The following is a 52,500-nucleotide window of genomic DNA, read 5'->3' as shown; positions in this document are numbered from 1 at the left end:
ACCGTACTTCGACTATTCCTTCCTCCACTCGTCCACCTCAGCTATTCCTTCTTTCACTCACCGTACTTCGACTATTGCTTCCTCCACTCGTCCACCTCGGCTATTCGTTCTTTCACTCACCGTACTACGACTATTCCTTCTTTCACTCACCGTACTTCGACTATTCCTTCCTCCACGCGTCCACCTCAGCTATTCCTTCTTTCACTCACCGTACTTCGACTATTCCTTCTTTCACTCACCGTACTTCGACTATTCCTTCCTCCACTCGTCCACCTCAGCTATTCCTTCTTTCACTCACCGTACTTCGACTATTCCTTCTTTCACTCACCGTACTACGACTATTCCTTCCTCCACTCGTCCACCTCAGCTATTCCTTCTTTCACTCACCGTACTTCGACTATTCCTTCCTCCACTCGTCCACCTCAGCTATTCCTTCTTTCACTCACCGTACTACGACTATTCCTTCCTCTACTCGTCCACCTCAGCTATTCCTTCCTTCACAAACCGTACTTCGGCTATTCCTTCCTTCACTCGTCCACCTCAGCTATTCCTTCCTTCACTCACCCAACCACGAACTAGTACTACGACTATTCGTCCTTCTTCCACCCGTCCAACCTCATTTTTTCCTTCCTTCACTCGCTGTCTTCGGTTTATTCCTTTAGTCACTGTTATACATCTTACTCCTTCACTCGCTGTTCTACGACTTACTCCTTCCTTCACTCGCTGGTCTATGACTTACTCCTTCCTTCACTCGCTGGTCTACGACTTACTCCTTCCTTCACTCGCTGGTCTACGACTTACTCCTTCCTTCACTCGCTGTTCTACGGTTTATTCATTCAGTCACTGTTATACATCTTACTCCTTCACTCGCTGTTCTACGACTTACTCCTTCCTTCACTCGCTGGTCTATGACTTACTCCTTCCTTCACTCGCTGGTCTACGACTTACTCCTTCCTTCACTCGCTGGTCTACGACTTACTCCTTCCTTCACTCGCTGGTCTACGACTTACTCCTTCCTTCACTCGCTGTTCTACGGTTTATTCATTCAGTCACTGTTATACATCTTACTCCTTCATTCACTGTTCTGCGTCTTACTTTCATTCAGTGTGCTGCGACTTACTCTTTCATTCACTGTGCTGCGACTTACTCTTTCATTCACTGTGCTGCGACTTACTCTTTCATTCACTGTTCTGCGACTTACTTTCATTCACTGTGCTGCGACTTACTCTTTCATTCACTGTGCTACGAATTACTCTTTCATTCACTGTTCTACGACTTATTCTTTCCTTCACTGTGCTACGAATTACTCTTTCATTCACTGTTCTGCGACTTACTCTTTCATTCACTGTGCTGCGACTTACTCTTTCATTCACTGTGCTGCGACTTACTCTTTCATTCACTGTGCTACGACTTACTCTTTCATTCACTGTTCTACGACTTATTCTTTCCTTCACTGTTATACGACTTATTCTTTCATTCACTGTTATACGACTTACTCTTTCATTCACTGTTCTTCGACTTGCGTCTTCCTTCAGTGTTCTTTACGCTTTCATTCACTATTCTATGACTTACTCCTTCTTCGCTGTTTTTATTTTTTTGTATACTGAATCGAGGCTCGTGAAAGAGCTAAAATCTACGGTTTATTCCTTCATTCACTGTTCTCAGACTTATTCTTTCATTCACTGTTATACGACTTACTCTTTCATGCACTGTTATACGGCTTACTCTATCATTCACTGTTCTACGACTTGCGTCTTCCTTCAGTGTTCTATATGACTTATTCTTTCATTTGCTGTTCTACGACCTATTCTTTCATTCACTGTTCCATGACTTACACTTTCATTCACTGTTCTACGACTTGCGTCTTCCTTCAATGTTCTTTACGCTTTCATTCACTGTTCTACGACTTACTCTTTCATTCACTGTTCTACGACTTAGTCTTTCATTCACTGTTCTTCGACTTGCGTCTTCCTTCAGTGTTCTTTACGCTTTCATTCACTGTTCTACGACTTACTCCTTCGCTGTTCTATGGTTTATTCCTTCATTCACTGTTCTACGACTTATTCTTTCATTCACTGTTATACGACTTGTATCTTCCTTCACTGTTCTATATGAGTTACTCTTTCATTCACTCGCCCTACAATGAGTATTCGTCCTTCTTCCACTTGTCCTACTTCAACAATTCCTTCCTTCACTCGCTGTGATACGACTGCCTCCTTCCTTCACTCGCTGTTCTTCGACTTACTTCTTCCTTCATTCGTTTCACGACTCATTTCGTGCGCTTCCTTCTCTACCTCGATATCTTCTTCTTCCTTATATTATGGGTTTAATGGCGTTTTTAGAGATGCTAGGATCTATATACGCCACTCACCAGAACTTTAACGTGATACCCAAGGAACCATTAGGTTTTCCCATAATTTCACAGTAACCTCGAGGAGTCCATGGTGACAACCTATTCTACAAAAGTAGGCATTTAGGTGACGGTCTCCAAGTCTCAACCTACAGACAGTACCACACCTGGATGCACCTTGAAACAAAATCTTCCCTTCGTGCTGGTGTCACACAGAGCCATTTTTCAGAGTACGCTAGTACTCCTCTCCATGTAAGGATGGCGTGGAACAAAATGTCGCTCCCATCTGCTACATACAAAACTAAAGTTGGATTATCTTCTTCAAAAACTCGCTTAAGCTACATATGAGAGCCTACCTGGTCTGTTCAGCTCATTGTCGAGGCAGGGATCACTTTTCAGTTCTCCAAACCAAGGCAAAAGCGAAAAAACGAGATCGCTCAAACCCGGGAATTCATCTTCTTCTTCATAATAATAATAATCTTCTTCAGACGGCATATTTCCGAGCTACCTCTGTCAATGGCAATGATTCTGCTACCATCCGACAGTTTTACTTCCTGCAACATCCTTTGGTATTGTAATTCTAATAGCTTGAAAGGAATCCACGAAAAGTACGTAAAACTACATTCCTACGTAAAAGAATAGGACCAGGGTAGGCATGGCTATGACTGTCAATCAGCTTGATGGGGGGCAGAGCCGCTAGACACATTTGCCTCAGTCGGCGTTATGCGTGATAATGTTGTGGCATCAAATAACGTGACTGACGTCTTTCTGATGATTTATAGTGACTATAGTGTATTATAGATTTATTTAGTGTATTTGTCTGGCGAGAATGTACTCCACTATTCCAGAAGTCTTCTCATTTCTCAGAACCAGGATTTGGATACTAGAGATAAATACTTATATCTTGTTTTGAAAAAAAGATCTTCATTGAAGTTAATTTTACAAAACTATCAGAGTGCGTTGGCACTCTCAACTCTACGAACTAATGTCGGGATGACGTGGATAAAAAATGTCGGCCCCACCCACTGATACAAAACGAAAGTTAAAGTATCTTTTCGTACTCTCATGGTAGTTTATCGATGACTCTTGGATATCGAGTGAATAATATGTTTTATTGACACTTCAAGTAAGTAAAACAGTAAAAACCACGAGTGTCTTTCACATCCGGCCGTGCATAAATTCCTCCTGAGAGGCTCCGCCCCTCCCCTCGGTCCCCACCCTATTGGTTGGAAGGAAACCTTCAAACCACACCAGTTACATTCAAGGAGCGAACGGATGTTATCCGGTCTCTCAAAGGGAAAGAACCACGACAGCATCTACCTCCAATATGCCTTCTCTTCAGCAAAATAAAATCTCAAAATAGAAAATATTATGGAAATAACAGATGATTTTATCACGGGCAAGTGACAAGTACCTCGATGAAAGTGAGGAGAAAAAGGCCGTCTCTAAAGCGAGCTATGCAGTGGGCTCTTTAAAACGCAAAGATACTTTCAATAAATACAACAGTGCTGACAGAGACGAGCTCAAAGCTGCTTTTAAAAGAAACGACATTGCTCACAGCAATATAATAAAAGCTGTTCGTCATGTGTACTACAGTACTCACAGACAAAGAACTAGCTGCTCGTCGTGCACACTATCTAAAGAAGGCCAAGTCTACTCTAAAGTGTGCTCAGACATGTCACACGAAGAACAGAGCCCAGTGTTGTGCAAACATGAGGCGGAGGTATGAACGAGCTGAACCTAAGCCTTATGCAAAGCATCAGTATGTTCTTGAGGTGAGCAAGAAGCTACTCTGCAATGCTGAAGCTTGAATCAAAGCTTTCAAAAAGAAGCACCCAAATATATCCAAAACAATGACTGGTTACTCTTGTAAGAAAGCTGTCATCTCTAGCAGCTAAGAGATTGGTTTCCACAATATTAGAGTTCAAGTCTGACTTTGAGAAACCCATGCATGAGGTACGAAACATTTTACACACTTGTGATGATAACTGCCCTAATAATCATTACACTAAAGTTGTCCTTGAGTCAGACGAGAACTTTCAAATGGTGCATCATAAGTCTGTTGAACTTAAGGGGCACAGCTTGCTTTGTTATCCTCGTAGTGAGTGCAAAAGTCGGCTTCGAATCCTGAGATCAGCATCAACCCATTTTCCCATCTTGCGTGCTGTCTTTGCTGCAATTAGAAGCCACAAATGTACAGCCAGCCATGATGAAGCACTCAATAGTGGAGACTTCAATCATGTCATGAAAGCATGTGAGGTAGACAGTTACAATTCTATATTAAGCAACGAGCTACAATGAACACACGAGTTCTGCACGAACAAAGTTGTTGCACTAAATATGCCAGATTTAGAATTCCAGCTTCAGCTTACTCATGCGAAGCTAATATTACAATATGAAAGGGCTATACAAGACGTTCCTCGGAATCCCTGCTGTAACTGCCAACGTTTGCATTAGCCAAAGAGTGTTTCTCGGATCCAGGTTTCAGATAAGCAAGGTACTGAAAGTATGGCAAGAATTAAAGAAATTTATTACAAAAAATGACAAACTGAAGGTAAAACGTTCTTTCTGTGCAACTTTTGCAAATCAGCCATAAAGAGAAACAAAATACCACGGCGCTGTGTGCTCAATGGTTTGGAAATCGTTCCAATACCCACAGAGCTGTCGAAGCTAGACTGCTTGAGCAGACGGTTCATTCAGCATGCTAAGGCATACCAAACTGTTGTTAGGTTAGGTACGTACACAAAAAAGTACCGACCTACAACTCGTTAAAGGCATGCAAAGGCACCATGTTCTTTCTTCCACTGCCTTTAAACAAAACACTTCAGACACTGGATGAGGTGGGTGAGCCTCCTGTACATCTAGGCAATCCAGAAGTGTACATCATTGTCAACAGGAAGCCAACAAAGAACAAAGTCGTTTGGCGTAACTTGGTACAAGTCAACGACATCAAAGCAGCCGTGAAAAAACTCAAGGAAATAAACTGGCTGTATTTTATTTTTTATATATATTTTTTGTATACGAGGTCGAGGCTCGTGTAAGAGCCAACATTGATCACAAAAAAGACAAACTGACACATAAAACAGATGATAAAGGGAGCGGGAGATGGAGAGCAGGGAGATCGGTGGGAGGGAGCGGGCTTGGGGGTGAAGAGGCATGGGAAGGGGGTGGGGGAGGGGGGGTGGGAGAGGTAAAAACAAAAAAAAAACACGGAGACACTGCTCGGACTTCCAGGAAAGTCGGTATTTCAAAAAAGTGGATCTGGGGCGAATTAACAGGGGTAGAAAAGATCAAGGTTTTGGATGGGGAAAGATAAGAGATGATGGTGGACAGCCGTTTTAACGACCTGGAGGGAGGAGTGGTATTGAAGAGAGTGAGAGAGTTTGTTCCAGAGGGGAGAGAAAAGAGGTATGAAAGAGTGAAGGTGAATAGAGAGTCTTGATTTTGGCAGTTTAACCATAAGAGGGTTGCTGGCAGATCTGTTGCAACCTGGAGGAATATATGTGGGACAGAGCACAGAGAGCTGGGGTGGGGGGGGGGGCAAGGCCGGAGAGGAGTCGGTATAAGACAGAAAGACCACCAACCTGCCTGCAGTGAGTGAGTGAAAGGCCCTCAAGGTTGGCTTCATCACGGGAGATTCCAATGATTCTGAAAGCTTTTGTTTCAACAGCGTGAAGCCGAGCTTGGTGTGAGGCAGGAGCACCGGCCCAAAGGGGGGAACAGTATTCCATTGAGCTGCGGATGAAAGCCTTGTATGTGGAGAGGAGCTCAGGTGTTCCAAGGAAGGACTTCGCATGACAGAGGATGCCCAGTCGGCAACTGGCTTTGGAGGCCAGCCTGGAAATGTGGTTTTCCCAGGAAAGATCATGGCAGATAGTGAGACCCAAAAGCTTGAGTGACAGAACTTCTTGAAGAGGCTTGTTGAGAAAGTAGATAGGAGAGTTGTCCAGTCGGTCTTTTCGAAGAGACTGAGTGTGAGAGATTTGTCAGGATTGAAAGACATGTTCCACTTGTTTGACCAGTCTGTGATTTTGTCCAGGTCTGCAGAGAGTGAGGGGGCTGCAGACTGCCGATCTGAGGGATGGGGCATGGAGCGGCAGAGAGTGGAGTCATCAGCAAAGAGATAGAGAGGATTTTCCAGAGAGTCGGAGAGATCATTGATGAAGACCAGAAAAAGCACAGGGCCCTGAACACTGCCTTGGGGAACTCCAAACTGAACAGGAAGGAGAGATTAGAGAAATCCATTCAGGGCCACACGTTGACTACGACCAGAGAGGAAGTCCGCAAGCCATGCATGGAGATTTCCATGGATACCACAAGAGGAGAGTTTGGTGAGCAGGGCGGGGTGCCAGACTGTATTGAAGGCACATGATATGTCAAGGGAGACCGCTCTGATTTCCTGTTTGGCATTCAGGACCTCCATCCATTGTTGAGACAGCAAAAGCAGCATGTTCAGAGTAGGATGACCTGGTCTGAATCCAAATTGATGATCCGAGATCAAGCCATTGGAGAAAAAGAAGAATTTGATGTCAGAAGCGATGATTGATTCCATGACCTTGCTTATTTATTGGGAGCAGGCTGATTGGTCTGTAGTTGCAAGGATCTGTTTTTGCACGTTTTTTATGTAAAGCGGTAATGTTGGCTGATTTCCACACAGATGGCAGACGACCTTGAGCAAAAGAGAGGGTGACGAGAACAGAGAGAGGGTGACGAGAACAGAGAGAGGGTGAGATAGAGCGGCAGAGCAGGATTTTAGGACCCGTGGGTTGATGCCGTCTGGTGCAGTTGCAGAATCAGAGTCGAGGATTGAGAGAGACTTCTCCACCTTGTCAGGAGAGAAGGACACGGAGTCGAGGAGCAGCTGGGCACGACTGTGTACGGTGGGGACAGAGAGAGACAGGTTTGGGACACAGGATTTTGAGGCAAACACAGAGTTGAGGCGTTCAGCTTTTTCACATGCAGAGTCAGCTGTGCAGCCGTTTGAGGTAAGGGAGGGGATGGAGGGGGAACAAACACCAGAAACAGATTTGACCAGACGCCACCAGGATTTGGAGGAGGGAGACAGGTTTGAGAGTTCCGTTTTGAGAGCAGAGATATTGTTTCCGGGCTCTCCTGAGGGTAGATACACACTTGTTCCGAGCTTTGTGAAAGGAACTGAGATTGCCTTCAGTTGGATTAGCCTTCCAAGAGGTGAAGGCCTCTACTGTTCTCCCCTATGGGCTGGTGCTCCTGCCTCACACCTGGCTTGGCTTCACGCTGTTGAATCCAAAGCTTTCAGAATCATTGGAATCTCCCGCGATGAAGCTATCTCTGAGGGCCTTTCACTCACTCACCGCAGGCAGGTAGGTGGTCTTTCTGTCTTCTACCAACTCCTCTCCAGCCTTGCTCCCCCAGCTCTCTCTGTGCTCTGTCCCCCAAATATTCCTACAGGTCGCACAAGATCTGCCAGCCACCCTCTGATGGTTAAACTGCCGAAATCTCGGCTCTCTGCTCACCTTCACTCTTTCATTCCTCTTTACTCCCGCCTCTGGAACAAACTCCCACACTCACTTCAATCACACTCCTCCCTCTAGGTCTTCAAAACAGCTGTTCACCACCATCTCTTATCTTCCCCCATCCAAAACCTTGATCTTTTCTACCCCCACTAATTCACCCCAGATCCACCTTGTTTGAAATTCCAACTTCTTTCCTGGAAGTCTTGGCAGTGTCCATATGTTTTATACCTCTCCCACCCCCCCCCCCCCTTCCCATGCCTCCCCCGCAAAGCCCTCTCCCTCCCACAGTTCTCTCGATGTCTCCATGTCTCTCGGTCCCTGCTCTCAAATGTTGTGTTTGTGTCCTTCCCCCTCTCTCCCCATCTTGTCTACCGCTTGATGTTATTTGTTTTGTGTGTCTGTTTGTCTTTCTGTGTGATTAATGTTCGCTCTTTCACGAGCCTCGATCTTGTATACAAAAAAAAAAGAAAAAAAAAAAGGCAAGTTGCTTCATGGCAACTGCCTCACCACAAGCTTCAGTGTACCATGGTTAGGAGGAAGGGTACGACAACTGAAGACGAGATGGGATAAATCTGTGCATGAGAGAGAGCAATTTACTTTGGAAGAATTCCCAGGATGAGTTGATGTCAGAGGCGGTAGAGATGGGAGACCAGTCCAGATGATTGATGGCTGCTTGAAGACCGTGCCAGTTGGCCTGAGTGAAATGCCAGACTCATCGACGCTGAGGAGGCTCTCTGAGAATGGCCAGTGATATCCACTTTAACAAGAGATATCCACTTCAACAACAACAAAAAAAAATCATATGGTCAGATGAACCGATTGGAGCAGAAGAAGAGCAGCAGACATTTGCAGGGAAGTTTGTCAAAACCAAGTCCAGAAGAGAAGATGCTCTGTTGACTGAGATCTGGGTCGGGAAATTGACAGATTGTGTCAGTCCCAGTTGGTCGCAGAAGTCCTTTGCTGAGGAGCCATGGCTGGTGAGAGGTACCCACACCCAGCCAGCTGGCATGATGACAGTTGAAATCACCACATATGAGGAAGAGAGAGTTGGGATGAGTGGATAGAAGTTGGTCCATGTTATCAGACAGTGAGTTGTAGATGGAGTCATCACTGTTTGGTGGACAGTACAACACACATATGAACAAAAGGTGGGAGCAAAGGGGAAGCCGTAACCAGAGGTACTCCTGAGGGTGAGGTGGAGAGAGGGCAGTGCAGGGAGAGTGAGGAAGAGAGTTTTTTTTATTTTAAAGATAGCAACCCCACCTCCAAGACGAGGATCAGGTCTATCATACCGGAGGAGGGAGTAACCAGGGAGAGATATTAAGGAATCAGAGACATCTTGAAGAAGGAAAGTTTATGTTAAGCAGATCAAGTCTGGTTTGTCAGAAGCAACCTGTATGGAGAGATGAGTCAGGTTTGAGCGAAGGCCCCGGATGTTTGAGGTCCATATCGTTAAGGAAGAGGAAGAGGGAGCATCGGATACAGGACAGGGGAGGGGTAGGGTAAGACGAGGAAGAGGAGGCGGAGGAGGAGGAGAAGGTAGGGAGAGCTGTTGATAGTGTGCCAGAGATTTCAGAAGAGCTATGAGAAAGGGAAGGATGAGGAGGACAAAAGGTTTGATGGTGATTGGGTGAGGCACAGTGAGGCACAGTGTTGTTTGAGGGGCGCAGAGTGAGGAAGAAGGTTGGAGGAGATGGAGATGAGAGTTGAAAGGGAGAGGAAGTGGGGAGGACGCTTTGAGGAGGGGTGAGAGGGGAGAATTGGAGAAAAAAAAAATTTGAAGGGGAGGAGGGAGGGGGAGTTTCGAAGGGGAGGGGTGAGGGGGAATTTAGGAGGGGGGGGGGTGAGGGGGAATTTAGGAGGGGTGGGGTGAGGGGGGAGCTTGGGAGGGGAGGGGTGAGGGGTGAGTTTAGGAGGGGAGGGGTGAGGGGAGAGGGGGGAGTTTATGAGGGGAGGGGTGAGTTTGGATTTTAGAAAGTGTTGGACGATTAATGGAACTTGAACATTTATTGCAAAATGTGTGATTTTTGAATCAGAGATATGTTTGAAAACATATTCCATCCCAAAGGATGGGTGGAATGCAGGTGAGTTTGGGGAATGTGGGAAGGTGGAACTGTAAGAGATTGAATTATTTTAAATGAAGAGATTTGGTGAGCAAATCGAAAACAACCTTTTAAAGAAGAAAAGTATGTTATAATATACAACAGAATACAACACTTCAGGGGAAAGTTTAAACATTTTAAAACGAAACTTTGAAAACTATCCGAGGAAATTCCCTAAGTGAGGGCATAAAGGCTTCCGAAGGGGGATTAATGATTACAGCACAGGTTCAGAAGCAGGAACAGAAGAATATGATTTGACAGCCAGGAGAGCAGAGAATGAAGGAACAGGGAGGTATATAAGCAAATATGTCAGTACAGGAGGAGAGGCCCACTTATTAAATTCTTGGTTAATGTTTTTTTGAAGGTTAGGTGGATCAGAAGAAGAAGGAGAAAGTTGGAGTATGGTGAAAAATAGAATTGGAAAAGTGTATTTTGGCTGGAGAGGATCGAGTTATGAAGGAAGGAGGGGAAAAAACAAACAACAACAAAAAAAAAAATGGGTGGGGTGAAACACGTGGTCGAAAATGAACCAACACGAACAAAGAAGGATTTTTTTGTTGTTGTGTTTTTTTTGGGAATCAAGACTAAACAAAGGGTAAGATGTTCAGGGAAGTATGGAGTGAAAAGAAAGACTGGAAAATAAAACAGTGAGAGAACGAAAGTAAATGGACCACAAACGACCGCCGAGAGAAGACAACAAAGCCTCGAGGCTTTGCCTTCTTAAAGGCCGAAAAAACGCGGCAGGAAACAACCGACGATTATATTCAGGCATGCACGATCCACACCGAGATCTTCCCAGAAACACACAGTGGGCACACACACACCGTAAAATAAAAATACAGTTTTGACAAAAATACAAAGGGGAACAAATACTCAACTTTGATAGCGTGGAGAGCTTGGAAAACACAGCCTCCCTGGCAAAACCGGCAGCAGAAAGTTGAATGATTAACTCAATTGCCTGTCATTGCCATATTGAACACAATGCGGCCATGGACACTCAATTGCCATATTGAACAATCAATATGTAAGATTGATTAACTTCCATCTTCTCTTCGGCCTTTCGATTGGTCTCTTTCTTTCGGCATCCATCTCTCCACCTTTCTGGCTATCACACAACTCGGTTACTCGCTGAATCCGGTGGATCCCAATAATTATTCACAAAAAGGGAGAAGGGAGGCCGGGGGGGGGGGGGGGGGGGGTGGAGGAGTGAATAAATAATTAACTTCTATATACAGACTTGGCATTTATATATGGAATTTTTTTTTCTTCTTGACTTGGGTTTACTTTCTTAACTCAGTACATCAATCTGGTGAGTTTCCTTTACACTTTGGTGATTTATTTGTTAAAAGAACCATGTCACTGATTGTCTGTCGCAGCAAGAAGTCAACAACAGGATTATATCACAGGTGGCGTGGCAAAATGTACGGACAGGTGCATTTGATGATTGGCTTCACAGTCGGGTATACAAGGGTTGTTGCGTTCTGTATTAGTGGAAAACAACTGCTGCACATCTCCAAAAGTTATTGCCGCTTCCTCTGGAGATGGTCCGTCAACTCGACAATGCTGTTTGTCATGGAGTGGTGGCTTTACGAAATTACGGCATGAAACAGCGTGCTATTGCTCGGCAGTATGGCATCACTCAAGGTCAGGTGTCAAAGATCCTTACCTGAAACGAAATGCTCAGAGGGGTGTCGCTACTCCAATACCGAGGCCAGGACGTCCCCACAGAACCACAAGGAGGGATGATCGCCAGCTGCACCGGTTAGTCCGCAATGGCCGTACCAAGTCAGCTAATCGGCTTAGCTGAGTGGCAGCAACTGACAAATGTGCCTGTATCCAGAAGGCTAGTCAACCAATGACTGGTTCAAGCAGGCTATCGTGCCAGGCATCCCCTGAGAAAGCCACGCCTGACCAGACAACACCGCCAGCGCCGATTGCAGTGGGCCAGAGAGCACCGCCAATGGCAGCCAGGACACTGGAGTCACGTGATCTTCAGTGACGATTCTAGATTTCTGGTCTATCGTCAAGATGGCCACGTCCGAGTGCGCAGACAAGTGCATGAAGCCTACAACAAAGATTGTATAGTGCCAAGAGTCCAAGCTGGAGGTGGTGGGGTGACCGTTTGGGCTGCTTTTCATGCAGGGGGAAAAACTGACCTGGTTGTTCTGCATGGAAACCTGAACCAGTTCAAGTAGAGGGCCATTCTGGAAGAAACATTGCTTCCATTTGCTCGTGCAGCCTTTCGAGGAAACTTTGTCTTCCAAGATGACAATGCACGGCCTCATCGTGCTCGTATGATCCAACACTTTCTTGCTGACCGTGGTGTAGAGCATATGGAGTGGCCTGCCATGTACCCGGATATGAATCCGATAGAGAACTTGTGGGCAGAATTAACGCGTCAATTCGACCACGTGGACCAGCAGCCGACCTCTGCGCGTGAATTGCAGCAGGCTATTGTCACTGCATGGCAAGCGATTCCTGTCCAAACCTTGGCAAATCTCGTGAACAGCATGCCTCAACATGTACGTGCTCTCCTGAATGCTCGTGGGGGTTACACGAAGTACTGAACTGTAATTTTACTGTCCGTAATCCCAGTCGTAATTTAACTTTTGTTTTTGTTAAAAAAATTTTTAGGCTAATGTGCAAAATAAAGAGATACTTCTGGAAAACGTACAGAAGTTTAACACAGTACTGTCCATGAATTGAGTTCGATATCAGTTTACATCACTTTCAAGGATCAATTTATTTGTTTCGAAATGTCAAATGTGGTTTTTGTTTCTTTTAAAGGTCACATTAACAAAATCTAGAATAATTTCAACATAATTCCAATGAACTTTTTGTGCTAAGTCATCTTGAAAAGTAAGTTCACCCCCACAAAAAAAATATTCCATATTAAATGCCAAGTCTGTATATATATGACGAAAGCAAATAAAATAACAGGAAGATTTATCTCCAAGTGATACTTCCTTGAGAGCTAAACAAAAACATTAATGAAAAAGCGCTTTGTCTGGCAGGATGGCCTGGGGGTACGCACACTCACCTCCAAGCTGTCTAGTCTGTTGGAATCCAGACCCAGATATAAACTGTCATCCCGGTGTTTCACAGGCAGGGTGATTCAATGTTTGTGCCGCTCCTCGGATGGACGTTAAACTGAGTGTCCCATATGCCGGCATTAGTTGGTGGACATTAAAGATCACACGGTGTGCTTCATGAGCAGTAGGGCAAGCCATCGCCGGCATCCTGAACAAGTTACAAATTGCTGCCCCCGACTTCCTGAGTTGGAGTGGTGACCTTACCAGGATTGTGGCCTCGTTACTTAGGCAGCAGCAGCACCAACACCACGACAATGAAGATTATGACAAAAATGGTGACAAAAGCCTTTTTTTTAAAAGATGTTTAATCGCTAAAAGCTTTAATTTCTAACGAAAATCTCTCCTTGTTTGATAGTACATTTGAAAGAGTGGCTGCAGCTCAAACATAATAGACCAAAATGGAATTTTCAGATTGCAATTAATTACACAAAGAAGAAGGATGAGTGAAGAAGAATGTACTCAAAGAAATAACTTACAAAATGAAAACGCAGCTTTCCAAGGACCTTCATGGAGAGGTCAAGCCACAAGAGACACCTTATCTTCAACAAGAGAAAATTGGTGATTTTTAACGATCACTTTGTCAAAGTTCGTTTTAAGTTCATTTTCACTTAAAGTCGGTTTTCCAGAAGCGTGTACCTGATACTGTGCAATCACCTGCAAAAACGGACGAGAAAAACCACAGCAAGGCAGACAGTGACCAAACTGGAGGATCCAAAAATCAAGGAAAACCATTTCTTTATAGTCATCCATTTCAATGCCATCGATTCTTACGAATACAAAAACTCACTTTCTTCCTCAACTTCTTCGCAGACATTTGGTTGCCCTTGGCCTCCTGCAGAATCGATTTTATTGCATGTTTCCAGTTGAACTTTTCTCCTGGCATAAACAAAAGGAGAAAGAAATATGACATTTCTCAGTTTTACTTCATCCAATGGCAAGTCGACATCGAACCTCAAATGTAAAAGCACTCAAAACCAGCATTACATCCACGTGACTGCAGATGGGCTACTTCCTCGAAAACCAAAAACACATTAGCAAAAAAGCGCTTTGCCTGGCAGAATGGCCAAGAGGTACGCACACCTACCTCTATAAGCTGTTCAATCTGGGATTGAATCCTGACCGAGCTATAAACTAAGCGTCCCGTCTACCTCTATTAGTTGGTGGATTTTAAAGACCCCACGGTCTCCGTGAAGAGAACCTTGATCTTTTCTACCCCCACTAATTCACCCCAGATCCACCTTGTTTGAAATTCCAACTTCTTTCCTGGAAGTCCTGGCAGTGTCCATATGTTTTATACCTCTCCCACCCCCCCCCCCCCCCTTCCCATGCCTCCCCCCCCCAAAGCCCTCTCCCTCCCACAGATCTCTCGATGTCTCCATGTCTCTCGGTCCCTGCTCTCAAATGTTGTGTTTGTGTCCTTCCCCCTCTCTCCCCATCTTGTCTACCGTTCCCGATGTTATATGTTTTATGTGTCGGTTTGTCTTTCTGTGTGATTAATGTTAGCTCTTTCACGAGCCTCGATCTTGTATACAAAAAAAAAAAAAAAAGGATGGAGAGATACTGCCGGCACCCTAAACAAATGACCATTTCCTACCATAATTAGTGCTGTGAAGCAATGGCAAACCACCCAGCACAACCCTTGCTAAGAAACTGCTTTGGCTGCAACGTCGCTCTCCAGCACACTTTAGTCCATTACAAACAAAACAACAACCACCTTTAGAGGCCATTTTTCCCCGCAAAGCGGGGGTTGGCCTTTTTCGGGAACCGTGGTTGTTGTTGTTTTTTGGTCCCCTTTTTGAAGCAATGTTTTACGGCCGGATGCCCTTCCTGACGCCAACCCTTTTTGCCACCTTTAACGACAAACAGGACTTTAGTCCATTAGAATCACAATAACTCTTCGGCAGATTTCCAACACTTTCTGTTGTTGGGTGATCTGTTCTACCTGATGATATCATGTACATATTGGGTTGTTATTGTTAATTATTTTAAACATCACATTTTAGATATACCATGAAAGCATTTCCAATACAAACTCTTCAAATTGGACCAGTAAAGTAGTGCAGCACACTTCCCTCTAATAGTATACACAGTATAAAATTCTCGTTTTTTTAACCATTATGGGTGTGGCAATCCCATAAAATAAATAAATTCCCCCAATTCCAGGGCTTCTTGAAAAGCGCGATATAAAATAAATGTATTATTATTATTATTAATGGTCAACTTTCACTATGCCATTCTTTGCAGTTTTCAGAAAGAAACTTTGAAAGTTTATATAAAAAAGCCTCAATCACATTTCTCATCTCTAATTAGGATAGAAAACAATTGACATCCCTACCTTTAACCTCAGCATCCACATCTTCACTTCCACCTTTCAATTGAGCAGATCCTTTTTTCTCTTTGTCCATAGAAAAGGGTGAGAATGGATATGATCAGCATTATGTCCACAAAGCAGATTGTACTCTTATTTTGGGGCGATCAATTGCCCAGGGGCAGGAAAGTCAGAAACCAGCTCGACCACCTCAAGATGAGAACACAGAGTCCTCGTTTAACAGTAAAATGGTATTGCGTCGCTGGTCTATTAGACTTTTGAGAACATACCTGTTTAAAGTCATATAACGTTCTGTTATGAAGTGCACAGTAGATAAATACCACACGCTCAGCTGTATCAAAATGCATTAAAACTAATGGGTTTCCTGGTTTTAATAAAGCTACAGTACAAACCGTACCATAATTACCGGTGTACAAACCGTACCATAATTACCGGTGTACAAGCCCACCCAGAGTGCGTACAGCATAAACCTTGTATACACCGGGATTTACAGTATTTGTGCCGCGCAGATCAAAAGGGATTTATGAGGATCGGCATCGGGAACACAGCTGCTAAGTGACTGGTGAGTTCGCATAAAATTAGGGAGCATAGCAATCATCAAATCATCATATAGGGCACACAGCAATCATCAAATCATCATATAGGGCACCCAGCAATCATCAAATCATCAGATAGGGAACACAGCAATTATCAAATCATCAGATAGGGAACACAGCAATTATCAAATCATCAGATAGGGCGCACAGCAATTATCAAATCATCAGATAGGGAACACAGCAATAATCAAATCATCAGATAGGGAACACAGCAATTATCAAATCATCAGATAGGGCACACAGCAATTATCAAATCATCAGATAGGGAGCACAGCAATTATCAAATCATCAGATAGGGAACACAGCAATTATCAAATCATCAGATAGGGCACACAGCAATTATCAAATCATCAGATAGGGAACACAGCAATTATCAAATCATCAGATAGGGAGCACAGCAATTATCAAATCATCAGATAGGGAACACAGCAATTATCAAATCATCAGATAGGGCGCACAGCAATTATCAAATCATCAGATAGGGTGCACAGCAATTATCAAATCATCAGATAGGGAACACAGCAATCATCAAATCATCAGATAGGGAACACAGCAATCATCAAATTGCTTGGTTAAAATTATTTAAAACTTGTCTTGAATATGTATGTACTCTAGCGGGGAAAACGGCCTTAAAACGATCATTCATTCATTTTTTTGTACTGTCTTTCGTCTGGAAATAAAATGTCTCCCTCAAACCTAAGGTCAAATCGCTGTGCCCCTTATTTTCACTTCTCACAATAAGTTAGGGATATTGGCAGGTTCTTCGGTGTGGTTGATTTTGTGTATTCATTATGTTGAAAAAAGCTGTTGGTCCTAATTTTATGGTAATTAATGTGTGAAAAAACACAGCATTCTTGATTTCAATACCCTAACCCCTATAAAAAAAAATAAAAAAAAACACTCCCACAATATCCCTAACTTATTGTGAGTAGTGTATATGGGGAAATTTGATTCGCTTAAAGTCGCACTTTTTAGGATTGAAACAACAACGTCAAACATGGCCTTCCTTTACCTGAAAACGACAATATTAACTTTAAGCACTTAGCAATCTCACCTTCCTTTTTATTCTTCTTCTTCTTCTTCTTCTTCTGCTTGCCATTTTCCACTCCACAATTCATATCCTCTTCACAATTTTCAGAATCTTTGTCCTTTCTTTTCTTCTTCTTCTTACCAGTTGAAGGGTTCTCATTGTTTAATTCGCCATCAGCATCGGTTGTTTCTTCAGATTTTTGCTTCTTCTTTTTTGACCCCTTTTCTTCTTGCTCACGTACCTCACCATTTTCAGCCTCTTCCTCCTTCTTCCTTCTCTTCCTTTCCCGCTTTTTATTATTGTCGAGTTTCGCTGCACCATCCATTTCTTCATTCACGCCCTCGTTCCTTTCCAAAGTACAGTCCAGGGTTACTGCTCCAGACTTTTCCATTAGCTTTGGATTCTGTGCACTCTAAACAACAACAGAGGCGGCAAGCCAAGAACAGTGATCAATGCAAAGTCAGACGAAGGAGTTTAACTGCATCAAAATTTGCATATATCACAAGTTCAATCTGCACACCCGATTCCATGTCCAAAAGGAGCACAAGTGAAGTACTGTATATAGGGTTGCAAATGCAGTTACAGACCAGGAAGCAACTACTTGGGCAAGAGAGCAAACTCTACACTTAGCCTAAACAGGATACTTGGAATTCCGCCAGGATACTGGTCCAAGCCTGGTGTTGGGCTAGCGGCTAGGGTGCCAGCTTAGGATCCTAGGATCCTGGGTTCGAATCCCGGTCGATCGCTGAATTAACGCCAGGGGGGTTGACTCAGCCTGTCATCCTTCCGAGGTCGGCAAATTGAGTACCAGTTCACTGGTAATTCCCCGTTTGTCGTAAAAAGGCGACAAAAAGGGTCGGCGGCAGGAAGGGCATCCGGCCGTAAAACATTGCTTCAAAAAGGGGACCAAAAAACAACAACCACGGTCCCCGAAAAAGGCCAACCCCCGCTTGCGGGGAAAAATGGCCTCTGAAGGTGTTTTTAAAAAGTTTTTTTTATACTGGTCCAAGTATGGACTAACGTTCGACCAAGACAAAGCAATCACACAAATTCCAACCAAACAATGAAGCACTTCACTGTTTGTTCATTCATCATAAAACACTCGCAAACCAAAATAAGGATGTCATTCGATCTGCTGTAAAAGCCAAATATGAGGATGAAAAATGCAAACCAATTGCTGCAGAACACCTCCAGTAACCCCACCCAGGTGAAACTCCCCAAATCCTATCTTTCTATACTTTGTGGAACTACCTTCCTGAGGTTGTTAACTTCTACTCTTCCCTCCAGGGCTTCAAAAGCAGGTGGTGCAACAATCCACCCCTACCCACAATTTGTGTTCCCCCATTAACCCTCCCCAAACGCAAACTTCATATTCACAGGTTAATATGCATTTCCTCCACTCTTTTTCCTGCCCCGTCAGTCTGTCGCCCTTTTACTCTATTATCTCATGCAAGCCTCAATTTATATATTAGAAAAACAAGTAAATGAAAAGTCATCTCACCGAGTTTTCAACTGAGATGATATTCCAGATCTCGTCCATGACGTCACAGTCAGTAACCTTCATAGAGTTCTGCAAATAATTCTTCAGAGCAGACAGATGACAAGGTCATTGCTACCACTATATTGTACATAAAAACAAAACAATTATACAGTTATACAGCTAAGTAAAGTTAATTATACAGTCACCTGAACAATTAACTGAGGTAAACTAGCAACGGTACCCGCCCTATGGGTGGGGCTTCAATTGGGAGGCCCAAATGAAAAGGAAAAAATGTAAGAAATTGAAGGCTTTTTTATTTTAAACGATTCATATAAACATCCGTTAAATCATATCACACGCAAATCATCAAATCACAGTGATGTGTTTTTTTTTATTGAAATTCTAAAAATACTGTTTAGATTTTGATGATTTGCGTGTGATATTTAACGGATATAAAATATAATATAACCACCTTTAGAGGCCATTTTTCCCCGCAAAGCGGGGGTTGGCCTTTTTCGGGGACCGTGGTTGTTGTTGTTTTTCGGTCCCCTATTTGAAGCAATGTTTTAACGGATGTTTATATAAATCGCGCCTCCCAATTGAAGCCCCGCCCATAGGGAGGGTACCGTTGCTATTTATAGTAAAATTAGACAGATAGTATCATCCTTGTCTTTCAAACAATAATACAGTTGCTTGAGTCTTGCATTATAGATAACACGATGGGAGAGGATGTGCACACAAGCATTTCCATGTAGTAAATGCATGACATCACGAGGAGGTGTGCAGCACAGAAAAGGTGTGTGGGGCCATGAAATGTTCCTAAAGAAAACAGGCACTTACTGTAATTGAAGGAATAGTGGAAAGTCACCACCTGCAACCTATTAAGAACTTGTAACAAATGTTTGAGTTTGGGTCAAAGCTGCGATTTGGATACGGAGAGGCCTTAGGTATATACTAAAATGGATGTACACCAACTTACAATCTCTCCAACTCTCCAACTTACAATCCCACGAGATATGCGGAAAGGACGACCCAAAACCAATATAAACGTCATTAAACATAATTCGTACAAGTGGTTGTAATAGTGGTTGTAACAGTGGTTGTAATAGTGGTTGTAATAGTGGTAGTAATAGTGGTTGTAATATTTATAGTAATAGTGGTAGTAATATTTATAGTAATAGTGGTAGTAATATTTATAGTAATAGTGGTAGTAATATTTATAGTAACTAGGGCATGCCCGTACTATATCTATATCTAAAATTATATCCCCCCTCTATTTACATGAAATGGTTTGGTCCATGAAATGTTTTGGTTCATTCGCAACGCCAAAGCGAACGGCGAACGCTTTACATGAAATGGTTTGGTTCATGAAATGTTTTGGTCCATTCGCAACGCCAAAGCGAACGGCGAACGGCTTGCGAGTACAGTGACAATCCCCCCGGGGTTTTAATTAGTTTTAAAACATCGTTTAACGCCAACATAGCGCCAACATAGTTTGCCGACGGGAAATAAATGAATACGCTCTCAAATGTGCCATCCGAGGCAGAGTGTGTTCGCCACGTTCGGCACACGCGATAGCTCGCTGCTCTCTGATTGGTTGAATCGTTTTTTGGACATAGCTCGGTAAGTAATTGTCCGATTAATATGAAACCTTGAAAAGGCACATCCTCGGGTCCCCAGCAATATACCTGGCAAGTTTAAAGTATATCGGACCCGTGGTTGTCGAGAAACAGCGGTCACAGACAAACAAACGTACAAACGTACAAACAAACAAACACACAGAGATTACTGGAATTATAGATAGATAGTCGTCGTAATAGTGGTAGTAATATTGGAGTACTACTTATAGTAATAGTGGTAGTAATATTGGAGTACTACTTATAGTAATAGTGGTAGTAATAGTGGTAGTAATATTGGAGTACTACTTATAGTAATAGTGGTAGTAATAGTGGTAGTAATATTGGAGTACTACTTATAGTAATAGTGGTAGTAATATTTATAGTAATATTTATTGCAATAGTGGAAGTAATATTTATAGTAATAGTGGAAGTAATATTTACAGTAATAGTGGTAGTAATATTTAGAGTAAAAGTGGTCCTGATAGTGATAGTAATAGTGATAGTAGTAGTGGTTGTAATCGTGGTTGTAATATTTAAAGTAATAGTGGTCGTAATATTTAGAGTAAAAGTGGTCCTGATAGTGATAGTAATAGTGATAGTAGTAGTGGTTGTAATCGTGGTTGTAATATTTATAGTAATGGAGGTAGTAATATTTATAGTAATAGTGGTAGTAATATTTAAAGTAATAGTGGTAGTAATATTTATAGTAATAGTGGTAGTAATATCCAAAGTAATAGTGGTCCTAATAGTGATAGTAATCGTGATAGTAGTGGTGGTTGTAATAGTGGTAGTAATATTTATAGTAATAGTGGCAGTTGTAGTGGTTGTAATAGTGGTTGTAATAGTGGTTGTAATAGTGGTTGTAATAGTGGTTGTAATAGTGGTTGTAATAGTGGTTGTAATAGTGGTTGTAATAGTGGTTGTAATAGTGGTTGTAATAGTGGTTGTAATAGTGGTTGTAATAGTGGTTGTAATAGTGGTTGTAATAGTGGTTGTAATAGTGGTTGTAATAGTGGTTGTAATAGTGGTTGTAATAGTGGTTGTAATAGTGGTTGTAATAGTGGTTGTAATAGTGGTTGTAATAGTGGTTGTAATAGTGGTTGTAATAGTGGTTGTAATAGTGGTTGTAATAGTGGTTGTAATAGTGGTTGTAATAGTGGTTGTAATAGTGGTTGTAATAGTGGTTGTAATAGTGGTTGTAATAGTGGTTGTAATAGTGGCTGTAATAGTGGTGGTAATATTTATTGTAATAGTGGTAGTAATATTTATAGTAATAGTGGTAGTAATATTTATCGTAATAGTGGTTGTAATATTTAAAGTAATAGTGGTACTAATATTTAGAGTAAAAGTGGTCCTGATAGTGATAGTAATAGTGATAGTAGTGGTGGTTGCAATAATGGTAGTAATATTTATAGTAATAGTGGCAGTTGTAGTGGTTGTAATAGTGGTTGTAATAGTGGTTGTAATAGTGGTTGTAATATTTATAGTAATGGAGGTAGTAATATTTATAGTAATAGTGGTAGTAATATCTAAAGTAATAGTGGTCCTAATAGTGATAGTAATAGTGATAGTAGTGGTGGTTGTAATATTTATAGTAATAGTGGCAGTTGTAGTGGTTGTAATAGTGGTTGTAATAGTGGTTGTTATAGTGGTTGTAATAGTGGTTGTAATAGTGGTTGTAATAGTGGTTGTAATAGTGGTTGTAATAGTGGTTGTAATAGTGGTTGTAATAGTGGTAGTAATATTTATAGTAATAGTGGTAGTAATAGTAATAGTGATAGTAATAGTGATAGTAATAGTGATAGTAAGTGGTAGTAATAGTGGTAGTAATAGTGGTAGTAATAGTGATAGTAATAATAATAGTGGTTGTGATAGTGGTTGTGATAGTGGTCATAATGGTGGTCATAATAGTGGTCATAATAGTGATAGTAATAGTGGTAGTAATAGTGATAGTAATAATGATAGTAATAGTGATAGTGGTAGTAATAGTGGTAGTAATAGTGGTAGTAATAGTGGTAGTAGTCATAGTAGTAGTAGAAGATTTATAAATTAATTTTAAAAAACAAAAAAATAAAACTCAATTTCCAATTAAACTGCAATCGTACATCATATTTCTTCCTCTTTAATGGAATGCTCTGCAACTGAAGCAAGCACTGCAATATGGGAAGAGCCTTGGTGCTGACACGGCACGATTCAATCGCTTGCTTGACTTGCTGTTAAAAGCACAAACAGAAGAAAATTAAACAAAATTTCAAAATTTGTTCCTGGAAATAGACTAGTCCCAATGCAAACTAAAAGTTAAATAAATAAGTAATATAAAAACTACCCACATGCTTATAATCCCTAAGAAAAAGAAAAGAAGCAAAACTAGAGTTGGTGGAACATAGTGTCCCATCTATGGGTTGAGAAAATCAACCGTTGCTCCAAAGGTCTTTGACCCTCATGGATGGTCAAACGGTCTTAACAACGGATGCTGCGAGGGAACAGGTTCGTGCACATATTCACACTATAAAACCAGGACAATGCTAATTGAATGTTCCACAAAGGCAGGTCAAACACATTCCATAGCTGGCGGTTGGTTAGAATCCAGAAGCAGATCCAGAATTTTTTTTTTTTAAGCTAGGAGAAGGTGGTAGGTTCACTTGAGATCAAGACATTCACAGATCACGGCCTTATTTGACATGCACCACCAAAGCCTTATTCGAGTCAATGTATTCGTATTTTATTTTTCACTCTGACAATATTTAGCTCAGAGCGACAATGGCCTTAATAGTGATGGGTGGAAGCTTGTGCCGGTCCATTGAGTGGGGACAGTTTCATATTTTGCCATTGTTAGCCCTTGTAGTCCACTAGCTCAACGTAAGGATGTCCAGAAGCTCAATTCTCTGTGGATTTCGCATTGTCGGGTCATCAACGATGCCATTCATATCTAAGTCCACACAATAGTGAATGTGTTAATAGCAGTCCATTCATCCAATCTTCACACATTGTTGTGCACATGCAAGTCTTAAGACGTCTCAGTCCGCTAATGGACGCTCACACTCGCATGATGTTTCGCGCATAGTGCAGAAGAGACGTATCAGGGCAGTGGATGTTAGACAACAATTTATCTGTCTGTTTGAAGGTTTTTGCTGCTGTGTTTGGGACCTCTGATACCAATTTGCCTTTCCACTTTATCTGCCAGCTGTGCTCCTCTATTTCAACTGTTTTTTTTTTGTTGTTTTTTTGTATACAGAATCGAGGCTCGTGAAAGAGCTAACATTTATTTCACAAACAAAATATATAAAAAGAGGGAGCGGAAGACAAGATGGGGAGAGAAGGGGAAGCACACAAACACAACATTTGAGAGTGGGGAGATGTGTGGGAGGGAGAGGGCTTGGGGGGAGGCGGCGTGGGAAGGGGAGGGGGGGGGCGGGAGAGGTATAAAACACAAGGACACCAAGGACTTCCAGGACAGAAGTTGGTATTTCAAAAAAGTGGATTTGGGGTGAAATTAGCGGGGGTAGAAAAGATCAAGGTTTTGGATGGGCGAAGATAAGAGATGGTGGTGAACAGCTGTTTTAAAGACCTGGAGGGTGGAGTGGGATTGAAGAGAGTGAGGGAGTTTGTTCCAGAGGCGGGAGAAAAGAGGAATGAAGGAGTGAAGGTGAGCAGAGAGTCTTGATTTTGGCAGTTTAACCATAAGAGGGTTGCAGGCAGATATTGTGCGACCTGTAGGAATATTTGGGGGACAGAGCCCAGAGAGAGCTGGGGGGGCAAGGCCAGAGAGGAGTCGGTAGAAGACAGAGAGACCACCAACCTGCCTGCGGTGAGTGAGTGAAAGGCCCTTGGAGTTAGCTTCATCACGGGAGATTCCAATGATTCTGAACGCTTTGGTTTCAACAGCGTGAAGAGTGAAGACGATCCAGGTGTAAGGCAGGAGCAGTATTCCATTGAGCTGCGGATGAAAGCCTTGTATGTGGTGAGGAGCTCAGGTGTGCCAAGGAAGGACTTCGCACGACGGAGGATGCCCAGTTGGCGACTGGCTTTGGAGGCCAGATTTGAAATGTGGTTTTCCCAGGAAAGATCATGGCATATAGTGAGACCCAAAAGCTTGAGTGACAGAACTTCTTGGAGAGGATTGTTCAGAAAGTGGATGGGAGGGTTGTCCAGTCGGTCTTTTCGGAGAGACATCGTAAGAGTGTGAGATTTGTCAGGATTGAAAGACATGTTCCACTTGTTTGCCCAGTCGGTGATTTTGTCCAGGTCTGCAGAGAGTGAGGAGGCTGCAGACTGCCGATCTGAGGGATGAGGAATGGAGTGACAGAGAGTAGAGTCATCAGCAAAGAGATAGAGAGGATTTTCAACTGTTATTGATGATGGCAGGTCATCTTGCTCCAAGTCCACCAGTTCAATGACGATTTCTGTCTACTGTCCCAAAGGACCAGATCACAGATGGGATGAGGTGCAGTGCCTGCATGGTCCACCTTATGTGCTCAGTGAAGTGGGTCTGTAGCTCTATGAGCATGTGGTTGACTAGTGGAATGGTCAGTTTGTGTTTGTAGTATTCTTCTGCTGTCTGTGCTGGGGTGTTAGTATGGCACTGCAACCATCCGGCATTATGAGGCATAGTCAGCAACACTCTCTCATCTTCGGCCAGTTTGCTTGCCTCTGTGAACTTCTCGTCACTGAAGGTTCTGTCATCCTGAAGACTCTTTGTGACAAAGTCAATCTGCCAATATGGCTTGACCACGGCAACACCTCTACCCTGCAAACCGACTGACAACGCCTTGCTGTAGGCCATGATGTGATGGGTTGTTACCAATGAAACTACGAACTGGGATTGTGTCAATCCCAAAGGGTAAAATCTTGCATCTTTCAGGGTCTCGGTTCCAGTTTTGAGTGTCGTCTTCACAGATGTCCTTCAGGCGTCGCACCACTGGGATGTGCAGCACAGAAAATACCTGTGTCATGACGTTCAACCCACCGTGTCTGATACATCCCTTTCAACATCACTTGACTCGGACTGGCATTTGAGTTTGGCGACTGCTCAACTATCACTTTCTTCAGTGCAACATGTCACTTTGGAGGGTTATTAAAGAATCTCGCAACACCATCCACCAAGTCCATAATGTTTTGCATGATCTGAATGTTGAGGCGTGCACAGATTCAGGATGTGCGAGGCACAATGCTTTTTATTTAGTCATGTGGAGCATGTGGAGGGACTATTGACAAATGTGCCGAGTTGATCACAATTTGTGGCAAAGAGGATGCAGTGCATGCACAGGCCACCTTGCAACGACGGGGAATAGACAAGGCTGTTATACTTATACTTAGGCAGTGAAGACCGAAAAATAGGGCGTATCGTTCATTTTTTCAGGAAAGCACCAAATTTGGCACAGATGGAGTATGGACCTATACAATTGTTTTCCTGAGGGGCGCCCAAAAATTCAGAACCCCTGGTGGCCGCCATATTGAATTTCAACATGACCGCCCTTTTTTTCCATTTTCCTTGAATCTCTCATAGCATTTTAGGTAAAATTTCAATTCCAAGTGATACACATTGTTTTATTGGTCTCTGATAACAATGGAATGGTATTAATTAATCAAAGTTACACACAGTTGCAGTTTTAACTTAAAATATTGTGGGTACTTGAAAGGTGGAGGCTCTCGCACAGACGCGTCGTACTACAAGCACTGTCCATCGCAGTCACACAATGATGTGCAGGGCAGATTTGCCCTGGAGCATTTACAGTTGCCTTTACAGGCCGACTTACAATGGCAGCTTGTAAGCTCTGAACATGCCTCCTGTGTCAGTGGTATTGTGGTCCAAATTGATGTCCAAGAAGTCCCTGTTTTCATCCAACCCCAATCAGCTGGTGATGGAAGTTCTGGGTAGGGCACAAGTGCCTGACTCCATACGTGTCCAGGCTGAAAACATGCACGTTTTAGGTGTTGTTCGAAGGCGTCTGCTGTTGGGGGAATGTGATCAATTGTTCTTGCCTTCTTCGTGAACAAGTGTCGGCGCATGTCATTCACTGTCTTCATCTCGGTAGTCCGGTCATAGAGGATGGCAACATATCTTTCTATGCTCTGTAGTTCCATAGTAATAGCGTCCACAGATGGCCTATAAGCGAGAGCATGAAAGGTCTGCGTGATGCTGGGGTATGCCTCCCAAGCCTTCCAGGCTGTCTTTTTCCCAATTTGGGCAAAAAATGACACTGTGTCGCAGCCAGTGAAGGCATGAAATAATGGCAAAGACTCGGACTTCCTGCGGCCAAGGCCGGTGGCAATTTCATGGATGGCAAGGTAGCGGTAGCTTTTACCAGTGCCAATGGCAATCCAGAGTTCCTCCACACCGTGTGACTGGTAGGTAAAGTAGTGTGCTATTGCCAAGACCACAATATCAGAATCTACAGTTCGAATCAATACCCGTTTTCTCCCCTTTTTCACGGTGCCCCTCAGGATTTAATTTTAATTTCAAAATTTCTGAATTTTTGGGCGCCCCTCAGGAAAACAATTGTATAGGTCCCATACTACATCTGTGCCAAATTTGGTGCTTTCCTGAAAAAATGAACGATGCTTCCTCTTAACTGCCTAACTATTTGGTTACCAGGTTGCTCAAAATGATAGGTTCTTATTGCACATTTTCATCTTCGGGAGGTTGCAGTCGCTACTGGGGGATGAATCGCTCTGTCAGTAAATTGTACTTCAGGTCACCCGTGAGGCTCTCAGTGTCCTTGTATTACTTTCCTAAGTCAATGGCCAAAGCCAGCATTGGCAGTCCAACATGGTAGCTGGCCAGCAATATGTAGAAATCAATGCAGCTCTTACTCTGAGGAAGAAACTTTTGTTTGTTGTTGCACTTTTCAGCACATCAAGTGGAAACCCTGCTTTTGTTTTGGATAGGTGATTTGTACATGATAGATCCAAGGATGTTATGATTATTTACGTTTGTTAAAGAAAATATCTGCAAGAGGGTCAAACACAGGCTCACAAAACAATAGGAATTGCAAATGAGTCAAGGAAAAACTGGTTAATTTATCGGGAGTTAGTCGTGTCCTGTCATAAACTGACTTTCTCCCCAGGAAAATCGAGCTATTCGCCAAAAAGGACTCAGGCCTGTCACTAACTGGGTCTAAAGAAAAGCTGAAGATTTCGGAATCTTCGGGACGGATCTTCACAACAACGATGTATATACACAAAATGTTTCCAATATAGCTCAACAAAAAACATCGAATAGACATGCACAAAATGCGACAAAAAGGAGCACCAAACCTAAACTCAGCATTACGGATAATCAGATCATCATAATAACTGACTGAATGTTTGGCTTTCCTGGTGAAGTAATTCAGGATTGTACTGCGCTTTGCTGTAAGACGATCCAGAAAGTGTTGCCTTTCGCTTTGGAGTCATATCTCAATACTACGTCTCAGGAATTAACAGAGCTAGCGGCGAAAAGTACAGTGGCTCAGCTAAATGGCTGCATGAAAGCAAAAGACGCGCACGATTGCCCAATGATATGTCACACAACAATCACATGACAAAAAATGGTAAGGGGGGAAGGAGTGGGGGAAGGGTCATTCACATTCACATGGCGAAACCACCTGTGGATCTGACACATTGTTATATTGCATTCCTGATTCCTGAATCTGTGTTCTTGCTCTTCCATGAGCCTCGACTAAATTTAAAAAAAATTAACGATGAGAACGGCACTCAATGGAGAGCAAACCTCCGCCTGGTTGGCCATATCACTCAATGGTGAAGAATCGCTGAAACAATTATAGTAGCTGGATCCGGATCTTCACCAAAATTGAAGCGATTCTTCCTTGTCACACACACACACAACCTGTTCAACAAGTTTCATCCAAATCCATCCATAACTTTGAGATATCCTGCTATGTATCGTTTTTGGCCCTATTTCCCAAAGGTGAAGAATCTCACAAAAAAAAAAAATCCTCATATCCGAATCCATATTCAGATATTCACCAAAATCGAATCGAATCGTCCATGTCAGACACCCAACCGATCCACTAAGCTTCGTCCAAATATACCCACAACATTTTGAGATATCCTGCTATGTATCGTTTTTGCCCTATCTCCCAATGGTGAAGAATCACTTTTAAAAATTCTCGTAGCCGGATCCGAATCCGGATCTTCACCAAAATCTAATATTTTCATCCTTGTCACATACGCTACATCTCTGACAAATTTCGGCCGAATCCGTCCACAACATTTTGAGATATTTTTCTCACAAACGGAGAAACAAACAAACAAGAAATATGTCTTGCATAGCACGATACTTGTGAAATCCCTAAAATAAGTTGTTGGCCTGTGATGACCTCAAAATTACTTGGTGGTTGAATTCAGTAACCTGGTAAGCAAATCCACTTCAAATTTCAAGTTAATTAGATGAAAATTGAGAATTAGAAATTTGGCCTATGTTGACCTTTTGGCCTTAGTTGACCTTATGGGTATTTTGACCTAACAAATACTTTGTGGTTGAATTCAGTGACTTGGTAGGCAAATACTCTTAAAAGTTCAAGTCAATCAGATGAATGAATGAATGAACGAACGTTTTAAGGCCATTTTCCCCGCTAGAGCGGGGTTGGCCTTGCGGGCCCCATGACAATCATGGATCCCTGTTTGAGGCAATGTTTTTATGGCCTGATGCCCTTCCTGGCGCCAACCCTTGTTCACGCTCTTACGATGCGCAGGGATACAGTGTACCTAGTCTAAACCGGGGTACACACCGGGATCATTCATCCCAGCAAGCTGGTACTCAATTTGCCGACCTCGGAAGGATGACAGGCTGAGTCAACCCCCCTGGCGTTAATTCAGCGATCAACCAGGATTCGAACCCAGGATCTGAGGATCCCAAGGATGCATCAACAGCATCTGAGGATCTCTCAACGATACTCCACACATCCGGCACCCTGACCGCTAAGCCAACACCAGGCTACAAGTCAATCAGATAAAAATTGATTTTAGAAATTAGGTCTATGTTGAGCATTTGGCCAATGTTGACCTCAAAAATAGTTGGGGGTTGAATTCAGTGACCTGGTATGCAAATCCTCTTAAACTTTCAAGTCAATCGGATGAAAATTGAGCATTTTAGAAGCTTGACAAAGTTGGTGACCTTTGTCCTATGTTGACCTATTGACCTTTTGACCCCAAAAACGACAGGCTTCTTGCTTATGACCAACTCTACCATTTGCTGAAGTTTCGTGAAGATCGGTTGAAAATTGTGACCTGTAGGTGACTGACATAGACCAACAAACAGACAAAAAACAAACAGCCAGAGACAGACAGACAGACAGACAGACAAGTGCACAAGACCAATCGATAAACTTGAAAAATCTTTGATTTTCGCAAGGAACAAACAGACAGGAGGGAAAACATAACCTCCATCCACCTTTGGTGGCGGAGGTAAAAAGAGTGTCGGTTTCATATACATCAAGTATTTTGTCAATCTGGAAAAAAGGCAAACAAGCACACGGTGTGGTGGGAACACGCTCTAAACAGCGTCGTATCCAGTAAAGTTTGAAATCTCCCTTCTTACTTTTAATATGCAAACAGAGGAAATTTGTGTTAAAAAGAACACCAATTATTGAGGCCCACTACTGCGTAGAGGCAAACCCTTTGCTCAGATACAAGGCAGCCATTGATTCCTGTGCAAATACAAACAAGTGCAATATAACCTGCGTCAAAGTGAATGCACAAATACAACAACACACAACATGCATTTTAAGGCCATTTTCCCTGCTAGAGCGGGGGTTACCCTTGCGGTCCCCATGACAATCTTCTCCATCTTGCCATATTTTCTACATCTCTCCTTGTTAACCCCCTTGCCCGCATTTCTTCTTCCACCATCTTTGGCCAAGTCTTTCTCGGTCTTCCCCGTCCTCTACTTCCTTCTACATTCATTTCCATCACTCTTCTCAACCAGTCACTTTCATCCTTCCTCAACCCATGACCAAACCATCTCAACCTGTTCCTCTTCACAACATCAATCACAGGCTCTATTCCCATCATTTTTCGCAATTCATCATTTGTCTTCCTCTCTCTCAACGATACTCCACACATCCATCGAACCATTCGCATTTCCACTCTTTCCCATGTCTCGCTCCCATAAATCATAACACTTCTCACACGTGCAGCATACACCTTTCCCTTCAGCTTCAGCGACACTCTCCTCCTCATCAGCATGCCACTCAGTTCCCGAAACGTCTTCCATGCACATCTCACTCTAGCAACCGTTGCCGAGTCTGATCCACCTTCTCCATTCAGCATGTCTCCGAGGTAGCAAAATGTTTTCACACCTTCCAGCTTCACGCCGTCTCCAAGATCCAACTCAACATTTCCTCCATCTGCAGCTCCCTCTGTGCACACCTTACATTTGAATGTAGCTGCCACACTGGTTAATGACCCTCTCAGACCACTAAATTTTGGATGAACCCACTCAGCGCACATTGTACATTGAATGGAGTTCACTCCAACACCCTGCCTGCACACAGCACAGGGCCACTTCCCAGTTCTTTCCACCTCACCACATGCTTTACCACTTGCCATCACCTTCGTCTTTCCGATATTCACCTTCAGACCTTTTGTCTCCATACATTCCTTCCACTTGTTCATCTTTTCCTTCAGTCCATCCATACTTTCCGCAATCAACACCAGATCATCTGCATACAACAACTCCCACGGTAAACCCTCCTTTACGTTCTGAGCCAGCACCTCCATCACAGCTACAAATAGTAGTGGACTTAGTACCGACCCCTGATGCACTCCCACCTTCACCTCAAACTCACCACTGTTCCTGTCCTTCGCCCTTACAGCTGTGCGCGCTCTTTTGTACATTGCCATCACTACTCTGATCAACCATTCCTCCACTCATAACTGCCTCATTGCCCATGTCAATACTTTGCGTGGAACCCTATCGAATTCTTTCTCCAGATCAACAAACCCAAGAAACAACTTCGTCCTCTTCTCCATGTACTTCTCCTGCAACTGCCTCACAATAAAAAGCGCGTCTGTCGTTCCTCTTCCTGGCATAAATCCAAACTGCATTTCGTCGATCTTCACTTTCTTCCTTATCCTCCTCTCCAACACCCTTTCCAATACCTTCATTCCATGCTCCAATAACTTTATCGCTCGGTACGAGCCACACTCCAGAGGGTCACCTTTCCCCTTGTATAGAGGGACGAGGGTACTCAGTTCCCAATCCACTGGAATGTGGCCTTCTTTCACCACCAGATTACAGATCTCTGTCATTCTCTTCACACCCCAACTTCCTGCTGCCTTCAACATATCTCGCACAACTCCCGTCGGCCCTCCCGCTTTTCTACACTTCATCGCTTTTATCGCTTCCTCAACTTCCTTCTCAGTTATCTTCTCTGTCGGTCCTAAAACTGGGTTACTCTCTATGTTGCCAGGCCATTCATTCTCTGTATTCAACAGCATTTCCATATATCTTTTCCATCTTCCTTTAATTCCATCTGGGTCCACAACGATTTGTCCCACTTCATCCTTCAAGCAACTCACCCCCATCACATCACACCTCTCTTTCCCTATCCGCTTTGCAATCCTGAATACTGCTCTCTGACCCTCTTCCGAATCCAAGCGTTCTCCGAACATTTTCCTCCATGCCTCCTGCGCCTTTGCTACCTCTTTCTTTGCAGCCTTCTTGGCTGCCTTATAACTTTCATGCTCTGCTGTTTCTGCTCCCGTACCCTTCGCCTTCTGCCACTCCTTGAACTTCTTCCTCTTCTCGTCAATCCTCTTTCCAACTTCATCATCCCACCACCATGTTTCCGAGTGCCTCTGTGGTCCTTTTGTCCATCCACATACCTCACCAACGGCTCCCAACAGACTAGCTTTCATTGACATCCAACCACTTTCAAGCTCAACCACATCATCCTCTACCCTACTCAGCCTCTCTTTTAATGCCTCCCTTACTGTCACATCTTTCAACCTCCACACCTTCATTCTCGGTTGGTACTTCACCCGCCGAGCTCTCCTCGCACCTTTCACCCTTATGTCGCAGACAACCAAGTGGTGCTGTGAAACAGCCTCCTCCCCCGGGATCACCTTTGTGTCCCAGAGGTGCCCCCTATCTCGCCTACGCACCATCAGGTAGTCAACGGTTGTCGTCGACCCACCTGACGTGTATGTAACAAGCTTATTATCCTCTTTCTGGAACTGAGTATTACAAATCAACAAATCAGCTCCATCAGCAAACTCCAAAATCCTTTCACCTTCTCCATTTCTCACACCATATCCATAACCCCCATGAACTCCCTCAAAACCGCTCATACTCCTTCCCACATGTCCATTAAGGTCTCCTCCTACCACAACAACTTCCTCATCTTTCACGTTTTCCATCAGCTTCTCTATCGCACACCAGAACTTGTCCTTCTCTTCATCGTTCCGACCAACCTGCGGAGCATATCTCGAGATGACGTTCACCAAGAGCTTTCCAATCATCATTTTCACCATCATCAACCTATCACTCACTCTCGTCACACTCACCACACTGTCTACAAACTCCTCAGAAAACAGGACACCAACACCATTCACGCCCGCCAGGCACCCTTGCCACACAAACTTGTATTTCTGTCCCTGCCTACCCTTCACCATTCTCACACCACTTCCCTTCCATCTCGTCTCTTGCACACAACATATGTGCACTCTTCTTCTGACCAATGCTTCCACCACTTCTCCTGATCTCCCTGTCATTGTCCCTACATTCCATGTCCCAAACCTCAGAAACCAATCTCCACTTCGGGCTAAAGTGAATGCACAAATAACCAATCAAAATGCTTACCTCGTTAGACCGACTTTGCTTTGCGTTTCCTTTGACCTGATTCGCATCATAGTCCTTACCGCCATACTTTTCCTTCTCTGTGATGCATTTCAGATGCATCTGATACTCTTCACCCCTGAAAATAAATAAATAAACCAGAAGACGTCATGCAGAGCACGATACTTGCAAAATTCACCCCCGATCTCCCCCCCCCCCCCAACCCCACCCCACAAAAAAGGTTGCCATTGATCCATCAAATTGTCTATTTCAACAAGATTAAAATTGACAATCTGGATCAAAGCTCTGATTAGTAGGATGAAAAGTGACGATTTCTCAGATGAAAATTGATGATTTTAGAAGTTTCACCTGAGGCGACCTTTGACCTCAAAAATAGTTTGTTTCCCAATTCAGAGAGGCACTATGCAAATGCTGTTAAATTTTCCAAGTCAATCGGATGAAAATTGATGATTTTGGAAGCTTGATTTTGGAAAAGTTGACATTTTGACCTCAAAAAAGTTGGATTTCCAATTTTGCGACTCGATATACAAATGCTGTTCAATTTTAAAGGCATTCAGATTAAAAATGACGATTTTAGAAATTTGACCTCCAGGTGACCTTTGACCTCAAAATCAATAGACTTCTCAATTGTGACGACCTCTACAACTTGAAGTTTCGTGATGATGGGTTTAGAATTGTGACCTGTAGGCCGGTGACAAACAAACAGACAAACAGACAGACTAACAAACGCAACCGAACAATATTCTTGAAAAATCTTCCATTTTGCAAGGAATAAAATAACTCTTCACAATCAGACTGCATAAGCCAGACCAAGGCAGACAACCAAAAGGTGAGAAGAAAACAGATAATGCAAGTTAAAACTAGAACGGCACTCGGAAGAGCACTTACCTCCACCTGGTTGACCAGTTTATGTTTTCTATCCCATTGATAGGCCGGATCTGGATCCGGACCTGAACCAAAATCTAAGGGGCTTGTTCTTGTCACCTAACTAACTCATGCACCTAGTTTTGTCACAACCATAACTTTTTGAAATATTGTGCTCTCTATCATTTTTGGCCCCACCTCCCAATGGGTGGTGGTTGTTGTTGTTGTTAGTCTTGCACTGAAGGTGATGCGAGACTATTGCAATGCCTCTGTCTGTCTGTCTTTGTATTTTCAGTTTGAAAATGGTTCTCTCCAACCACTTGTCTGGTCGATGAGAAACTTTACTATATGAGGGACTCCCCTTAGGAATATTTTATTGCCAACTCTGATGTCATAGGTCACATGGTATGGCAGACATATTGGATTAAAGGAAAAAAAATTGGACATGTGTTTTCTCTGAAACCAGTCAATGAAGAAAAATTTGAAACTTGGCATATGTCATCAACTCCCCATGGGGTGTATAGGGTCATCAACAATGACGTCATCAGAGAAGTGGTATTCCAGTCATAATTGGTCGAATTTTAATTCTTATGTGAAAAATCTGAACCTTCATATATATCTGATATATGACCCAATGTGAGTGAACAATTAAATTTATGACGTTCATAAACCATGCCAAGAAACGATGTGATAACAGGTTGCATGGATGATATGGGTACATGGGCCATCACAGTGGCGTATTCAGTTAACGGTGGTATTTTTGTTTAGAATGAATGCGCGAGAGTCAAGGATGTGCGGGGGGGGTGGGAGAGTCAAGGATGTGCGGGGGGGTGGGAGAGTCAAGGATGTGCGGGGGGTGGGAGAGTCAAGGATGTGCGGGGGGTGGGAGGGCGGGGGAGTTAGGATGTGCGGGGGGAGGGGAGGGTGGGGGAGTTAGGATGTGCGGGGGGGGGGGGAGGGTGGGAGGGTGGGGGAGTTAGGATGTGCGGGAGGGTGGGGGAGTTAGGATGTGCGGGGGGGTGGGAGAGTTAGGATGTGCGGGGGGTGGGAGGGTAGGGGAGTTAGGATGTGCGGGGGGTGGGAGGGTAGGGGAGTTAGGATGTGCGGGGGGTGGGAGGGTAGGGGAGTTAGGATGTGCGGGGGGTGGGAGGGTAGGGGAGTTAGGATGTGCGGGGGGTGGGGGAGTTAGGATGTGCGGGGGGTGGGGGAGTTAGGATGTGCGGGGGGTGGGGGAGTTAGGATGTGCGGGGGGTGGGAGGGTAGGGGAGTTAGGATGTGCGGGGGGGTGGGGGAGTTAGGATGTGTGGGGGGGAGGGAGGGTGGGGGAGTTAGGATGTGCGGGGGGGTGGGAGGGTGGGGGAGTTAGGATGTGCGGGGGGGTGGGAGGGTGGGGGAGTTAGGATGTGCGAGGGGGTGGGAGGGTGGGGGAGTTAGGATGCGTGGGGGAGTTAGGATGCGTGGGGGAGTTAGGATGCGTGGGGGAGTTAGGATGCGTGGGGGAGTTAGGATGCGTGGGGGGAGTTAGGATGCGTGGGGGAGTTAGGATGCGTGGGGGAGTTAGGATGCGTGGGGGAGTTAGGATGCGTGGGGGAGTTAGGATGCGTGGGGGAGTTAGGATGCGTGGGGGAGTTAGGATGCGTGGGGGAGTTAGGATGCGTGGGGGAGTTAGGATGCGTGGGGGAGTTAGGATGCGTGGGGGAGTTAGGATGCGTGGGGGAGTTAGGATGCGTGGGGGAGTTAGGATGCGTGGGGGAGTTAGGATGCGTGGGGGAGTTAGGATGCGTGGGGGAGTTAGGATGCGTGGGGGAGTTAGGATGCGTGGGGGAGTTAGGATGCGTGGGGGAGTTAGGATGCGTGGGGGAGTTAGGATGCGTGGGGGAGTTAGGATGCGTGGGGGAGTTAGGATGCGTGGGGGAGTTAGGATGCGTGGGGGAGTTAGGATGCGTGGGAGAGTTAGGATGCATCAATTTCTGGAAACGTGGCTGTGTCGCTCATGCGGTGCCGGTTACCAGTAAGCTGGTACTCATTTTGCCAACCTCGGAAATATGACCGACTGAGTCAACCAACATGGTCTTATTTCAACGGCACGAGATTGTTGGATGACATGCACGTTGTTCCTTTGAACAGTTGTGCAATAATCAAACTCAAGACTCTGGCATCTTAAGCCCGCCACCTTAACCGTTAAGCCAACGCCAGGCTCTCGCAATGGTGAATAATAACTTTAAAAATGATTGCATCCCGATTTCCATCAAAATGTAAACAAATTCATCCTTGTGACGCACCCAACCTGTCCACCAAATTTATCCAAATCCATCCATAACCTGAGATATCGTGTTCACAGACAGACAAACAGAAATCAGACAAAGAGGGATGAAAACATTCCCTGCAGGCCAATAATACTGGATCCAAAAGACTTTATAAACAAGCCTCAGGAGGGTTACAATTACCTGAATTCCTTTCCGCAGTCGAGGCACGACAAACACAAGCATTTCCGACATTGCTGCTTGTGTTTTTCCACTTGGGATTTCTTCACACACTCCCCACAGGCCGAACAGTTGAAGGACACCATGATGATTGGAACTGGAAAATTAACGGAACATATTCACAGACAAGCAAAGTCTTAAGGATTGCAGGCCGATATAACAGAGAGAAAACCCTCATACAAGAGACGAGCGTTCCACGAGCATCAACGATGTAAACAAAAACAAAAAGCCTCTCATAAAGACAGCCATCAATCTATCTATAATTCCAGTAATCTCTGTGTGTATGTTTGTATGTTTGTATGTTTGTATGTTTGTATGTCTGTGACCGCTGTTTCTCGACAACCACGGGTCCGATATACTTGAAACTTGCCAGGTATATTGCTGGGGACCCGAGGATGTGCCTTTTCAAGGTTTCATATTAATCGGAGAAGTAGTTACCGAGCTATGTCCAAAAAACGATTCAACCAATCAGAGAGCAGCGAGCTATCACGTGTGCCGAACGTGGCGAACAGACTCTGCCTCGGACGGCACATTTGAGAGCGTATTCATTTATTTCACGTTGGAAAACTATGTTGCCGTTAAACTATGTTTTAAAACTAATTAAAACTAATTTGCGATTCATCGTAACTGCGATTTGCGACCTGAAGACTGCACTTCCGGCAGCCAATCACAGAACGCGTTGTTGCGTAGGCGTGGCCGATGTGAGAGCGAGCCGAGCCGAGCGCGTGCGCCATTACGGTTCGTAATTCGATTTCTTCCGGAGAAAATAATAATTTCTCGATTTCTTATGCGCATTATTTCTCCCAATTCAGTCAGAGCGAAGGGCGGAAGCGAAGAGCGTTGTTTTTTTTGTTTACGGGCGTACGGGCGTACGGGCGGGGTAGAGCGTACGGGTAGCGTTTTTTTTTTTTTTTGGCAAGGAACGGGCACCCACGTACGGGCATGCCCTAGTATATTAAATCAGAACAAGTGGGGAAAAGGAGAGGGGTGTGTTTGGAGGACATGGGACATAACTTTACTGGACAATACAAATTCTAATAGGTTTGAGTATAAATGAGGATTTCAAACCCCCATGACGAATGATAAACCACAACGAAATTTAGCATGAAATGCAATACAGTGAAACCTTGACTTACGAGTTTAATTCGTTCTGTGACCGAGCTCGTAACTCAATTTGCTCGTTTCTCAAATTAAATTTCCCCATTAAAATGCATTGAAATGCTATTAATCCGTTCCAGCCCCCAAAAAACCACACCAATTTTTTTTTTAATATACAGTATATATAAAAATATCTCGCGCTTTATATTTCACCTGTATGCAGCATACAAGTTGGCAGGATGGCCTGGACTGGAGGTACGCACACTTGACTCTAAACTGTCCAGCCTGGGTTTGAATCCCGACCCAGCTATAACCTGTCATGTCGGTGTTTCACAGGCAGGGTGATTCATCAATGTGTGTACCGCTAAACTGGGCGCCCCATTTGCGTCCCATTAGTTGTTGGATGTTAAGGATCTCACCGTGTTTTCCACAAAGAGAAGGCGAGCTATCGCCGGCACTCTGAACAAGTTGTGGCCTGGCATGCTCTTCTCCTCTGCCGTTATATACGTCCTCCTCGGCATCCTGCGAGCTGCTTCTCCGTCAACCACACAAACAACAACTTCTCCATCTCTTCATGGATAGAGGTCCGGAGCTTTGAAATAATCGTAACGCCCTTGGCTGGCGTTATAGCCTTTATCGACTCCTTCTGCTTCAAAATCGTACATATCGTAGAAGTACTACGATCGTACTGCCTCACCAAGTCGACAACACGCACACCTCGCTCATGTTTTTCGACGATTGCGTGTTTTATATCCAAGCACATCATCCTCTTCTTCTTCTCAGTACTGCCCTTGGCACTCAATTTCTTAGGACCCATGGTTAAAACGAAGAAATTTTCCAAAATAACCAAAATGCGAAAACAAAGCAGCAGCGATATACGGCAGAGATGCTTGCACGGCAAGATAACCACGTGACCTGAACCCACCTGGTGGCGGGTGGCGTAAGCTCCAAAATAACCAAAATGCGAAAACAAAGCAGCAGCGATATACGGCAGAGATGCTTGCACGGCAAGATAACCACGTGACCGGAACCCACCTGGTGGCGGGTGGCGTAAGCTCCAAAATAACCAAAATGCGAAAACAAAGCAGCAGCGATATACGGCAGAGATGCTTGCACGGCAAGATAACCACGTGACCGGAACCCACCTGGTGGCGGGTGGCGTAAGCTCCAAAATAACCAAAATGCGAAAACAAAGCAGCAGCGATATACGGCAGAGATGCTTGCACGGCAAGATAACCACGTGACCGGAACCCACCTGGTGGCGGGTGGCGTAAGCTCGTAACTCAGATCTCGGCTCGCATCTCAAAGCAATAAACCGCCCGAGCGACGGCTCGTATCTCGGAAAACTCGTAAGTTGGTGCACTCGTAAGTCAAGGTTTCACTGTATATATATATATATATACTCAACCTCAAAACCTTAGGACACTCATTGAAATACTCCACGCAAAAATGAAAAATATTTGAACACAGGTAAAGTTCAGTTTTCTTTACGAAACACATGTCAATAAACAAGAGGTTGCCTCAATCGCAAAAAAACAAAAAGCATGAACATCACAAGGGGTGGTGCAACAAAGGTCACAGCACTGCAACACAACCAAAAGAAAATGACACAGGAATGGACACAACACTCCTAACAGTCAAGGACAGAATGACAGCAGTCCTCAATATCGTGTGTGTCCTCACTGAGCTGTGATGCAGGCTGTACAGTGCATTCAGAAAGTATTCAGACCCCTTAACTTTTTTCCCATTTTATGTTATGTTGCGGCCTTATGCTGAAATAGTTTAAATTCACTTTTTCCCTCATCAATCTACACTCAATACCACATAATGACAAAGAGAAAACAGGATTTTAGAAAGTTTTGCAAATTTATTAAAAAGAAAAAAACTGCAATATCACATTGACATAAGTATTCAGACCCTTTGCTATGACACTTGAAATTTAGCTCAGGTGCCTCCCATTTCTCTTGATCATCTTTGACATGTTTCTACACCTTGATTGGAGTCCACCTGTGGTAAATTCAATTGATTGGACATGATTTGGAAAGGCAAACACCTGTCTATGTAAGGTCTCACAGCTGACAATGCATATCAGAGCAAAAACCAAGCCATGAGGTCGAAGGAACTGTCTGCAGAGCTCAGAGACAGGATTGTGTCGAGGCACAGATCTGGGGAAGCCTACAAAAAAAAATTCTGCTGCATTGAAGGATCCCAAGAGCACAGCGGCCTCCATCTATCTATAATTCCAGCAATCTCTGTGTGTGTGTGTGTGTGTGTCTGTGTGTCTGTGTGTCTGTGTGTGTGTTTGTTTGTTTGTCTGTGACCGCTGTTTCTCGACAACCACGGGTCCGATATACTTGAAACTTGCCAGGTATATTGCTGGGGACCCGAGGATGTGCCTTTTCAAGGTTTCATATTAATCGGAGAAGTAGTTACCGAACTATGTCCAAAAAACGATTCAACCAATCAGAGAGCAGCGAGCTATCACGTGTGCCGAACGTGGCGAACAGACTCTGCCTCGGACGGCACATTTGAGAGCGTATTCATTTATTTCACGTTGGAAAACTATGTTGCCGTTAAACTATGTTTTAAAACTAATTAAAACTAATTTGCGATTCATCGTAACTGCGATTTGCGACCTTCCGGACAGTGAAGACTGCACTTCCGGCAGCCAATCACAGAACGCGTTATTGCGTAGGCGTGGCCGATGTGAGAGCGAGCCGAGGCGAGCGCGTGCGCCATTACGGTTCGTAATTCGATTTCTTCCGGAGAAAATAATAATTTCTCGATTTCTTATGCGCATTATTTCTCCCAATTCAGTCAGAGCGAAGGGCGGAAGCGAAGAGCGTTGTTTTTTTTGTTTACGGGCGTACGGGCGGGGTAGAGCGTACGGGTAGCGTTTTTTTTTTTTTTTTGGCAAGGAACGGGCACCCACGTACGGGCATGCCCTAGTCTATCTATAATTCCAGTAATCTCTGTGTGTTTGTTTGTTTGTACGTTTGTTTGTTTGTCTGTGACCGCTGTTTCTCGACAACCACGGGTCCGATATACTTTAAACTTGCCAGGTATATTGCTGGGGACCCGAGGATGTGCCTTTTCAAGGTTTCATATTAATCGGACAATTACTTACCGAGCTATGTCCAAAAAACGATTCAACCAATCAGAGAGCAGCGAGCTATCGCGTGTGCCGAACGTGGCGAACACACTCTGCCTCGGATGGCACATTTGAGAGCGTATTCATTTATTTCACGTTTGCAAACTATGTTGCCGCTATGTTGGCGTTAAACTATGTTTTAAAACTAATAAAAACCATTTCATCTAAATAGAGGGGGGGGGGGGGGGGATTGTCACTGTACTCGCAAGCCGTTCGCCGTTCGCTTTGGCGTTGCGAATGGACCAACACATTTCATGGACCAAACCATTTCATGTAAAGCGTTCGCCGTTCGCTTTGGCGTTGCGAATGGACCAAAACATTTCATGGACCAAACCATTTCATGTAAATAGAGGGGGGGATATAATGATATAGATATAGTACGGGCATGCCCTAGTAATTCTTAAATGGAAGAAGTTTGGAACAACCAGGACTCTTCCTAGAGCTGGCCGCCCTGCCAAACCTAGCAATCGGGGGAGAAGGGCCTTGGTAAGAGAGGTGACCAAGATCCCGATGGTCACTCTGGCTGAGCTCCAGAGATCCTGTGTGGAGATGGGAGAAATTTCCTGAAGGACAACCATCACCGCAACACTCCACCGATCTGGGCTTTATGGCAGAGTGGCCAGACGGAAGCCTCGCCTCGGTGAAAGACACATGAAAGCACCGCTTGGAGTTTGCAAAAAAGCACCGAAAGGACTCTCAGACTGAGAAACAAGAATCTGTGGGCTTTTATGTGTCTTTCACCAAGGAGAGGCTTCCGTCTGGCCACTCTGCCATAAAGCCCAGATCGGTGGAGTGTTGCGGTGATGGTTGTCCTTCAGGAAATTTCTCCCATCTCCACACAGGATCTCTGGAGCTCAGCCGTTGTGACCATCGGGTTCTTGGTCACCTCTCTTACCAAGGCCCTTCTCCCCCGATTGCTCAGTTTGGCCGGGCGGCCAGCTCTAGGAAGAGTCCTGGTTGTTCCAAACTTCTTCCATTTAAGAATTAAGGAGGCCACTGTGCTCTTGGGAACCTTCAATGCAGCAGAAATTTTTTGTAGTCTTCCCCAGATCTGTGCCTCGACACAATCCTGTCTCTGAGCTCTGCAGGCAGTTCCTTCGACCTCATGGCTTGGTTTCTGCTCTGATATGCATTGTCAGCTGTGTGACCTTATATAGACAGGTGTGTGCCTTTCCAAATCATGTCCAATCAATTGAATTTACCACAGGTGGACTCCAATCAAGGTGAAGAAACATCTCAAAGATGATCAAGAGAAATACGAGCCACCTGAGCTAAATTTAATGTGTCATAGCAAAGGGTCTGAATACTTATGTAAATGTGATATTTCAGTTTTTTCTTTTTAATAAATTTGCAAGGCTTCCTAAAATCCTGTTTTTTCTTTGTCATTATGGGGTATTGAGTAGATTGATGAGGGAAAAAATGAATTTAAACGATTTCAGCATAAGGCTGCTACATAACATAAAATGGGGAAAAAGAGAAGGGGTCTGAATACTTTCTGAATGCACTGTACACCTCCGACGCATGCTCTGTACCAGGATGCCCAGGGGGGGGTGGGAGGGTGGGGGAGTTAGGATGCGTAGGGGGTGGGAGGATGGGGGAGTTGGGATGTATGGGGGGGTGGGAGGATGGGGGAGTTGGGATGCGTGAGGGGTGGGAGGGCGGGGGAGTTGGGATGCGTGGGGGGTGGGATTGGCGAGTTGGGATGCGTAAGGGGTGGGAGGGCGGGGGAGTTGGGATGCGTGGGGGTGGGAGGATGGGGGAGTTGGGATGCGTGGGGGGTGGGAGGATGGGGGAGTTGGGATGCATGAGGGGTGGGAGGATGGGTGAGTGGGGGTGAGAGGATGGGTGAGTTGGGATGCATGGGGAGTGGGAGGGTGGGGGAGTTGGGATGCATGGGGGGTGGGAGGGTGGGGCAGTTCGGATGCTCTGGAGTTGGGATGTGCAGGGGGTGGGAGGGTGGGGGTGTTGGGATGTGTGGGGGTTCGGGGAGTTAGGATGTGCGGGGGGGGGGGGGGGGAGGGTGGGGGAGCTAGGATGCTCAAGGGGTGGGAGGGTGGGAGGATGGCGGAGTTAGGATGCTTGGGGGGTGGGAGGATGGGGGAGTTAGGATGCTTGGGGGGTGGGAGGATGGGGGAGTTAGGATGCTTAGGGGGTGGGAGGATGGGGGAGTTTGGATGCGTGAGAGGAGTTGGGATGCGTGGGGCGTGGGAGGATGGGGGAGTTGGGATGTGCGGGGGTTCAGGGAGTTTGGATGTGTGGGGGGGGGGGAGGTGGAGGGGGGGAGGGTGGAGGAGCAAGGATGCTCAGGGGGTGGGAGGGTGGGGGAGTTGGGATGTGCGGAGGGTGGGAGGATGGGGGAGTTAGGATGCGTGAGGGGTGGGAGGATGGGGGAGTTGGGATGCGTGAGGGCGGGGGAGTTGGGATGCGTGAGGGCGGGGGAGTTGGGATGCGTGAGGGGTGGGAGGGCGGGGGAGTTGGGATGCGTGAGGGGTGGGAGGGCGGGGGAGTTGGGATGCGTGAGGGGTGGGAGGGCGGGGGAGTTGGGATGCGTGAGGGGTGGGAGGGCGGGGGAGTTGGGATGCGTGAGGTGTGGGAGGGCGGGGGAGTTGGGATGCGTGAGGGGTGGGAGGGCGGGGGAGTTGGGATGCGTGAGGGGTGGGAGGGCGGGGGAGTTGGGATGCGTGAGGGGTGGGAGGGCGGGGGAGTTGGGATGCGTGAGGGGTGGGAGGGCGGGGGAGTTGGGATGCGTGAGGGGTGGGAGGGCGGGGGAGTTGGGATGCGTGAGGGGTGGGAGGGCGGGGGAGTTGGGATGCGTGAGGGGGTGGGAGGGCGGGGGAGTTGGGATGCGTGAGGGGTGGGAGGGCGGGGGAGTTGGGATGCGTGAGGGGTGGGAGGGCGGGGGAGTTGGGATGCGTGAGGGGTGGGAGGGCAGGGGAGTTGGGATGCGTGAGGGGTGGGAGGGCGGGGGAGTTGGGATGCGTGAGGGGTGGGAGGGCGGGGGAGTTGGGATGCGTGAGGGGTGGGAGGGCGGGGGAGTTGGGATGCGTGAGGGGTGGGAGGGCGGGGGAGTTGGGATGCGTGAGGGGTGGGAGGGCGGGGGAGTTGGGATGCGTGAGGGGTGGGAGGGCGGGGGAGTTGGGATGCGTGGGGGGTGGGAGGATGGGGGAGTTGGGATGCGTGGGGGGTGGGAGGATGGGGGAGTTGGGATGCGTGAGGGGTGGGAGGATGGGGGAGTTGGGATGTGCGGAGGGTGGGAGGATGGGGGAGTTAGGATGTGTGGGGGGTGGGAGGATGGGGGAGTTGGGATGTGCGGAGGGTGGGAGGATGGGGGAGTTAGGATGTGTGGGGGGTGGGAGGATGGGAGAGTTGGGATTCGTGAAGGGTGGGAGGGTGGGGGAGTTGGGATGCGTGGGGGGTGGGGGTGGGAGGATGGGGGAGTTGGGATGCGTGGGGAGTGAGAGGATGGGGGGAGTTGGGATGCTTGAGGGGTGGGAGGGCGGGGGGGGTTGGGATGCGTGAGGGGTGGGAGGGCGGGGGAGTTGGGATGCGTGAGGGGTGGGAGGGCGGGGGAGTTGGGATGCGTGAGGGGTGGGAGGGCAGGGGAGTTGGGATGCGTGGGGGGTGGGAGGATGGGTGAGTTGGGATGCGTGGGGGGGTGGAAGGGTGGGGGAGTTGGGCAGTTAGGATGCTCTTGAGTTGTGATGTGCAGGGGGTGGGAGGGTGGGGGAGTTGTGATGTGCAGGGGGTGGGAGGGTGGGGGAGTTGTGATGTGCAGGGGGTGGGAGGGTGGGGGAGTTGTGATGTGCAGGGGGTGGGAGGGTGGGGGAGTTGTGATGTGCAGGGGGTGGGAGGGTGGGGGAGTTGTGATGTGCAGGGGGTGGGAGGGTGGGGGAGTTGTGATGTGCAGGGGGTGGGAGGGTGGGGGAGTTGTGATGTGCAGGGGGTGGGAGGGTGGGGGAGTTGTGATGTGCAGGGGGTGGGAGGGTGGGGGAGTTGTGATGTGCAGGGGGTGGGAGGGTGGGGGAGTTGTGATGTGCAGGGGGTGGGAGGGTGGGGGAGTTAGGATGCTTAGGGGGTGGGAGGATGGGGGAGTTTGGATGCGTGAGAGGAGTTGGGATGCGTGGGGCGTGGGAGGATGGGGGAGTTGGGATGTGCGGGGGTTCAGGGAGTTTGGATGTGTGGGGAGGGGGGAGGTGGAGGGGGGAGGGTGGAGGAGCTAGGATGCTCAGGGGGTGGGAGGGTGGGGGAGTTGGGATGTGCGGAGGGTGGGAGGATGGGGGAGTTAGGATGCGTGAGGGGTGGGAGGATGGGGGAGTTGGGATGCGTGAGGGCGGGGGAGTTGGGATACGTGAGGGCGGGGGAGTTGGGATGCGTGAGGGGTGGGAGGGCGGGGGAGTTGGGATGCGTGAGGGGTGGGAGGGCGGGGGAGTTGGGATGCGTGAGGGGTGGGAGGGCGGGGGAGTTGGGATGCGTGAGGGGTGGGAGGGCGGGGGAGTTGGGATGCGTGAGGGGTGGGAGGGCGGGGGAGTTGGGATGCGTGAGGTGTGGGAGGGCGGGGGAGTTGGGATGCGTGAGGGGTGGGAGGGCGGGGGAGTTGGGATGCGTGAGGGGTGGGAGGGCGGGGGAGTTGGGATGCGTGAGGGGTGGGAGGGCGGGGGAGTTGGGATGCGTGAGGGGTGGGAGGGCGGGGGAGTTGGGATGCGTGAGGGGTGGGAGGGCGGGGGAGTTGGGATGCGTGAGGGGTGGGAGGGCGGGGGAGTTGGGATGCGTGAGGGGTGGGAGGGCGGGGGAGTTGGGATGCGTGAGGGGTGGGAGGGCGGGGGAGTTGGGATGCGTGAGGGGTGGGAGGGCGGGGGAGTTGGGATGCGTGAGGGGTGGGAGGGCGGGGGAGTTGGGATGCGTGAGGGGTGGGAGGGCGGGGGAGTTGGGATGCGTGAGGGGTGGGAGGGCAGGGGAGTTGGGATGCGTGAGGGGTGGGAGGGCGGGGGAGTTGGGATGCGTGAGGGGTGGGAGGGCGGGGGAGTTGGGATGCGTGAGGGGTGGGAGGGCGGGGGAGTTGGGATGCATGAGGGGTGGGAGGGCGGGGGAGTTGGGATGCGTGGGGGGTGGGAGGATGGGGGAGTTGGGATGCGTGGGGGGTGGGAGGATGGGGGAGTTGGGATGCGTGAGGGGTGGGAGGATGGGGGAGTTGGGATGTGCGGAGGGTGGGAGGATGGGGGAGTTAGGATGTGTGGGGGGTGGGAGGATGGGGGAGTTGGGATGTGCGGAGGGTGGGAGGATGGGGGAGTTAGGATGTGTGGGGGGTGGGAGGATGGGAGAGTTGGGATTCGTGAAGGGTGGGAGGGTGGGGGAGTTGGGATGCGTGGGGGGTGGGGTGGGAGGATGGGGGAGTTGGGATGCGTGGGGAGTGAGAGGATGGGGGAGTTGGGATGCTTGAGGGGTGGGAGGGCGGGGGGGGTTGGGATGCGTGAGGGGTGGGAGGGCGGGGGAGTTGGGATGCGTGAGGGGTGGGAGGGCGGGGGAGTTGGGATGCGTGAGGGGTGGGAGGGCAGGGGAGTTGGGATGCGTGGGGGGTGGGAGGATGGGTGAGTTGGGATGCGTGGGGGGGTGGAAGGGTGGGGGAGTTGGGCAGTTAGGATGCTCTTGAGTTGTGATGTGCAGGGGGTGGGAGGGTGGGGGAGTTGTGATGTGCAGGGGGTGGGAGGGTGGGGGAGTTGTGATGTGCAGGGGGTGGGAGGGTGGGGGAGTTGTGATGTGCAGGGGGTGGGAGGGTGGGGGAGTTGTGATGTGCAGGGGGTGGGAGGGTGGGGGAGTTGTGATGTGCAGGGGGTGGGAGGGTGGGGGAGTTGTGATGTGCAGGGGGTGGGAGGGTGGGGGAGTTGTGATGTGCAGGGGGTGGGAGGGTGGGGGAGTTGGGATGTGCAGGGGGTGGGAGGGTGGGGGAGTTGGGATGTGTGGGGGGGGGGGGGGGGTGGGAGAGCTAGGATGCTCAGGGGGTGGGAGGGTAGGGGAGTTGGGATGTGCGGAGGGTGGGAGGGAGGGTGGGTGAGAGGGTGGGGGAGTTGGGATGTGCGGGGGGTGGGAGGATGGGGGAATTGGGATGTGCGGGGGATGGAGGGTGGGGGAGTTGGGATGTGCGGGTTTGAGTCAGGATGTGCGTGGGAGACTGGGGGGAGGTGGGATGGTAGGGGAGTTGGATGTGCAGGGGGGGGGGGGTGAGGGTTGGAGAGTGGGAGAGTTAGGGTGTCATGTGGGGGTGTTGGGGTGAGGGAGTTGGGGGTCGTGTGGGGGGGGGGGGGGGTATGGTATGGGTGGAGGAGAGAGTTAGTATGCTGGGGGGTAGGGGGGTGGGGGGAGGGGTTAACAACACGTCATTACTATGAACATCATTACTAATACTATGAACGACATTACTAGGAACGACATCATTACGATGGACATCATTACCATGAACGACATCATTATTATGTACATTACTATGCTATGTACATTACTATGTACGGTTACTATAATTACTATGTACGACATTACTAATACTATGTAGGGCTACATTACTATGTACGACGTTACTATGATTACTATGTACGCCTACATTACGATGTACGACGTTACTATGATTACTATGTACATTACTATGTACGACATTACTAATACTATGTACGCCTACATTACTATGTACGACATCAGATCAATACTGCCAATGAAACCATAAGGACTCCCAGGGTGGATTTAGAAACCACGTGCACAAGCACAAGCACAAGCACAAGCACAAGCTCATCTTCGCAGAATTCTCACAAACCTGAACAACCAAAAGTCAAACAAACGTAAACTCAAAATGCCAATCAAATTTGCTACGAAACAAAACCATTCAAGCAACCACAAAGTGAACCGAAATCGGGAACGATTAAATGTTTCAACGAAAACCTCATTCACGCAGTCCACGTGTACTCGTGTAGACCTTTCCTTCCGGATTGTATCGACCATGAACCGGAAATAATCTCTCAATTCGGGATCACAATTCATATTTAGGATTCCATACAGTATTTCTAAACCTCAAGGGACGACATATTACAATGTACTTAAACATTTCCTTCCTTCAATGTGGTTGTAAGAAAGCTGGCGCCTGCATCGCCGACATCGTCGCGCAACATTTTGAAATAATCGTTTTGTGCCACTCTTAGTTTTACCTTAAATTACCAATAAATACAATTATAAAGAGCTTACGGTACTGAAGGCGGCGCGGAAGTCAAAGAGATCCTAATAGAGTGGAGTGGTGTGAGCGCTGCCACGAACTATACCGAGATGGCCGCTAAGAATTGCATTAAAAACTCCTGCAAATCCACGGTCTTTCTTTGTCGTTGTAATACTAATACGTACTGTTATGAAATCACGTCGAGACCTCTGGTTCCAGATACGAGGCTTTATTGAAATCTATCTCCACATACCCTATAAAAACAGAACAAAGAATAATGTCAGAACTACGGTACAGCAAAGATTCTACCAGCATATCATCGTTCATAAGCAAGCAAATAATCCATTCCCCGTCATACCTTTCTCCAGCGTCCGCTCATAACAGAATGATATGAAACCAAAGGCAAAACCTCCTCCTTCCACGGCAACCCATTCTATTCCCTTCTTGAGGTCAATTCATTCGAATCCTCTTCTTCATTTATTTCAAATACGGAACTTTAATGTGTTCACGTGCTTGAGAAAAACAGCCTTATATGGAAGATGTAACTGTAAGTGCTCATTCCACCAATCCTTGTCTAAGTCAGACTGAGATTCATTTGCCGTCTTGTCTTCAACTACCTCATGTGGGAAACTGTTCCTGTGAGGGAGGTGGAGGTGGGGCGTGAGGGAGAGGGAGGTAGGGAGAGGGGAGGGAGAGGGAGGTAGGGAGAGGGGGGGGAGAGAGGGAGGGAGAGGGGGGGGAGAGAGGGAGGGAGAGGGGGGGGAGAGAGGGAGGGAGAGAGGGAGGGAGGGAGAGGGGGGGGAGAGAGGGAGGGAGGGAGAGGGGGGGGAGAGAGAGAGGGAGAGGGGGGGGAGAGAGGGAGGGAGGGAGAGAGGGAGGGGGAGGGGAAAGGGAGGGAGAGAGGGAGGGGGAGGGGAAAGGGAGGGGGAGGGGAAAGGGAGAGGGAGGGAGGGAGAGGGAGGGAGGGAGAGGGAGGGAGAGGGAGGGAGGGAGAGGGAGGGAGGGGAGAGGGAGGGAGGGAGGGGAGAGGGAGGGGAGAGGGATGGAGGGGAGAGGGATGGAGGGGAGAGGGAGGGAGGGGAGAGGGAGGGAGGGGAGAGGGAGGGGAGAGGGAGGGAGAGGGAGGGGAGAGGGAGGGAGAGGGAGGGAGGGGAGAGGGAGGGAGAGGGAGGGAGGGGAGAGGGAGGGAGAGGGAGGGAGGGGAGAGGGAGGAGGGAGGGAGGAGAGAGGGAGGGGAGGGAGGGAGGGGAGAGGAGAGGGAGGGGAGAGGAGAGGGAGGGGAGAGGGAGGGAGGGGAGAGGGAGGGAGGGAGAGGGAGGGAGGGAGAGAGGGAGGGAGAGGGGGAGGGGGAGAGAGGGAGGGAGGGGGGAGGGAGGGAGGGAGAGGGAGGGAGGGAGAGAGGGAGGGAGAGGGGGAGGGGGAGGGAGGGAGAGAGGGAGGGGGAGGGAGAGAGGGAGGGGGAGGGAGGAGGGGGAGAGGGGAGGGGAGAGGGAGGGAGAGGGAGGGAGAGGGAGAGAGGGAGGGGGAGGGGGGAGGGAGAGAGGGAGGGAGGGGGAGGGGGGAGAGAGGGAGGGAGGGGGAGGGAGAGGGGGAGGGAGAGGGAGGGAGGTAGGGGAGAGGGAGGGGGGGAGGGAGAGGGAGGGAGGGAGAGGGAGAGAGGAGGGAGGGAGAGGGAGGGAGGGAGAGAGGAGGGAGGAGAGAGGGAGGGGAGAGAGGGAGGGAGGGGAGAGAGGGAGGGAGGGGAGAGAGGGAGGGAGGGAGGGGAGAGAGGGAGGGAGGGGAGAGGGAGGGAGGGGAGAGGGAGGGAGGGGAGAGGAGAGGGAGAGGGAGGGAGGGAGAGGAGAGGGAGAGGGAGGGAGGGGAGAGGGAGGGAGGGGAGAGGGAGGGAGGGGAGAGGGAGGGAGGGGAGAGGGAGAGGGAGGGAGGGGAGAGGGAGAGGGAGGGAGGGGAGAGGGAGGGGGGAGAGAGAGGGAGGGGGGGAGAGGGAGGGAGGGAGGGGAGAGGGAGGGAGGAGAGAGGGAGGGGAGAGGGAGAGGGAGGGGAGAGGGAGGGAGGGGAGAGGGAGGGAGGAGAGAGGGAGGGGAGAGGGAGAGGGAGGGAGGGGAGAGGGAGGGGAGAGGGAGTGGAGAGGGAGGGAGGGGAGAGGGAGAGGGAGGGGAGAGGGAGGGGAGAGGGAGGGGAGAGGGAGAGGGAGGGGGGAGGGAAGGGAGAGGGAGGGGGGAGGGAAGGGAGAGGGAAGGGAGAGGGAGGGAGAGGGAGGGGAGGGAGGTAGAGGGAGGGGAGGGAGAGGGAGGGAGGTAGGGGGAGGGAGAGGGAGGGAGAGAGGGAGGGAGGTAGGGGGAGGGAGAGGGAGAGAGGAGGGAGAGGGAGGGATAGAGGAGGGAGGGAGAGGGAGGGAGGAGAGAGGGAGGGGAGAGGGAGGGAGGGAGGTAGGGGGAGGGAGAGGGAGAGAGGAGGGAGAGGGAGGGAGGGAGAGGGAGGGAGGAGAGAGGGAGGGGAGAGGGAGGGAGGGGAGAGGGAGGGGAGAGGGAGGGGAGGGGAGAGGGAGGGGAGAGGGAGGGAGGGGAGAGGGAGGGAGGGGAGAGGGAGAGGGAGGGAGGGGAGGGGAGAGGGAGGGAGGGGAGAGGGAGAGGGAGGGAGGGAGGGAGAGGGAGGGAGGGGAGAGGGAGGGAGAGGGAGGGAGGGAGAGGGGAGAGGGAGGGAGGGGAGAGGGAGGGAGAGGGAGGGGAGAGGGAGGGAGAGGGAGAGGGAGGGGAGAGGGAGAGGGAGGGGAGAGGGAAGGGAGGGAGAGGGAAGGGAGGGAGAGGGAGGGGAGAGGAGAGGGAGGGGAGAGGGAGAGGGAGGGGAGAGGGAGGGAGGGGAGAGGGAGGGAGGGGAGAGGGAGGGAGGGGAGAGGGAGGGAGAGGAGAGAGGGAGGGGAGAGGGAGGGGAGGGGAGAGGGAGGGGAGGGGAGAGGGAGGGGAGAGGGAGGGGAGGGGAGAGGGGGGAGGGGAGAGGGAGGGAGGGGAGAGGAGAGGGAGGGGAGGGGAGAGGGAGGGAGGGGAGAGGAGAGGGAGGGGAGAGGAGAGGGAGGGGAGAGGAGAGGGAGGGGAGAGGAGGGGGAGGGGAGAGGAGAGGGAGGGGAGAGGAGAGGGAGGGAGGGAGGGAGGTAGGGGGAGGGAGGGAGGTAGGGGGAGGGAGAGGGAGAGGGAGGGAGGTGGAGAGGGAGAGAGGGAGGGAGGGAGAGGGAGGGAGAGGGAGGGAGGAGAGAGGGAGGGGAGAGAGGGAGGGAGGGGAGAGGGAGGGGAGAGGGAGGGAGGGAGAGGGAGAGGGAGGGAGGGGAGAGGGAGGGGGGAGGGGAGAGGGAGGGAGGTAGGAGGGGAGAGGGAGAGGGAGGGGAGAGGGAGGGGAGAGGCGGAGCAGGATGGCGGGAGGGGAGATGGCGGGAGGGGAGAGGGTGGCAGGGAGGGAGGGGAGAGGGTGGGAGGGGGAGACAGACACAGGGAGGGAGGGGGGGAGACAAAGGGAGGGGGGAGACGGAGGAGGAGGGAGGGGGAGACGGAGGGAGGGGGGAGACGGAGGAGGAGGGAGGGGGAGACGGAGGGAGGGGGGAGATGGAGGGAGGTGTCGTATGAATATGTGAGCTGAGGGCGGGGGCCTGAGTCTGGATGTGAGATACGAGGCCGAGTTACGTGGCTTGCTGTGCTGTTCATTAAACTGGTCATCTCCTAAGTTGCGACTCGGATTCATCTTATTACATGGTGGCAGCGAAAGGCGAACCTACAAACCCGATTGCAACCCCATCTAGGGATTCGTAGCCAAGCTCACAATGGCGGACGCACCCATGATGCCACGCATGGATTGGACCAGCGCCAACCTCAGTGAAGCGTTCGAGCTATTCAGAAAGCGTACCCAGCTGTACTTTTCTGTGAAGGATGTAGCAGGTGACAAACAAGTCGACCACATTCTCCTGCTATCAGGTGAGGAAGACCTGCGACGCAACAGTTCGTGGGGCCTTGAGAACGCCGACGGCACAAGGCCTAACACCGTGACGCCAGCGATTGTTTGGCAGTGTTTTGAAGCTGAGCTGAAACCCCAGGCAAATTACCGTGTGGCTCGTTTCTGCGTACAGCGATTTAAGCAGGACGAAGATGAAACTATGGACAATTTCATCTCCAGATGTCGCCAGCAAGCGAGCAAATGCAAGTTCAAGACCCCCGAGGCGGACGAGGGCATATTAAAACAGCTCATTGCAGGGACGTGGTATCAGGAGCTACAGAAAGAGCTCCTCGCGAAGGATGACTCTCTCACGCTGGACCAAGCCCTGGAAATAAGTCGGGCACATGAGGCCTCTGTCACTCACATGCAGCAGTTTACCCAGACCCAACAGGCAACCAATTTTGTCCACACCATTGGGTACCACCCAAAAGAGTGCCGTTTCTGTGGAAGACAGCATCCACCCCAGCCCCGACGCCGATGCCCAGCATGGGGCTCAACCTGTGAGGCATGCGGAAAGCAAAACCACTGGAAGGCCGTCTGTCTCAAGAGCGAGGCAAGGACAAGGCCAGCAGACAACCCGCCCAGACATCAGAGGGCACAAATCCTTCGCCCGAAAGCCCATCCACACCCTGGGGAGAGATGAAGACCCAGACGGGGACTGCGACACGTTGAGTTTCACAACCATCAAAATCCACAGCCAGACCATGGATTCCCGGCGAGAGATTTTCACGCACTTGGCCATTTCACTACCTGACCGAGCTGGTGTTCACTCCCTGAGAGTCAAGGTCGATACTGGGGCAGAGGGCAATACCTTGCCCCTTTGGATATACAGACAAATG

The 52,500-nt window shown here is 47.9% G+C and overlaps 2 protein-coding genes across 9 annotated transcripts in view; both read right to left on the bottom strand.

Moving 5' to 3' along the window:
- The window catches only part of LOC137421083 (zinc finger and BTB domain-containing protein 39), a 41,993-nt gene extending 41,389 nt beyond the window's left edge, over positions 1-604 (bottom strand). Inside the window, exon 1 of one of the 5 annotated variants that reach the window (XM_068106785.2) lies at positions 1-604. This exon is cut by the window's left edge and continues 488 nt beyond it. The gene's annotated coding sequence lies outside the window, so the exon portion shown is untranslated. The other 4 variants (XM_068106779.2, XM_078771925.1, XM_078771927.1 and 1 more) reach the window with 4 other exon arrangements.
- A 12,730-nt stretch (positions 605-13,334) lies between these two features.
- Positions 13,335-48,154, bottom strand: LYAR (Ly1 antibody reactive). 4 transcript variants are annotated; one of them, XM_078771919.1, is made up of 9 exons: positions 48,042-48,154; positions 36,207-36,339; positions 32,899-33,013; positions 22,199-22,306; positions 18,496-18,576; positions 17,019-17,406; positions 15,375-15,434; positions 13,827-13,915; positions 13,335-13,693 (listed from the first exon to the last, which is right to left on the bottom strand). In XM_078771919.1, exons 2-9 carry the CDS (start codon positions 36,326-36,328, stop codon positions 13,556-13,558), a joined length of 1,101 nt encoding a protein of 366 aa, XP_078628045.1. In that variant the 5' UTR covers positions 36,329-36,339; positions 48,042-48,154; the 3' UTR covers positions 13,335-13,555. The 4 variants fall into 4 exon arrangements, with proteins under 4 accessions (XP_078628045.1, XP_078628044.1, XP_078628043.1 ...); XM_078771918.1 differs by lacking the exon at positions 48,042-48,154 and adding an exon at positions 47,716-47,759; XM_078771917.1 differs by lacking the exon at positions 48,042-48,154 and adding an exon at positions 47,416-47,630.
- Between the last annotated feature and the right edge of the window lie 4,346 nt (positions 48,155-52,500).

This window comes from Myxine glutinosa, chromosome 2, assembly GCF_964187855.1.
Source record: "Myxine glutinosa chromosome 2, kmMyxGlut1.1, whole genome shotgun sequence".
NCBI classification, from domain to species: domain Eukaryota; kingdom Metazoa; phylum Chordata; class Myxini; order Myxiniformes; family Myxinidae; genus Myxine; species Myxine glutinosa.
Note: the sequence above shows the minus strand (reverse complement) of the source record. Positions and strands in the feature narration are given on the sequence as shown.

Bases quoted from the DNA above. Each gene is read 5' to 3' on its own strand.
- LYAR (XM_078771919.1), bottom strand. From the start codon at position 36,328: ATGGTGTCCTTCAACTGTTCGGCCTGTGGGGAGTGTGTGAAGAAATCC. The intron at 15,435-17,018 runs GTGAGATTGCTA...CTATGGACAAAG, and splicing joins GAAGAAGAATAAAAAGGAAG to AGAAAAAAGGATCTGCTCAA. The intron at 13,916-15,374 runs GTAGGGATGTCA...TGTTTATGCCAG, and splicing joins TGTGGATGCTGAGGTTAAAG to GAGAAAAGTTCAACTGGAAA.